This window comes from Alosa alosa, chromosome 20 (genome assembly GCF_017589495.1).
Source record: "Alosa alosa isolate M-15738 ecotype Scorff River chromosome 20, AALO_Geno_1.1, whole genome shotgun sequence".
NCBI lineage: Eukaryota > Metazoa > Chordata > Actinopteri > Clupeiformes > Clupeidae > Alosa > Alosa alosa.
Window position 1 is genome coordinate 13036015 of NC_063208.1, and position 72089 is coordinate 13108103.

Sequence of the window (72089 nt, forward strand, 5' to 3'; positions counted from 1 at the left end):
AGAACAATAGAAAAGGTCAAATGGCTCCTGGGAAATTGATGTTGGATACAAGACAAGAGAAGCAGAGAGAGAAAGAGAGAGAGAGAGAGAGAGAGAGAACGAGAGAAAAAGAATTATGAAAGAAAGAAAGAAAGAAAGAAAGAAAAAAGAAAGAAAGAAAGAAAGAGAGGGATCAACACATCTAAGAGCAAACTTGGCTTGTTAGCATGCAAACTCATGCACACCAAGAGCTATGCAGCCACTTCATACATCATGGCCACTGCACAGAATTGGTTGTTTATCTCATTATAACAGAAAAAGCGCCCCTTCTGGCTAAGTGTACCCCAAACATCACCACAAAAGCCCAGCTGACATTTTCTTCAACAAATAATATGATGCCAACACAGTGGTGAACAGAACTAGTGGCCTTGTTGTCGGGCTTTCATGGAAGGAAAGAAGGAAAAAAGGCAGAGACAGACCTCAGGATCTCAGATCTTCAGTTTTTGACCAAAATTATCTTCTAGCTCAGTGTGATTGAGGTGTAACAGCTGAAAGCTTTGGATCCCTACAGAGGATTCGACAATCGACACAGCACAACTTCAGACAGAACTTTCTCAGTGTTCTCAATTCTGAATGACGCATTTTATGAAAGACGTCAGAAGAGGTGGATGGTCATTACAGGCTAAACATAGCCCCTGTCTATCCACTTTTCACATTATGAGGCCTTTCATGTCGGACTTTTCTCTTGCTCTCCATCTCTCTGCCTCCCTCCATCGTGTCTGAGGAGATGCTAATCGTTAGCACGACAACCGCCGCTGTGCTCGGCGTGAACGCTTCACTGGTCACCCAGCGGGAGATTCTCCAGATGATGAGGGGGCCTTGCCAGCCACAAAGGGCAGGCAACAAGCGGCGCTGGAGTGGGAGATGACTGCAATCAGAGAATGGCCATGGAGGCGGAGGAGAAGGATAGATGAACGAGGGATGGAGGAGGCGGAGAAGGATAGATGAACGAGGGATGGAGGAGGAGGAGGACAACCAAGAGGAGAGTTGGATGAGGTCAGGAGTCACTCGCTAGCTCCTGAAGGAGTTTTTCATCCATTCATCTGTCCATCTATCAATCCCATAAATTACTCGAGAGACTAAAGTTGCATACTTCTTTGTGCACAGGTCCCCATCCATCTTTCTTTCTTTCAATTCCTCAACTTAACTGCTGAAGAGGAAACTTATTCACACATTTAACCATCCAGAGGAAAATCTCACTGTGACTGTTTTCTCCATACAGGCATCAATCTGTCTGTTAACTAAATGAGACTGATCTCTCACTCCTAACTTTCTCTCTTTTGAAAGCGTTTAAATGGGCAGAGCTGTCTGGTCTAATCGTGGTGGAATCAGTGCTTGGTATGGCTGACTGGTCTGTCTTTTAGGATGACAACACAGCCCCAGTAGAGGGTATGGGGGGAAACTTTCTGTGGCTGTTGATGTCTCTGATCCCGTGGCCAACTCAAACAGAGCACGAAGCCCACCATGGAGCGCGAGATGAAGCTCTCACTGACTCGAGGAAGAGCGGATCATATTAGCGGGGTAGAGCACAGGATAGTGGTTTACTGAAGGGCTAATGGTTGGCGTGACAAGAGAGCTGCCCAAAATAGCTTAAATCACAGAGTGATTCTCAGAGAAGATGTATTATGTGTGTCTTGAATAGAATCTTCCTCTCTTTCTCTCCTTGCTGGGGCTGGGTACGAGTACTTAAATGCACAGAAATTAGCTTTAACACAATCATGATATGCATGCGAGTGATAGAGAGACAGGCAGGAAAAGAGAGAGAGAGACAAAAAGAGAAAGAGAGAATGAGTGAGTGAGTGAAAGAGAGATATTTTACAGCATAGGTTATGAGCAGAGGGAGAAGCAGCTAGGCTGGAAGAAGCTTAATTGGCGGTACAGGTCTGGTGTTGATAACTGGCTTGTTCCAGTTCGCTTTTTGTTTGCTTACACAACAAGAAGGTGTCCCAGCCAATGGCAGCTTATTATTTCAGCGAGCTCTGTCTGCATTTCCACTCAGTCCACAATCACAGCTGACAGCTCGATTGAGAGAGAGAGAGAGATAGGACAAATAGAAAGAGGGCCGCCCTTCAGTCTTTCCTGCTACAAACCACGAGACAGCCATGGAGAACAGAAGGGAGACTATTCCAAGTCACGACGACACAAATACAAAAGCACAGAAGCACTCAGCACAAGGCCCATCCTAACGCTGTTTAGAAACAACAAACAAACAATTATACCCCCAAAACCATCCTGGATCAAACCCTCCACACTGGACTTTATGGGAAATGACAGAAAAGCAATAACTCACTGGCCTGACACACCAGGCAGTTCTTGTAGACTGTTGTTTCGGTGGCAACTAAATCAATGAAGTAACCAAAGACTGATCTATCCATTCATCGTGCACGGCTGTCAAATGGATTGGTTACGCCTTGTGTTGTGTCACCTGCTTTTGAAGCCTTAATTATCGCCAAACTAGCCAAGGCTAGCAGAAGTCAAAACAAGCAAGGCAGGAAGAGAGACAAAAATAACAGCATGGACTAGAACGCACTGAGCTGGAACGCACTGAGCTCTATCAACGATAGGTCATGTCAGTTGACATTAATAGGTTTTGAAATTGTTTTTAAATTAGCCTACCGCCGTGACTTATTCTCTTTCAATGTCAAGCCAGTGGGGATAAACATTTTCAATTATTTGTTTGTTATTCATGTTCCTGCACTTCAGTGACTTCTCCTGGCTGTACCACAAAAGCCTACACTGTGCTCGCTCTCATGATGGTGCCAATAGAGGGGATGGTGATGGTGGTGATTTTGTCATGCGGGGCAAAAGTGGCCCCTGAAGGCACCCATTACCAGATGCCTACAATTATGGGGACACCTGGAGGTCAGGACAGTATGACAAGGGAAGACACGAACCAGCCTCTGCAGAGACCTGGAGGAGGATCTTGACATGATTCCTCTCAGCATGGTGGAGTTATTTTCTTTACTGTTTCCTCAACTGAAAGGCTGTTTCCTATCTAGGCTGTTTCCTACCTGCCAAACCACCTCTAAGAAATGTCCAGAAATCTCTGGGTGCCAGTCTGTAAAATGCCAGCTATTGAAGCAAACAGAGCTGGCTGAACTGTCAGTATGGACTTGAGTTTTTCCATTCAGACGCCATAGAGAGGTCTTCGGAGATGGGGCAAAACAAAGCCACTAATAATAATGCTGTGCTCCCCCATGGAGGGGAAAAAGATTCCAATTCGCTTAAATAAAAACATATCACAAACATGCTGGTTCACCGGCTCAAGCAGTCAAAGCCCTTAGACAAGCAAACGCCTGCAAACTCATTACGACAGAGCAATGCTACAGGAAGCAGGAGAAGAGGAGAAAAGGTGGGTGGACACAGAAAGGAAAGGCTGGAGGGGGACTGGTACTGACCAGATTTCCTTTGGAAATAAAAGAGGAAGAAGGGAGGGAGAGGTGGAGGGAGACGGAGGGAGAGGTGGAGGGAGAGGTGGAGGGAGACGGAGGGAGAGGTGGAGGGAGAGGTGGAGGGAGACGGAGGGAGAGGTGGAGGGAGACGGAGGGAGAGGTGGAGGGAGACGGAGGGAGAGGTGGAGGGAGACGGAGGGAGAGGTGGAGGGAGACGGAGGGAGAGGTGGAGGGAGACGGAGGGAGAGGTGGAGGGAGGTGGAGGGAGAGGTGGAGGGAGAGGTGGGGAGAGGTGGAGGGAGGTGGAGGAGGCGGAGGAGGTGGAGGGAGAGGTGGAGGAGAGGTGAGGAGAGGTGGAGGAGAGGTGAGGAGAGGTGGAGGAGACCTGGAGGAGGATCTTGACATGATTCCTCTCAGCATGGTGGAGTTATTTTCTTTACTGTTTCTCAACTGAAAGGCTGTTTCCTATCTAGGCTGTTTCCTACCTGCCAAACCACCTCTAAGAATGTCCAGAAATCTCTGCGTGCCAGTCTGTAAAATGCCAGCTATTGAAGCAAACAGAGCTGGCTGAACTGTCAGTATGGGACTTGAGTTTTTCCATTCAGACGCTCATAGAGAGGTCTTTGAGATGGGGGCAAACAAAGCGACTAATAATAATGCTGTGCCCCCATGGAGGGGGAAAAAAAAGATCACCTGCTTAAATAAAAACATATCACAAACATGCTGGTTCACCGGCTCAAGCTTGGTCAAAGCCCTTAGACAAGCAAACGCTCTGCAAACTCATTACGACAGAGCAATGCTACAGGAAGCAGGAGAAGAGGAGAAAAGGTGGGTGGACACAGAAAGGAAAGGCTGGAGGGGGACTGGTACTGACCAGATTTCCTTTGGAAATAAAAGAGGAAGAAGGGAGGGAGAGGTGAGGAGAGGTGGAGGGAGACTTGAGGAGAGGTGGAGGAGACCTGGAGGAGGATCTTGACATGATTCCTCTCAGCATGGTGGAGTTATTTTCTTTACTGTTTCCCTCAACTGAAAGGCTGTTTCCTATCTAGGCTGTTTCCTACCTGCCAAACCACCTCTAAGAATGTCCAGAAATCTCTGCGTGCCAGTCTGTAAAATGCCAGCTATTGAAGCAAACAGAGCTGGCTGAACTGTCAGTATGGGACTTGAGTTTTTCCATTCAGACGCCATAGAGAGGTCTTTGAGATGGGGAGACAAACAAGCGACTAATAATAATGCTGTGCCCCATGGAGGGGAAAAAAGATCACCTGCTTAAATAAAACATATCACAAACATGCTGGTTCACCGCTCAAGCTTGGTCAAAGCCCTTAGACAAGCAAACGCCTGCAAACTCATTACGACAGAGCAATGCTACAGGAAGCAGGAGAAGAGGAGAAAAGGTGGGTGGACACAGAAAGGAAAGGCTGGAGGGGGGACTGGTACCTGACCAGATTTCCCTTTGGAAATAAAAGAGGAAGAAGGGAGGGAGAGGTGAGGAGAGGTGGAGGGAGGTGGAGGAGAGGTGGAGGAGACCTGAGGGAGAGGTGGAGGGAGAGGTGGAGGAGACGAGGGAGAGGTGGAGGGAGAGGTGGAGGGAGAGGTGGAAGGAGAGGTGGAGGGAGACGGAGGGAGAGGTGGAGGGAGAGGTGGAGGGAGGTGGAGGAGACCTGGAGGAGGATCTTGACATGATTCCTCTCAGCATGGTGGAGTTATTTTCTTTACTGTTTCCCTCAACTGAAAGGCTGTTTCCTATCTAGGCTGTTTCCTACCTGCCAAACCACCTCTAAGAATGTCCAGAAATCTCTGCGTGCCAGTCTGTAAAATGCCAGCTATTGAAGCAAACAGAGCTGGCTGAACTGTCAGTATGGGACTTGAGTTTTTCCATTCAGACGCCATAGAGAGGTCTTTGAGATGGGGAGACAAACAAGCGACTAATAATAATGCTGTGCCCCATGGAGGGGAAAAAAGATCACCTGCTTAAATAAAACATATCACAAATGATGTCTAAGTGGGAAGCTACACCAGGCGGGTAACTGAAGCGTTCCGTTAGCGTTGGGTCTGCTGCAACAATTAGCTTCCACTGTAATCAATGGAAGTAGCTACACCAGACGGATAGCTGCATGTACGCTCGAGAGAAAAAAATAGAACAATCTTTTGGGCCCCAGCTGTGGCGCCAACTGGCTGGGGCACCTGTATCTAAGCTGCGACCGGGTTCGATTCCGCCCGTGGTCCTTTCAGGATCCCACCCCTGCTCTCTCCCCACTCACTTCCTGTCACTCTCCACTGTCCTATAATTAAAGGCATAAAAAGCCCAAAAAAATATACTTTAAAAAAAATAATAAAAAAATAGACCAATCTTCTAAAAGGCACGAACGGAACGCTTCAGTTACGCACCCGGTGTAGCTTCCCTGTAAGTGCGTGTGTATGTGTGTATGTGTGTGTGTGTGTGTGTGTGTGTGTGTGTGTTTGGTGTGGAGTTCCTGAGGCCCTGTGGTTCTCTCTGGAGGGGGCCCAGATGGATACATCCCCCATTCCTGCTGCCTTCAGGCGCATCCCACCTGAACTAGACACCACGCCCGGAAACGGGAGACAGGCCAGGCAAAGGGAGACAGGTGTCTGGAAGTCTACCTGGCTGGACACACTCAGACTACCAACAGACGGGTGTGTTGGTGAGATTGTTTTGTGTGTGTGTGTGTGTGTGTGTGTGTGTGTGTGTGTGTGTGTGTGTGTGTGCTGATTCGAGAACATGAGCAACAAGACTGTAGCAAGATGGTTACATAAAATCCCAGCCCTCCGTCTGTCTCTTCCTGATAGCATGCCAGGGGTCTTACCTTGGCTCGCTGCCCGACAGACTGTCTCCATCGCTGGGTTGCGTCTGGCTCCCCTCCTCCCTGGCGCTGGGGCCTGGGATTTGCTGCTGGTGCTTAACTGCCAAACTCTGCTGGCTTGTCTGAGGTCTCTCCTCTGGCCCTTCGTCCTCATCTTCATCACCACCACCACCACCGCCACCGCCGCCACCGTCGCCCCACCTCCATGTTCTCGTCCTCCTTTCCCTGCTCGTCACTCTCGTTATCACTCTCCTCGCCCAGCATGTCATCAACCTGCAATAAGACGATCAGAATGAGATTAAGTGGAACAACTCAGTTTTTATGGGTCGACATGGGAGTGTCATGAGTAGACAGGCTGCTTGACATTGCACTTGACAGTGTGAATTTGTTTTAAAAAGGTTCACAGCACTTCTGTTCCACAAAGAACAAAACAAAGAAGCAAAGAAAACATTTATAAATGGACTGAATTTTGTACATATATGTTTCATATCACACTTGCATGAATGGTGCCAAAGTGTCATACTACCATACTACAACTGATATCTGACAACATTTCTGATACTGGCACAAGACACAAGTGCAAGGTTAGCCACTGTATCACTGATGCTGGTAGTGTAACCGATCCTAACCCTTTCCATGAACACCAACCACTTCCACGCGTGCACAATGACCACAATCAAGTTTTCAAACAAAGACAAGACAAAAGGTTCTACTCATAATTCACATTTGACTCACTTTGTCTATACCCGGCACTCTACTGTTTGACATCTTTATGCGACATGTAAGCGTCTTTGATTCACACTCCTGCAGCTTTTAATGACATGTCGGTACTCTGCCCGTGGATCTGGCCTCTCTAGCGCCGAAGCTTAATTACTCCACTCTCCCAGACGAACGACAAACACGTTGCCCGTCCCCTGATACCACTTACGGCGGTGGCAGAAATACTGGTGGACACGTTCAGTGAGTTCACAAGGAGATAAGGGAAGGAAAGGAACAAAAGGGACCGTGCGACCAGCAAAACTTTGTTCTCGCTTTGTTACATTTATACACTTATTTCGATAACGAGAGAAATGTTCAATTAATCTTAAAAGCAGGCTCAGTGAGGAGGAACGCTGCGTTAACGCTTGGTTGTGTGTCCTAAAGGGATGGAATTCCCTGGGTACTGCAGGAATATAATTACGTGTATCTGATTTGATCGCCTCCTTCAATAAAGACTCTAAACTCCGTGGAAAATTCCTGCGCAGACTCTAAGTCTTACTTGGTAGAGAAGAAAAAAACATACTGCAGCCTATTTAATAACATTAACATGATATAAACCAGATCTCTGCATTAGATTACATAGAGACTTTCCAGCTGTGAGAAATCGTCAGCATTTAATTCATTCTTTTTGTTCCACAATTGACTAATTTCTCGTTTAAATCCTCAGCAGCTGTTCATGAATTAATATTTCTTGGCAAAATATTTCTGTGGCCACCGGTTTTACTTTTCCCCATCTCAGCACAGCAGGCTGCCTATGAGACCATAAACACTAGCATGTTCAAGACCAGCCCCTCCATCACGACCAGCGCGTGGATCCATTGATACGGTCTGATATCGACCACTGGGAAATGTATCATTCCCACAAGGAGCTTTATTCTCTGTGTCATCTGAAAACCAACAAGTCAGGGCCCTGGATCATGGGAATGGAACTGGTTAATGAGAAAATAGGATAATTAATAAGGTTCTGCGCGAGGTCAGTCATGTCAGTCATGAGGTCATGTCATGTCACCAGGGCCGTTGCACCTACAACTGTAAAGCCATTTCTTATTTTGTTATCAACCTTTTATTGATTTGAGGGGAAAAAAAGGTCAATCTTGCCAATAAACATGGGGTGCTGTGGTCCTAATAAACATGGGGTGCTGTGGTCATTATTTTCCCATTAATGCAGCCTTCGCACAGCCACATACTAACATATCACTGCCAGCAGAAACTTGGCCCTGAAGGGAATAATTTTATATGACCGTTTCTTGCCCCAGACTAGGTGGAGGCTTAGCCACATTTACATTTAGAGGGTATTCTCTTTCTCCCTTTGATCTATTAAATGCAGATGTAGGTGTGAAATGCTCCCCACTGGCTCCTACCAGCTGTCCACAATCTCCTCTTTGGGTTAAACAAAGACCTGGGTTAAACTTTAGCTGAATTATATGTTTGTGTCATTAACTGTAAATGTATTCATGTTTGGTATCATTTTTATAGTCTCAGTACAAAGAGTACAATGAATTAAGTGTAAGAATGTTTAGAACATCCTGTATAACATTTCTACCTGAGGCCTTCTAATATGTTAAATAGTAAGTGGGTGTGTGTAGGTGTGTGTAGGTGTGTCTGGGTGTGGCTGATGGAAACGGGCGGAAGAGAAAGCCAATCAGAGGGGCGTTGTACCTGATCACCACGTGAACCACACCCTTGCAAATTGAGCATAAAAAGGCCAGCCTCTTCCGGTAGTCTTTAGAAGAGAATATTGAGAATCTGGTGAAATCCATGATGGGCTGACACAAACATGTATTTTTTTTCTCCTTGAGGGGCACTGGCCCCTCATTGAAAAGAATAAAGCCTGGATCCTGATCTTGCATCGTCCTGATTGAGTCTCAAGAGAAATATGGTAGTAAAAATATACCATCAGCCCAGAGGTGGTTCTGTAATTAACCAACAATCTTTATTTCCCCACTGGCAGGAGGAAAGGTTAATAGAAAGGGAAATGAATGAGAGGAAAATGACGGACGCATCCCAGAGGTCTGAGGAGTGTTTGGCTGAGTATAAGTGGGTGAGCAATACATCCCATCCCATAATGACAATGAAGCTTGGCAGAAACTGTGACAAGTGGGTTTCATACTGGTTGAATGAAATTACACCAAATTCAACCTCTTTCACGCAGCACCTAACAAGTAGCGCTGACAACAGATGTTGACAGAGCGGTTGGGGCTGCCCATGAAAATATTATTAGCGAATCCATCCATCACCACAGGATCCAAGGCCCATCCAGGGTTGTGGGGGAAATTATGGTAAAATGGCCTGCTAAACTAACCAAGGAGCCTTTGTTTTATTTTCCAGAGAATAATTAAAAAATATATATACACATTGTGAGTTAGCTCACAGCCAATTACCAAAACTTAGAAGATCAGTATGACAAAGAAGAAGATTTTTTTTAAAGAAAGAGAGAGCAAGAGAATCTGACAGCCACAACCTGCACTGTACTACTAAGATGTTACCATCATTGTTAACGAGCTGGAACAGTGGCACTTGAACTGGTTTGGATTGTGTTTGATTGGATTGTGAAATGGCACAATGGCTCATGATCATTAAACGGCAACCCACATTTTATGGGATTCAAAGCATAAAACAAGCATAAACAGGCCCTACTTTTCCCACTTTTCTATTTAGAATTATTACATTTAGATCATAGACTATATTGTAGCCTACTAACCTCAAAGCCAGCTATCAAAAATTACTCAATACACGTGTTGGCACCATATTGTAGTCAGAGTGCCACTGCCACCTACTGCCCTTTCTTGGTAGGCCTGCTGGTTGTAAATACTAAAATCTGTCGCCTATGTTTGCCAAAGGTTGCGATGACCTATAACACACATACAGCCCCTAGTTACTGAGGAACAGAGTAGCCTATTAGCCTGGTTAACACCAGACCGCTTCTCAAATCACAATTGAGACTGAGTGGTTCTGGAAAGGCTTCATTGACTTACGACTTTCTGGGGCGTAACAAGCAGTGAAATTAAACTTAAATTGTTGTATTAAATTCTTACCCAATCGTTTCAGAGGCAGTAGTACAAAGACTTTTGTACTACTGCTTTGTTTAGGAAAAAACGATTTAAGCCCTCCTTTTGAAGTCCCACGGCACACAGATGATTTACAGAACCACCTCCCATGCGTCTTGTTGCTTCTGACAGGTGCTGCATTACAGTGCTGCATCACGACGACAGTCAGATACTATGAGGGAGCAGCCTGTACATCATTGAATGGCAGCTCCTCCACGACTGTCCTTCAGTCGCCAGGTCGACGCCAGCTTTAATGGTTGGCATCGATCTGTCAGAGGAAAGAGTCGACGCCTGTGACGAAACGGCAATGTATTCCCAATTTCCAGGTGGAGTTTATTCCACACACAGTTTAAGGGATAGAGAGTTTAACTAATTGCCTTTGAACAGGACATGGATTGATATATGATGTGTGCATCTGGGAGAATGAAGGAAAGAATGGGGATGGTTGCAAATGGAAAAACGCAAGATGTTTCAATGTTACAGTTCCCTTACACAATGTCTCTCTGCCCAGGAGAAACAAAGGGGCTAAAAAAGCTTGAAAGCTCAAGACATTTGATGACAACGGTTTTATCTTGGTCTAGATAAGTTTTTTCTTTTCAATTTTTCTTTCTAGATAAGAAAAATTGCTCATTAACATGGTATAATATAGGGCAGAATCCGACAGATCTCCTTCTGGTCTCAGGAGAATTGTGAAAGACATCGAACCAAAAACCAACAGCCCAATTTATTTTTAATAGAGACAGGGAATGATAGATTCCTCTGTGGATTTTGGCCCTGGCTGTTCTGCACTCTTTCAGCCTCTGCATACATCTAGAGTATATGAAACGCTTCCCCAGGGTAGGATGGCTCATCATCGGGATAGCACGCTACGACAGACCCAGACAATAAGGTTAAAAGGTCAACAGTCTCTCATCACGCAGGCTGGGGTTGGTGTTTGTGAGAGCATTAGGAGAGTATATGAGCCCATGATGAACCCAATGAGATGATGAACCCAATAATCACTCAAGATTATAAAACTCCAAAGCCTCCTCAAAGTACTCTAAAGTGCAATCAAAGCCAAAGGTATGAGAGTTGGCACAAAAGTTCAATAGAACCGACCTGAACTTAATGGCTCAATGTCTTTCTGGACCTCCTGAGGACAAAAGCAGAATCACAAAAGGTCCTTCCATTAAAAACACAGTGTGGAGCAGAAAGAAAGGCATTACACCAAAAAGGTGTTAGGAGCTCAATTACTTGCACCCAAGTTCATGCTAGCCTGGCCTGATGTGACTTGCACCATATGAAACAGCAGTCTCTCACATCAGTTTGTGAGAGAGGCTGTTGCTCAGTGAAGTTTTTTTGAACATTTCATAGTTTCTCCAGAGACAGTTGATAAAGCGTGTATATTAAGGATCTTTGGTTTCTCTGTGTATGTGTGTGAGGGAAAGAGTGTACTGTGCGCTTGCATGTGTGAGTTTGGGCATATGCAAATGTGTGTCTGCTCATTTTTTATATTTATTGATTAATGGGCATTGAATTGTTTCATTTTGCTTTTCCCTCCAGTAAAAAAGAATGCAATCTGTATTTAAGCAGCAGTAGCCCATCGCGACAGCAACGGTGCATCTGCTGCCCAGGCTAATTGCAGGCATTCAAAAGGGGGTTAAGCTGGTTCCACATATGTGCCACTGAGAACACAATTAATTGACAGAAGGTCTTAACCGCCATTGCCCACACCTCCCTGCGGCTCCCAGTTGTTGCGTGTTGTATGTGTTTTGTGGAAACAAATCCTAAGTTTTCATTAGTGACACATAATAACAAGACCAGCTATGATTGATTTAGAATTTCTACAAAGGGTGAACTATACAGTTGGGAAAAATATGGGATGCAAAGGCTTTTAAGAGTCTTAGCAAAGTCTTGCCATGTAATACCCAAATCCCTCCAACAGGCTGACCTCCTGTCACTTACGCTACAACAATAAGTCAATGAGATGACCATATAGATTAAGCTGACCTTCCTGGATGCGTGCTGGCCTGGACAATTCATTAAATCAATGAAGCCAACCACTGAGTCAGATGTCTGTAGGGAAGGTCAAAACGAGACGAGAGTTTCAGAGCCACTTTGCTTCTTCTGTGTGATCCACTGCTGTATGTCGGATTAGACATGCCTGGAGTCTTCTAGATGTTGCCAAGTGACAAAAACAATCCAAAATTCATCAAAGAGAGATCTCAGAGAGACACATCTAAAACCATAATGCATGGCTGCCTTGTCCTACATGAACATTGTACATATCTCTGTGTGAACAAATTAAGGGTGATGCCTTTGCCTTGGGGTACCAGAGACAACGATGAAAAAGCCAAGCAATGCTCAGTGACGAGATATGCAGATTGGATCCGCCTGGTAAGCACCTGCTGTTGCCCACACAGCACTGAGGCAAAATTGATTTGAGTGCACACGCCACATCGTGACACTCCCACCCCTGCACTGGCCTTGAAGCCTCAGCTAGTCAAGACACAGAGACTAGAGTGGCAAAATGTCAGCTCTGTACATGTGAATACAGCTATTTCACAGATGATTCTAGTCAAGCCCACTTAAGAAGTTCAAGTCTATAAAAGGGACTTTTGAAATGTCTTTCAGACCACCCACAGACTGATAAAAAAACTGCCTTTGCCAAACCATCGTATTAAGAACCTTAGAAGCTATCCAGAGCCCAAGGGTCATTATTAGAATGTTTCCACATGATGAGTACTTTAGACCGTTTTTCCTCTGAGAATTTAAGAGTTGTAGGCTGAGTCCTGTAGTTTTGTGCAGGAAAATCTACTGTGATCTGGGGTTGCAGACAAAAACATGGTCAGGGTTGGTGATTTCTAAGCAGGGTTTTAGAAGCACTGTAGCCCTTTACTGAACATTTTAGAAGAACAAGTAGAAAATGTAAGGGCGCACACTTTACATCAATCTGCAATGCGCTGTGACTTAAATGGGAGCACCATACCACAAGTTCCACTCCTGTGCCGATTTTGCACAGTTTTGTGTCCACCAGACCCACTGCTTATCTTTCCCCAGTGCTCTCATTGCTTGCTTCCATTACATATGGACATGGATGACAAGCAAGTCCTCAAATCTGGTAAACTTGAAGGTACAACATGTCAATAGCATCTTTTGTGTAATGCATAGAACAGGTCAGGTGCTTGTTCAAAGAGATGTTCAATGCACCAAACCGATTCTTAGTTTGTCTGATGCAGTGCAGTGGGAGAAGAAAGAGCTGGGTTTATTATACAACCAAATTTTCATTACAAGACATCTGAACTCAAAAACGCAAGGTAGGGGGCGAAAAAGGAGGAAGGGAAGACAAAATAAACTGCAGTGAAGCCATCAAACTGTAAGACTACTAGCTTTTCGTCCTGCAATTTTCTTTTTACTCTCCCCATAATCTCCTCATCCATTTCTAACTCTCTGCTCTCCCCATCCCTCTCTCTATCCCTCTCTCTCCAGTTTGCTCTAGGTTATTACCATTGGTTTCAGCTCCTGCTGGGAAAAGGCTTGGCTTTGGGATGTACTCTCAGCCCTTTAGGGTGCAGAGGGGATGCTCATGGCACACTCCCGGCCAGACTGAAGGCACCCTGCGTGGGATGGGCGTCTGCTAAGACAGAGGCAACTGCACAGATCCTTGCTGACGTAAGAGATCAGGTGAGAGATCAAAGCTTCACAGCGCAGCTACAAGAGTCTCGGACAGATTAATAAGTAGGATAAGTATATATACTTTTTTGATACCGTGAGGGAAATTTGGTCTCTGCATTCAACCCAATTGGTGAATTAGTGAAACACAAACAGCACACAGTGAACACACAGTGAGGTGAAGCACACACACTAATCCCTGCTACAACAGCGGCTCGAGGCGCAGTGAGGTGCCTGCTACAACAGTGGGGGGAGCAGTGAGGGGTTACAGTAGGTGCCTTGCAGTCGAGGGGGCAGTGAGGGGTTAGGTGCCTTGCTACAGCGGCACTCGGGGAGCAGTGAGGGGTTACAGTAGGTGCCTTGCTACAGCAGCTCGGGGGAGCAGTGAGGGGGTTAGGTGCCTTGCTAGCAGTGAGGGGTTAGGTGCTTGCTGCGGCACTCGGGGAGCAGTGAGGGGTTACAGTAGGTGCCTTGCTACAGCAGCTCGGGAACAGTGAGGGTTAGGTGCCTTGCTACAGCGGCACTTTCGAGGGAGCAGTGAGGGGTTACAGTAGGTGCCTTGCTACAGCAGCTGAGGGGGGGGAGCAGTGGGGGGTTAGGTGCCTTGCTACAGCGAGCACTCGAGGGGAGCAGTGAGGGGTTACAGTAAGGTGCCTTGCTACAGCGGCTCGGGGAGCAGTGAGGGGGGTTAGGTGCCTTGCTTGACACTACAGTGAGGGGTTACAGTAGGTGCCTTTACTTGTGGCGGCTTTCGAGCAGTGAGGGGTTACAGTAGGTGCCTTGCTACAGCAGCGCTCGGGGAGCAGTGAGGGGTTACAGTAGGTGCCTTGCTACAGCAGCGCTCGGGGAGCAGTGAGGGGTTACAGTAGGTGCCTTGCTACAGCAGCGCTCGGGGAGCAGTGAGGGGTTACAGTAGGTGCCTTGCTACAGCGGCACTCGGGGAGCAGTGAGGGTTACAGTAGGTGCCTTGCTACAGCGGACACTCGGGGGAGCAGTGAGGGGTTTAGGTGCCTTGCTACACAGCGGCACTTTCGGGGGGAGCAGTGAGGGGTTACAGTAGGTGCCTTGCTACAGCTGGCTCGGGGGAGCAGTGAGGCCTTCAGTAGGGGGAGCAGTGCAGTGGGGGTTACAGTAGGTGCCTTGCTACAGCAGCTTCGGGGGAGCAGTGAGGGGTTACAGTAGGTGCCTTGCTACAGTGGCTGAGGGGAGCAGTGAGGGGTTACAGGGTGTGCCTTGCCTTCGGGGAGCAGTGAGGGTTACAGTAGGTGCCTTGCTGCAGTGACTCGGGGGAGCAGTGAGGGGGTTAGGTGCCTTGCTACAGCGGCACTCGGGGAGCAGTGAGGGGTTACAGTAGGTGCCTTGCTACAGCAGCGCTCGGGGAGCAGTGAGGGGTTACAGTAGGTGCCTTGCTACAGCAGCGCTCGGGGAGCAGTGAGGGGTTAGGTGCCTTGCTACCTGGCAGTGAGGGGGGGCAGTGAGGGAACAGTGAGGGTTACAGTGGGTGCCTTGCTACAGCAGCGCTCGGGGAGCAGTGAGGGGTTACAGTAGGTGCCTTGCTACAGCAGCGCTCGGGGAGCAGTGAGGGGTTAGGTGCCTTGCTACAGCGGCACTCGGGGAGCAGTGAGGGGTTACAGTAGGTGCCTTGCTACAGCAGCGCTCGGGGAGCAGTGAGGGGTTACAGTAGGTGCCTTGCTACAGCGGCACTCGGGGAGCAGTGAGGGGGTTAGGTGCCTTGCTACGGCCTTCCGGGGAGCAGTGAGGGGGTTACAGTAGGTGCCTTGCTACCCTTGGCCTTCGGGGAGCAGTGAGGGGTTACAGTAGGTGCCTTGCTACAGCAGCGCTCGGGGAGCAGTGAGGGGTTACAGTAGGTGCCTTGCTACAGCGGCGCTCGGGGAGCAGTGAGGGGTTAGGTGCCTTGCTACAGCGGCACTCGGGGAGCAGTGAGGGGTTACAGTAGGTGCCTTGCTACAGCGGCGCTCGGGGAGCAGTGAGGGGTTACAGTAGGTGCCTTGCTACAGGCGCTCGGGGAGCAGTGAGGGGTTACAGTAGGTGCCTTGCTACAGCGGCACTCGGGGAGCAGTGAGGGGTTACAGTAGGTGCCTTGCTCAAGGGCACTTCAGCCGCGGCCCACTGGTCAAAGAGAAGATAAAGAGAAGAAAGACGTAAGAGCAACAGGGGAACCAGTTGTGGCAGCTCGATTTCTGAAATCGCAACTGCATTTAATCATGAAAAAAAGAAAGACAAATGGTTACCTAAGGATATGATTCTCCTGTATGGCCCAAATAAAGAAGGGTAGTGACACCATGATTGGTAATAAAATATTAAGTAAAAGGTTGTCTTTTTTACCCATACGAAAGTACACAACAGACAAGACATCCCTGTTGATTTTCATAGTATTCAAAAGGATGAAGCCATCCAAACTCTACATGAAAAGAATTTGTAGAAAGAAAGCTGGATGGGAGTCAGAGAAGTGTGAAGGTAAAGATAAACTGCAGAGAAACTTCATGCAAAAACCACCAAGAACATGCAAACAAACAGGAGTGCGAGAGATGAAGTGTATACTGTAGCTGCTTTCTGAACTTAGCCAGCTATTACACTACTCCGCTCCTAGTATTTCAGACGGACATTATGTAAATGAATTCGTGTCTGAACGAAGCAAAGAACACGCGAAGATTCTGTTCATGATCAACCACGTTCAACTTGTTCAACCACGCTGAGATTCTGTTCATGTGCATCGGTGTCGTTGTTGTTAGCATCATATCTGATGCCCAAAAGGGTCGGACCTCCGTTCGGCAAAGCTCCGCATACACTGCGGAGGACGTGTCTGAAAGCAGCTTATGTGAGAGGGAGCTAGAGAGAGGGAGAGAGAGAGAGAGAGACTAAGAAAAAAGAATGAGAGCACGTGCACACCCCGCAGTATTGTGAGTTTCTCTGGCTCCTCCATTGTGCTGGAGCTTGCCTCAGATCAAAGGCCATATGCTTGTGGCTGCCAGCAAGGCCAAAAGCACGGCCTGCATATACAGCAGCAATTACCCTCAGGAGTCTTGGCCATTTATTACCGCTGCTTCAAAGCATTCAGGTATACACACACAAGCTCTACACACACACACACACACTCATATTCACAGAGATGCTCACAGACAGATGTGCTCTCTCTCACACACAAACACACACGCACAGAAGTTTGAACATCTTTACAAAGAGAAAAAAAGACACCATCTCGAGGGGTGCACTGAAGCTTCAGAGTCCGAGATAATTTCAAAAGAAAAGAAAAAAATCCCACCTGCAGAGATATTTAATGCAATATTATTCTTGTTCTTCTACCTAGAGGTACACACAATCTCCACTGGTATAGGCAGGACGCCCACACAAGATAAAATAAATCCAACCCACATTACTTTGTCTGTCTGATAAAAGCACGGCGAGAAGCAGAAAGCGATGAGGCTGCAGAGAACACAACTGAAACTTTCCCCTGACTCATCTAAGTGAGTTTTAGATCAACAGGCTGGCATACGAATCTGTGGACGTTCCTGGAATCCAATTCTGACTGAAAGAGTTTGAATAAGTTTGCCCAGTTAGAATCCATCATCGGCCTAATGAGCTTACAGTACGAGTACTATAAAATGCAGAGCAACAAAAGTGAGAGAAGGAAATAGACTGATGAATAAAGCAGAGGCAGAAAGAGAGAAAGCGAGAAAGAGAAGAGAGGAGGAAGAGACAAGAGGAAGTAGACAGACAGGAATAGAGAGAAAAGAGAGTGTGGAAAAGAGGAAAAGAGAGGAAAAAAAGGGGGAAAAAGAAAAAATGGAAAAGAGAGGAGAAAGGAGTAAATAGATGAGTGTGTGTGTGGGGCTGAGAGTGTGTGTGCAGATACAAGAAATGTTTACTAGTGAACACGTCAGGGCACCTGAGAGCTGACCCCACCCTGAGCTCATCAATAGTGAACACCACCTGGAGCTGCAGCTTAAGCAAGGGACCGACGCCAGAGTCAAGGCCAGAGTGACTCATCCTGGGGAGAGGAGCGTAATGACCGGCCCGACCGCACAAGGAGACAGTTGACAACAGCTGACCCCGGTCCTGATTACGGGGACTCATGATCTCTGATGAGTCATGGACATGAGTGAGCAACGGGGCAAATGACAGCTGGTTAATCATATAAGCTGGTGCGTGACATGTGAACTCTGACAAGGTCAAATAAGAGGGTACTGGTCGAGTGAAGAGGAACAACGCAACTGGATTGATGACTTAAACAACCACTTAGTTCATAATACTTATTGTCAATGCAACAAAATTAAGTAACAGTAGCCTGAAAACGCCTGTGTAGATTTTAAAATAATAGAAACAGCAATTCGATTTGGATTTGCTTTGGTAAATAATGGGAGTAATAAGGTAATAAAGCACTTAGATAAATAATGAAAAGACTAAAAGAATGTACAAACACGATGCAGGAAGATAAACGAGTTGGAGAAAAACAAGCAGATGCCAAAAGATAAATTACTTTAATTAAGACCGTGCAATGTTATTGCTGATGTGATGATAGTGCAGTCTTTCTTGCGATACATCCTACCCTGATAGATCAACAGCATCACCGTCTCACATGGGCCAAGTAAATGTTTTGCTTGTGAGCAGATATTTTGGGAAAGTGGATGAGAGAGTGATGGAGTAGAGTGGAGATTACCAGGGTTGGAGTTGAGTGATGAGTAGAGAAGTTTGCCTGACCATCAACTAAGCCGTCAATTCTGCTGCACAGACCAATCAAAGAGGAGGGGGGGGACGGCATGCGGTGGCACAGCCTTTCCTGAAACTATCCTCCGATAACACGATGTGATGCATGAAACTGCCTACTTTAGAGGTGGGGAATTTTCAAGACCCCATCAACCCGGCAAAATGGTAACGTTAAAATATTTTATTTTTTTGCATTTTTTGGAAGTTACATTTCCCGTCACGGTCTGCTGGATTGGATGTTATTTAAATTCATATGTTAGTCTGTTTATGACTCTTATGTTTGTGTGTGGCTGTTTTGTTTTGAATCTAAGATCTTCCATGTCAAAAAAGAAAGCCATTATTAAAAGGTAGGCACAAATTTTGTTCCTCACGCCCCACCTGTCATGTCTCTATTCCCCACTAGTGGGGCCCGCCCCACATTTTCAGAACCACTGCTTTAGAGGCGCAGAGAAAAGATTTAGAGGTGTAATTACAGTAACTGCTGGAGTCTGTCCAGAGGAAAAAAGAATGACACTGTGGCCAGAGCGAAGTCAAACGCACAAAGTGGGCTGAGTCAGGCCGAAGTTAATTAATAAAAGATAGATAGATAGATCAGAATTTACACTGGTTGCATGTGACTGGTTTAGTAAATTTCACTTCACCAGAGAGATTAAGTCCCTGCCTTGACGTAGCTTCCTGCTATCTATATCGATGCCAAACTCAAGCCCAATGTGTGAGAAAGACAGACACGATGTTGCGTGTAACAGTATTGCGAGGGTTACCCACAGTTCCGAGGCATAAAAAAATGATATTCATTATAACATGGGGTAGAATATGCAGAGGTACAGAGAACTGCCCAAAAAAAGTAGAGAAAGAGAATGTGGAAGCAAACCGCTCAAATCTCCTAAATATCGCTCCAATACAACCCAGTTTCCAGCTCAGCACCATCCACTATCCTAACTGAGAGTGGGCAAGGCTTCCCAGCAACAAAGGGGTCCTGGAGCCTCACGCCCATGTCTGCCACCCCTGGCTAAGACAGCCTGGTGCGCCTTTATGCCCATCTGGTGCTGGCACAAACTGAACTTACCGTCTATGCCAGAGCAAAACTACAGCCAGAGAAACACACACCACAAGCAACTCATCTAAAAGTGGGCAAAAGCTGAGGAGATCCTATCTGCAGCAGATTGGTGTACATTGGTGCAGTAGTGCTTTCCTCCCCTTTTCACATATGATGTATGGCTGTTCTCTTTTTCACAAGATTGGGGCGGAGGGGAGCTCAGCTGTGGACTTATCTGAGAGAGAGACTGAGATGGGAATGGCCTGCCCTGAGATGAGAGTCGAGCAGACACAATCCTCTCATCATTACTTCTTCTCACTAAGAGAAGGAGAGAGAAAGATGAGATCTGGGGAAGCAGAAAGGCAGACTGTGTAAGAGAGAAAGACAGGGACTGGATGAGGGTGAAGGGAGGCTGATCGAGAAAGACAGAATAAACCACACTGGGAAAACATCATCAGAGAGACCAACAGGCAATGGGTACAAAGTGACAATGAGCAACTGAACAAGACAGAGAATACTGTATTCTGTAGCCTCGCTTGAAATGAGGCTCACTGAAACACTAATCCTAAGGAGGAATGCTGCTCTATCCCAGTGGAGCCTTTTTTGGCAGAAAGTTTGAGTAGTTTGTACAGACTTTCTTAACTTTAGCATCTCTGCCTCTCTTTGCATGCAGTCACCAGGGGCCTGTATGAGGGACCCAGAGGTGGTGGCAGGGGAAGGACAACCACACACACACACACACTCATTAGCACTTACCGTGGTCTCATTAATAGCTCCTGAATAACAGTCACACAACAGGGGGAAGACACCACTGTGTTTTTGGAAAAAAAAAGGGAGACTACTTCACACCCCAATTAGATAACCTAAGATCAATCACACACACACACGCACACACCATCTTAGACCAAACACACAAACACACTCCCAGAGGTCACAGTGTAAAAGGTTCTCCCGATGGCAACTCCGACAGAGACCACCGCTGCAGTGTGTTGATTCTGGCCTTCAGATGTATGTGGTCAATATGCTACAGCTCTGGGACCACAGGGGGCTCCATCACTGATGGGGCCAACAAGCCTTAATGAGGCTAAAGCACAAAGAGCCCGCAGCAACAGTTGGTCAATACCTTCGGCTGAAGTTCCATTACAAAGACCAAAAACTCCATTCCAAGCTTGTCACACTATATTACAATGACTACAAAACTACATCTCAACTGTCTTTCAATGGAGAAGCCAGAGGGGGGGGTCTGTTTTAAAGTCTCCAAAGAAAATCCACATGGAAGCGGTCACAACAAATGAACATTAACAGAGAGAGTGACATGAGTGAAGTTGCTGGATAAATCATTTCGACTGATGTCTGCTCCACTGCTAGCCTGGAGATTCCAGACCCTGATAATCTAGAAAGATTCAGGGTCTGGCCACGAATAATGTAATGGCCCAACTCGAGGGGCGGCACCAAGTGCGCATTTGAAGATCTCACTTCACACAATTGGATAACACAATATGACCAATGTTTACTGACTGATTCCGGACTTCGATGCAATTGGATAACACTAAGACTTTCATCAGTTTAGCTCGCCTCTGGCCCGCCTATATCAGATACACTAATGTGATTGGCTCCCCGCGATTCAAGTGGAAAAAGTAACGTGCATCATTACTCATTGCCAGAGTGTCTCTCAGAGACAATTCAAATTGTGCTCTTGCGAGAACTCCGGAGTTTCCAGGGTACTCCACTGCATCCACTGATGCTGCTGTTTTTGGGCTTCTTTCCAACCCAAGAAGACCTCTAAACTTCTAGCTCTGTGATATTTTTCTTTTCATTTCAGCACTACCACTGGGGCAATGCAGAAGAGTGCGATTACCTCTTTATCAAATAATAACAGTCTCTCTCTCTCTCTCTCTCTCTCTCTCTCTCTCTCGAGAAAGGAGACAAAATCCAAAATCTCTTCCCCTTCCACACAAATAAATAATTAAACCCCCAGCCTGCGCCAAACAGGCATGCTCGTTTTTAAAAGAGCAGCTTGGCTGATTACAATATGACAAGCGCAACAAATTGGCTAATATTATCCCGGTATAATGATGGTTTTCCACTGCACCTTAGCCGACGTGCCAAGCTACTATTGGTTCCGGTGTCAGGGAACAGAGAAGGGTATTGTGAGGTGCCTTTGGCATCCGAGGGTGGAGCTGGTGCTGGTGGAGGCTTTCCTCCATCACCTCGGTATCATACAATTATCATCACTGCTGTAATTCATGCATGTAGCTTCAGAACAAGCAGCCCTTTGGCAGCTTATATAACCTAATGTGTTCCATCAGACAATGCTTTGGGTCTAACGACTCAGGAGGGAGTTGTACTTTGGAAGTGAAACTTTTGGGGGGTTTAAATACAGAGCTGTGTAATATTCTTGGGGGAGAGATTAAGAAAGAGCTGAGTGAGTGAAAAGGAAGAGAAATCTTCGTGGGTGCAGCCGTGACCTACTGGTTAGCGCTTCGGACTTGTAACCGGAGGGTTGCCGGTTCGAACCCTGACCAGTAGGAACGGCTGAAGTGCCCTTGAGCAAGGCACTAAAGCAGCCCTCACTGCTCCCCGAGCGCCGCTGTTGTAGCAGGCAGCTCACTGTGCCGGGATTAATGTGTGCTTCACCTCACTGTGTGTTCACTGTGTGCTGAGTGTGTTTCACTAATTCACGGATTGGGATGAATGCAGACCCTCACAGGATCAAAAGAGTATATATACTTACACGTTTTTTTTGTTCAGAATGACCTCTCTCTAGGTTACATAGTAATAGAAGACCAAGTGAACACACGTGCATGTGTGGAATGGAAAGAACAGAATATTAAAAATAAAACGAAAGAAAACAGAAAGTGAACATTTAAATAGTAGCTGACGTAAGCATTCTGGATAGTGGAGGCAGGATGATGGCAAAACAAAGCCTTTAAAAACACACTTTCTGGAGCGATTCGGGGCAGAGCCGGGTTCCGCCAGTTCTGCACAACCAAGGCACTATTAATCTCTTGGGTCAGAAGTGTAAAGCGTATCGGTCTCAGAGATGGGGAGGAGGGGAAGGAGAGGAGCAAATTCTCTCCCTTTGGCTCTTTTTTATGGTTTATTCATTGGGTATTTTTAGAGTTTGAAATATAAAAATCGGAGAAGGAAAAGAGAGGGCAGAATATCTGGGGAGCGACGGGCAGACAGTCTAATTTTATTTTATACTCCATGGGGATTTGTGAGAATAAACGAAAGGCAAGTTGAGACGAGGTCATTCAGGAGTCACCCTAGGTTTGGGCTGTTGAGACATCACTAAATATTAGAGACCAAATTCTTTAAGAGAATAGCAGCTGCTTGAAGCCGACAGCGGTGTCTAGAGAAGCACAGCCAGTCTTGCAAGTTACAAAGACTACTAGCAATTATAAAAACAATACAATGAGAGGCGTGCAAAGTCATAGGCATTGGAAAGGATGTCTTCCCTTCACTGAATAACCAACTTTACTCAAGAGATCATTTCACATTCACTCAAATTCACACACAGCATGTGTCATATTAAAAATGTCTGCAAGTAAATCACATGAGGAATCAGGAAAACTGGATAAAACATTATGAAAATGAACAACTGATAGTCATCATGGGAACCAGTCTTTGTGAAATGCCAAGTTGCTCTAGCCAAAAGCACTTCGTCAGTATTCAATAAAATTACCTCTTCCCTCCAATAACACCGAGGGCTATATTTAAACGGTCTGAAACGGAAGTGTCTTTGGCAAAAAAGCAAGTCACTTTGTGGGCGGATCTTGGGCGGCTGATGCTATTTTTACCGGGCGGGATATTTGACTGTTCGCCCGGCATAAAATCTAAAATGGGGTGGTCTGAAGTAGCTACATTAATCATGGGTGTGGTTTGGGCGTAACGTGCAATAAACCAATCAGGGCGCCATCTCACATTCCCTTTAACAACAGGCACGCTTTGTTCCATAGCTGATCGCTATTATGGTGGCGTATTTGCCAGGCGCAGCCAGGAGCCGTTCACAGCTATAATTTTACTGTTCAGTTAGGAACTGTCAGCTATTGATTTTTCCTCTTGACAAAATGTAATACAGAATTGTCACAAAGACATACTTTCCGATGTTTTGGGATCAAGCTCACTGAATCAACGAGATTATAAATGCATGGTGATATTTTTGTTATGTACAATGTAATCTAACATTACCTCTCTATAGACAATGCATATCTTCTGTCAGTTAATCTCTTCTCTCCCGTGCTGTCGCTGGGGCATTTGGGTTAAATGGCATCGGCATGCAATTCAACATCATGTCTCCTTAAGTCATCTAATATTTCCTAATTTATGTCATCAACACATCCGTGATTCGTGAAAATGTGTACGCTTAGATTTCACATCTTAATGGACACCACACTGATTTCCCTCGAAAGTGGTAATATTTTTCTTTGAAATTATGTATGGTTTACGAAATGGGAACTATGTTGTATAGATGAGTGGAGCAAAGTGTGCTGGCGCAGCACAGGCTGCCTGTGAGAAACAGTTTCCAAGTTGACCTAACTTTCAACTCTGCACAGTATATCCCATTAACTGCATGACAGTAGGCTATTTACAATATTTTCTGTTAAGTAGAGTTTGTAAACACTTTATCATCAACTTAATGCACGCACAACATTCGTTTGTGCAGGAGAGAGAATGAATGGGTGCAGCAACTACAGAAATTGTAGCCATACTTGCTGCTTTCTTGTACTATTTGCTGGTTAACAGCTCATAAAAGCTGATTTAAGCTAATTCACTAACTCAAGACTTTAAGGCCATCATGGATATAAAACGCTTTTTTGAAAATAACGAAAGGATGAAGGGAACATAAAGCTTGGAGTTATTTCAGATGGGCTACAACAAGGTAGGCAAAATTCTGGTGCTTAAAACCTTAGCGCAGCTAAGCTGCTTAGGCTGATGTTAAAGCGCACGCGATGTTTAAAGCCATAGATAACGGTAAATTGGAACAAAACTAAAAGGTAACTTTGGCCTTTATAGGGCTGTATAAAGTTGTCCAAATTAATAGGTCATAATTAGGCATTGTTGTTGTAAATATATTGCATGTAGATGTTGTAGGCTACTAATTTTTTAGGTCACCAATGCACGAACAAAACCGGGAAATGGACAAATATTATCACGGGAATAAGAGCACCAACTTTGTCACTTTTCACTTCAGCTGAAAACTTTTTGATGTTTCGCACGGCGGGATGCTATCAGTCATTCCTGCTGTCAGTCTCATTTACAGACAGGCTAAGACTGAACAACTAAAAACACTTTACCTGACTGAAAGCCTGTCATGAGTAATAAATGAATGGAGTCAAAAACAAAGTGCACAGGAAGGGGCAGAAAGAACAACAAGGGGAAAATAAGAAAGCAGAGAAAGAGATAAGTAAGTAAACGTAAGTAAGAAAAGAGCTTGAGTACTGGTCCTCAACAGGGGTACGAAAGGCCATTTTGACCTCCGATGATTTTATGCGTAGAAGGCTCGCAGACTGACCTGAGTATTTAGTCCTGTGACATTTATCCTGCAACTATGCAGATAATGTTTCTGGATAAGAATTAAATATAGGTTAATGCAATGATCCGGGTCATTCTTTTAAGTGCAGGCAAGCACACATTGTATTACTTTGGAGATTGTCCATGGCAATAGTGAGTTCAGTAGCAGACTGTGGGTTCCATGAACTCAGTACAGTAAATGGATGATGTTTGCCTGATGGTTCTCCCTCTCATGCAGGAACCTGTTCCCCTCGGGCGACTCCATGGTGTGCATTATCGACGACCGGGAGGACGTGTTGAAATTTGCTCCTAACCTGGTGACTGTGAAGAAGTATGTCTACTTCCAAGGGACGGGCGACATCAATGCACCACCAGGGTCTCGAGAGGCAGCCCAGAAAGGTAGCAGATAGGACTGCGCACAAACGTGTCCTCCTACACACTTATTACATTTCATTACATTACATTTTAGAATTTTACATTCAGCTAACTGTTCAGCTTGGATAAAAACCCAGAGTAGACCCATATGCAACAAGTACACTTTCTTACTCACAATAAACAACTGCATTCCCCTCAAGAGGTCAGACAACAGGTGCGAGTACAAAACTGGCAAACTCTACTGTGATACATCAATGCATGGTGGATGGATCACTATAGTGACCGTGCCACCACCACAATCAGCAGACCTAATAAGACTGAGATGATGGAGGAACCTCTTCTCAGAGTTTCCCTGTCTGAAATAAGTAGCAAAAACTGCATGTATTGCACTTCAGACAGGAAAAGAACTAGTGTATGGGCATATAGAACACTGGGGTACTTCACCACAAAAATGGCATTACTGGAAATAATACAGAGTTCAAAATGGCCGTCTGGAACCTTTAGAACCTGGAGAGGGCCAGGCCCTGAGCTGGAACAGTGACATTTAAATGTGAACCTTGCCTATTCAGGGGGAGACGAATTGCCTCAAAGCAAGCAATTAGAAGCTTTTCTATTTTTTTTTCAAAGCAAGGCTGGTGGAATGTTCCGGAATGTCAGAGAATGCATTTAGTAGAGGTCGGGAACAGCAGATGACATTTTAAACACACATTATCTGCAGGCCTCTAATGCATTAGTGTCCAAAGAATGACTCCCCTGTTCTGTGACGTGATCTGTGAGATGGCTTTGTCCTTTAACACAGTCAATTGACTGTATACACACACGGTGTGACGGGCAGAGAAATCCAGATAAAGACATAAAAGACACAAATCATGAGGGTATACATCTACTGTATAACTTACAATTTCTTAAGAGTGCCAAATGACATGAGCTGTTCAAAACTTGGTAATTACCTAATCTCCTTATCTAGGATGTCGATCACCTTGTACCAGGTGACCACTCAATGACGCAAACTTGGATTCATTCGCAGGTGTATCGCTATTAGACTCTGCTATTTTTTTGACTCCCAAAATGGCGGCATCAATATCTCTATTCTGGTTGTTATGGGAACAATAAGGAATAGTGACGTTGGTCAGAAACCTCAATAGCCTTCATTTAAATAGTAACGGTCAATTCTAGATAAACATTCTATTGTCCATCTCACAGCGTTCCTCCATGGCTTACAAACTACTTGAACACACCAATGCAACATTCAGACATAAACTCTAATGCAACAACTCCATAGTCACACAAAGAAAAGTATTGTGTGCTAAAGTAATATAATTATCTAAATATACATGTCAACATTGCATGGAAAAATGTTATCACTAGCAGCAAAAACACCGTAATGCATTTACATGCAATTACCCTGTACATTGTGCAGTCAGGCTCTCTCTCTCACTGTGTGTGTGTGTGTGTGTGTGTGTGTGTGTGTGTGTGTGTGTGTGTGTGTGTGTGTGTGTGTGTGTGTGTGTGTGTGACCTTCTTGCCTATTCCCCTGGAATGCACCAACCCGTATTCACTGTTCACAGCTCTACACGACCTCAAAAATTGTGCGTTTTCTCATGAAAACAGGCAAACAATGGAGGAAGAAAAAAGGGAGGGAAAAGCCACCGTCTGAACTCCACAGAGCTTTACAGCCCAAACACTTCCAAAAAAACGCCACATTCCCACAACAAGACCCAATCACTGGTCGGTCACTAGGGGCCCTTCTGTTTTCTTCAAATCAATATGTGATGCACGTAGTCAGCGGTATTATCACCTCAGGTGATAAGCCTGCTCTATATGCCAGTGTATGGGTGTGTGTGTGTGAACAAAGAGCCCGTCTCTACGGATAGTGCTGGTGCTGACCCAGGCGGCACTGTTAATTTACATCCGATGAGTGGGAGCGGCTGGTAAACAGTAACAGGCAGCCTCATGGCTTTGTCCCCACCCCCACCGGTCACTCACTCAGATTAACGAGCAGTGATTGATGCAGGCCTCACTCTCGTTCTACGTTTTTTTTCTCTTTTTTCTTTTCTGCTCTCAGGATGAAAAATGACGGTATTAAGAGGGACATTTATCAGTCTGTCCAGGGGTGGTGAGTGGTGACGACACGTGACAAAAATAGATCTCCATGGAGGACAGGATCATGCCATTACACGCCACAACATTTTTGGGCATGACGGCATCCTGTCACAATTAAACGGTGCAGGAGCCATTTAACCATCGGTTCATAGACTCCCACAACCCATAGACCAGACTGAGAGTCGATATCTAAACCCTTTGACTACAAGCGTACATAATTCCTACAACACTGACCTGAGGCTGCGAAAACCTATTCCAGGGTCTTCGTCTTGATCAAAACACCAGTGCAAAATTAGAGAATACCACATTTTGGGCATTCCCAAACACCACATGGCTCATAGTGCTCTTGCAAGAAATATGGTTGTCGAATGGACAGAATGCATTACCACATTCTGTTGAATACCAGGAACCAGACACCATTTGGTTGATGGATGCCTGTAGAATGTGTGGACACGATCACGTAATAGATGGCATAACTTTGGTTGGCACTGCAAGAAACTTGTGTACCTGTAAGTGACAGAGCTGCACAAGGCCCAAGTGAGAACAACACCTCAGGACAGTCTCCATTTCACAGCTCCTGGAAAAATATTGAAATGCTACAGGACACAAGATTCGGTTTGATGAAACACACAAGCATGCAAACAAACACACACACAGAGAGTGAGAGAAAGAGAGAGAGAGAGACTCAGAAGTACAGAAATGCATGTTGCTGACTCATTCAGTTTCTAACAGAACTTTTTAATATAATTCAAAGGTGCGGAGGCTGTTAGTTTTGCAGCTGTGCTGTGGAGGTGGGTCGGGACCGCAACATAAGGTTAACAGAACCCCATCTCCCTTTGCCACCTGACCACCCGACTCTGTACCTGAACACCCAGACACCTTGCTTATTCAATTGTTACAAAAACATGAAACACTGTTGGTTGTTACTTTTAAAAAAAGTCTTGACCAAACATGGTGAAGTCTCCAAGGTTACCTCAAGTGAGGTTCTCTCTGGTGTGAATGCTGGGAGTGAGTTTTACATGTGGATGTTTGAAAAGGGGGGAAAGGATGGAAACGGCTAACCTGACCCTAGCCAGATGAATGTCGTTCCGCTTAGCTCCGCCTAGCTTCACTCACATCCATCTGGGACCTCTTCCATTGAGAGTGATTTCTCCAACCAACTTTATGGTTTAGCCAATCAGGACGCAGGGCGGGAGTTTCATAGATGTGACATAGCGTAGAAGCGACTGTGAGTCTATTATTAGCGTCACGGGTTGGCTTCGATGTGAGTGGTTGAAGTAGCACGTCAATAGATGACGGACAAGTGGCTTATTCAATCATATGCAAGCATTTTTTGATTAGGCCCAGCCTTCTGAAGCAACACTTCAATGGATCGGTTCCAGATGGATGAATGGAGCTAGGCGGAGCGAAATTCATCTGGCTATTGCCAGGTTAGGAAACGCCAGCGCGGAGGAGAAAGGGATCCCGAGTAACTGGCAGGGGGCGAGCACAGCGGAGGACAAGCAGCACTGAGTTGGGAGGTTCTGACAAAGGGAGACAGGCCAGCGCGGCGCGGCGGACCAGGGGAGCGTGGAAATGGGAAAAGAGGAGAAAACATGACGGAGACGGCGAGGAGGAAAGTGGTGTCAGAGGAGGCGCAGAGGCGATGTTTCTAGGTCACTGATTCAAGGCAGGCGGGGTGGGGTGTGTGTGTGTGTGTGGGGGCAACGACAACCGCGCATCCCTCGTTTCCACACTTCAGAGGGGGAAAAAAGGAGGAGTAAAAAGAAAGCAACGCAAACTGGGAACGAGGAGGAGAGGAAATGAAATCTATTCTGACTGAACAGCCTGACGCTGCACTTTTACTCTGCCGGAGTCATGAGCCGTATCCGTGAGCAACTGGGTTACAAAACTTTCCAATTTTCCCCCTCCTGCCTTGCAGGCAGACTTAAAACTCGCTAGCCTCAAATAGTCTGTGAGCGTGTATGTGTGCGTGTGTGAGCGTGTGTGTGTCCAGGCTGTCATCAGCCCAGCCATGACCAATGTAAGTGATGTGTAGATCATCCAATTGATTTAGATTTGGGGCTGGGAGGCGTGTCGGGTCACAGCCAGGGTAGCAGCTCAGGCTCACTGCTGCCAGTGGGGAGTTTTCAAGTGTAGACAGTCCTTCAGTACCAAGCACTTTATAAGTATAAGTATAGTATAAGTATATATACTCTTTTGATCCTGTGAGGGAAATTTGGTCTCTGCATTTATCCCAATCCGTGAATTAGTGAAACACACTCAGCACACAGTGAACACACAGTGAACACACAGTGAGGTGAAGCACACACTAATCCCGGCGCAGTGAGCTGCCTGCAACAACAAACAGCTGCACTCGGGGAGCAGTGAGGGGTTAGGTGCCTTGCTCAAAGGCACTTCAGCCGTGGCCCACTGGTCGGGGTTCGAACCGTCAACCCTTCGGTTACAAGTCCGATACACTATCCAGTAGGCCGCGAAGCAGAAAGTGGACAAATAAACAAAGTGGAAGGCAGCAAAGGAAAGAGCGACACAGTAAACGAAAGAAACAGAGAGAGAAATTGAAAGCGACATCGATATTCTCTCCAGATGCTGCGCTCCGTGTGGCGCGAGTGGCATCCAGAGGGGGCATCCTGGAGCTGGTAAACAAAGCGTGGCTGAATGCCAGCGGAGGGCTGCGCCGTGCCACTCTGATGTTACCGGATAATTCGCCGGCTTTTTAATTAGCCCTCCTCTGCCTAAAAGCTTTTTTCGAGACGGCACTTTTCAAATGAGGACGGCGCGGGACAACGGGAATCACAGTTGCTCATGAATAAATTAGGGAATCGGCAGAGACTTCAGAACTTCATAAACAGAACGGTTGATGAGGACAGACAAACACACACACAGTTCATCAGTTACTCACACACACACACACACCACACACCACACACAAGGTCAAAGCTGAATGACGAGTAACGAGACGGTGAAAGCTGAACACAAGATAGGCGACAGGCAGGCTGTGGGCATGGCACAAACATGTCAGGCACAATGATGGACAACAATTCCCAAAAACATTGTTTGGCACAATTCAAAGACTGACTGGGTCCCCATACATCTGTGCCATTGAAAATTCTCCATCAGCAGTCAGACACACCTAAAACACAGACACAGGAGGAAGCTACACTGGGTGCAGCAGTGCATGTGTTTGGAAGTGGTAGTAGGATGTGTTTGCTGTGGAGTTGTGTCTGTGTTTTTGTTGTGTGCTGTGGGCTGGGGGTGAGAGGTTTTGGCAGTGTGTGCCAAGAGTTTGTGGCAGCCTGCAGCCTTTCATTTAAAAGTCAAAGCAGGACACAATCAGCCTCCGAGGGCTTCAAAGGAAACAGAGCACATGTTCTAGGGAGACAACAGCCCACACACGCTCAACACTGCTACATGACAGAAAAGCAAACTGTGTGTGCGTGTGTGTGTGTGTGCGTGTGTATGTGTGTATGAGGAACTGATGAACTTTAAGTGTGTGTCTGACAGCATTGTGTGTGTGTGTGTGCGTGTGTTCCACATATGAGTGTATGAATGACAATCTGTATGTGTGTCTATGTGTTCTAATCTACAGAGATGTACCCTTTCAAATGTCTTGCTCGATGCCCTGAGGGCACAGAGAGCTGTAATCCACTAATGGCATACAGGACCAAATGCCACTCAAACAAGCCACCATGGGTATATCAGTCCCAGCACCGCAGAATGCCAATATACTGCCTCTATGATAGAGGCAGAACAGTGTTGAGGCAGTGTCCATCATAGACCCAATCACTGCTCAAGGCCAGAGCATTGTGTGTTATAGAAGCTTAAATATGTCTTTTTAAAATCTATGCTAGTAAGAAATTCTGAAACCTTCAAAAGGTCGGACCTTACTAAAAACATCAGCTATAGAATTTTGGTGATAAAATTGTTGTCTTTTGGTTTTCAAGGCAGGGCAACAGATCAAAATATGTCTCACTGACACTGCCTCAACGATAGACACTGCCCCAACACTGTTTGATAGACACTGCCTCTAAACTGTTCTGTCTCTTTGATAGACACTGCCTCTATGATAGACACTGCCTCAACACACTGCCTCTATGATAGGTACTGCCTCAACACTGTTCTGCCTCACTCATCTATGCTGAACCTGCTCTCTTTTAAAATGACTTACTCACTCTCTATGTTCTATTGCCACTAGACTTCAGCCCTTATTTCTCTCAACTGTGAGATATCTCTTATTACGCCTCCCTCCAATACTACCCCGATTCTAATTCTAGCCCACAACCAACTTTTTACTCTCCCGCATCACCTTTTCCCACGCTCATCTTGCCTCGCACTCATCCTCCTCAAAAGCACATTAGCTGCCTTCTCACTTTACCGGCGCCAATCCATCAGGTCTCTCTGCATCCGCACACGGCCTCAACACAATGGAGGCCTACCAATGCTGTGCGAAGAATCTGGATGTTGTGTGTGTGTGTGTGTGTGTGTGTGTGTATATGTGTGAGAGAGACAGAGAAAGGATGAAAAATAGGGAGGGAGGGAAAGCATGTTGTGCTGCTTCCGAGGACTACTGCCGTGAGAGTTAATCAGATATGTGTCCTGGAGCATCTGGTGGTGTTTCAGTGCAAACTTGCCATCTTTTCATCGAAATGCCGAATCTCACCATGCCGAATGGGAGGCACTCTGAGAATAAGACTACTGTATGTGACACATGCAAATACCTCAGAAAACAGTGGAGATTGCTGTAACACCTGCTCAATCATTCTCTCCATCATCTACATCACACACACACACACACACACACACACACACACACACACACACACACACACACACCTTTCAATGGATGAGAAGAGTAAGCAGGAGAGTATTATATGAGTGGCGTGCGTATGGCGTGAATAGTATGTGCCAGAGGAGTATTCCCACCTAGACGTTGATGGATGGTGTGCTGTCCTCTGCCATCTCATTTGTCTCCCCACCTGCCACCCCTGTGCTAGCTGTGATTACAACTTTTGGATAACTCCTCTTTGCTCCACACAAACTTTGTAAGAATATACTAAAATATGTGAATAACCAATGATAAAACATTTGTCCAAGGACAGAGTCAAGGACAGTTCATGAAAACAACTTCATAATTATCACAGAATATGCAGGTCCGTATTTCTTACATGCTTGTTAGTGTGTGTGTGTGTGTGTGTGTGTGTGTGAGAGAGAGTGTGTGTGTGTGTGTGTGTGTGTGTGTATTGCTACCTCCTCATCCATGCGACAGAGCGTGTACAGTGTGTGTGTGTGGGTGGGTGGGTGAGTGAGAGAGAGGGAGGGAGGGAGAGAGATAGATGTGTGTGTGTGTGTGTGTGTGTGTGTGTGTGTGTGTGTGTGTGTGTGTGTGTGTGTGTGTAATAGATAGACAGATAGATGCTTTATTGATCCCCAAGGGGAAATTCAAGAATTGAATTGAATTCAATTGCTACCTCTTTGTCCATGAGGTCCAGGTCCTCCTTACAGAACGTGTACAGGGGGTTGGTTTCGGACATGCTGGGCTGCCGGTCCCGTCGGGATGGCCCTGGCTGCTCGTCATCCTGCTGCTGCTGCCCCCCCGCGCTGCAAACCAACACACCAGTTCACATCAACAACAGCGCCCGAAAAAAAACTCTGGGGCCATGCACACCACTTTCTCATAAATTAGTAACTCAGTAACTCAAGTTAAATGGGCACAAGCAAAGTCATTAGCATTTAAATAAGTGTTAAAACAACAAGCTGTAGAAAACAACAGCTCTTGTCAAGAGTTGAGGGTGCCATAGAAAAGCACTACATCTGCCCCCTGGGGGAAGTTAGGAGTTTTTTTTAATGTCTTGTTCAAGGACGTTTCTGACACGCAGCCAGGAGGAGCTTGACTTCCACCAGGAGCCTTTTCAGTCGCAGTCCAGTCCAGCTGTCCAGAGAATCACTTGAGTTCTAACTTACTGCCTTTACTGTTGACTGTTTTACTGCTCATATTAAAGCATTGGGATGGGTTAGGAATTAATTCCTTTTTCACAGGGATCCCTAAATACAGTAGGCCCAACAGCAATGTCCAGTAGAGATTGAGGTAAAAAATGCAGGTTTATCCACTGAGAACTGTGTGAGTGGAGATTGAGATTTACAGGAAACGTGTGTGAAGTATTTAAAAGATGTTGTGGACAAAGATGACAGCAGTATTGGGGATAGCCATCAACGCTGATATGGTACTTCATGGCAAGTACCCCAGCAAAATATTGCTGACATTGTCACTTGTGTTGTTGCCAACATGATGGTGAAACTATTTCATAATCTCCCTACAGGGTTAGCACTGAATCCTTGGACCAAAGGATTTTGTGAATGCTCCAGGCTGGCTTAGCTGGAATGTAACAGACGACACACTGTTCTCATTTAAAAGTAGAAGTTTTACCTATTCCAAGAAATGCATGAATTTATACAGCCAAGTTTGCACTTTTTGTAATAAACAGCAGACTGGGTAATGGGCTTGGCACAGTGTTGACTTGTTTAATGTTAGTGGTTCAAGTTGCAGTTGGGTTGAATTAATTCACTGGTAGGCATGCATCCAAGGCAAGAGTGTAGGCTTTGTTAATATAGGCTCCTTATATTAATCATACACAGATCTTTGTGTCCATGTGACATGGTACCATCACACTAAAAGCAAGTTATACGAGCCACAATCACTCTCACCTCTCCCTGTGTGTGTGTGTGTGTGTGTGTTTGTGTGTGTTTTACACGTTTGCATTTTGCATTGCAGACATCACAAAAACAGGGGGAGACGGGGAGCCAAGGACAGGTGTAACGACCGCGCTGTGCGGCGCTGTAAACACACCTCATTTGTCTATAAATAAAAGGACAGATGCTAGCCATTAAAGTTTCAATTCGTCAAATCGGGACACATGTAGCACAGCAACACACCGAGGGCAGGGCAGAGGGAGAAAGGAAGAAAGAAAGAAGAGAGAGAAGAAAGAAAGAAAGAAAGAAAGAAAGAAAGAAAGAAAGATGGCAGGAAAACAAGCAGGACATACAGACTCAAACAGAGCCTCTCAATAAACAAAAGAAAGGGGAAGTGGATACAGGATGCATAGGTTAGGAAATAAATAGACAAGAAACTAATACTACCGTGTCTATAAGAGTTTGAGGAATTAGGTAGAAGACTTCCAGGTAACAGGAGATAAAAAGACAAAAAGTAAAACACGTAATAAACTAACACTAGTGTCTTTGAAATATGCGGTCTCATGTTCTTTGAGCCAATTATGAGATTCAGCAGGCTGATACTGTCGTTGTGGAAGGGGAAACTTCTTAAAGCCAGTGTGGTGATTTGGGCGCTCAGCAGTGGGCCTGCAAGCCCTCTCAAGCCCCACAGCCTCAGTGATGGAGAGGGCACGAAAAACTCCGGGCCACCACAGAGCAAAAACCTCTTTCGGTTTATTAATGTGATTTTGCCTGCGTGGCATCTTATCGCAGAACAGGGCTTTCAGCCGTTGCCTGGGAGACTGCCACCACTGCTGCCCACTCCGGAGTGGAGTCTAGCAGTCATTACTAAGAAGCTAGCTAGCACACATGCACACACACACACACACACACACACACGCACACTACCACACATACGCACAAACACAAACAGATTGTTTCTGAATATATACCAATTGAGCACAGTGCAGAAAACCAACAATGAGTAGCAATACAACACAGTCAAGTATTAGACATTTCTTTCACTCAGTCAAAAGAGCGCACACACGCACATACAAAAAATCCATCAGAAAAGCTTTATTTGCTCTAGGTACACACACACACACACACACACACACACACACACACACACACACACACCACACACACCACACACACCACACACACACACACACACACCACACACACCACACACGATGAATTGGCAGAGGATTACTGGATCAGACACATGGTTCTCCTATACAAAGGAGGCGTTTCTGGGCCAGACATGCACACACCTACACACTCCCCCAGTTACTGAGACACACAAACACACACCCTGTGGAAGAAGCTAGCTTTGCTTGCTTACATGCACACACCCTTTGACATACCAGCAATCTGAGCGGATTTATTCTATGAGCTGGATGTAGTGGACCAACGGCACTGCCGAAGGCTTCGTAGGTGGAGTACACAGACATACACACACACACACACCACACATACACTTCTACTTCACCTTTGGCATGAAATGTGAGATGCCAGCCAACTCAAAATGACTCTCCGTGAGTGTGTGTATGCGTGTTAGTATAAGACAGAAGAGTTTGCACTCCGAAAAGCTGCTTTGTCACGCTGTTTTTCGCAAACAGTGCCTTACAAACGGAATGCTGTTGTAGTGAGTGTGTGTGTGTGTGTGTGTGTGGTGTGCTACTGCAATGTGATTGTGTGCAGGTGTGGGTGTGTATTTGTGTGCTGAATTACCACAGTGCAGTGAGCCTTGACAAAGACAGCCCTAGCCTCTGTGAAGCAAGCACGACTGCAGCATTTCACAGAAATCAGCTTTTCATAAATGTGAACTTGGAAGGAAATTCTCTGATGGAAACGCAGGCAGTTAAATGTATTACAGTTACAAAGCAGTTGGTCACACATATGCACACACACAATCTTTGGGATATATGAGAAATGAACAAATAGACATATGAAAATACATTGTTTTTGAGTCTGAATGTTCAATGTGCTTGTCCATCCACTTCACGCATAGCATTTCTGACTGTTCTCTCCATCACACAGAACACGACACAACAAAGAACACATGAACCTATTGACCAGGCACATACTTCTACATACACACAGTACACAAACATTGGGGGAGGGGAGCCATTGTGTAACGGTAGCATCAGCATGTGCCTGTGGGGACCCAGATTCTGGCCAAAGGTCATATCCTGAATCCACTCCCCACCTCGCTCCCACTCATTTCCTGTCATCGTTTCACTATCCTTTCAAATAAAGGCTAAAAAGCCCTAAAAAAAACAAATACAAACAAACAAACAAACAAATACACAAACTTGCACCCTCTCACACTTCTGCATGCTGTCTCTCCAAACTGCACCCTGACACCCCTCCCTCCCATGTCCAACTCGACCCTCATCTCCCTCTCTCATTCCGACCGGCCGTTGCGCCATCGCTTTCTGGCCTGCCTGAAGAATGGCCGCATCACGGCGCTGAAATGACCTAATCATTCTACCACAAGCAGAGGAGCTCTGCAGCTTTACGGCAGAGTGACACTCATTCACAGGCCCACAAATATGCAGTTGCGTACAAATTCACACATTATTATGGATTCGGATTGGTCATTCGTTTTGGTTGAGGGGAAAGAGCTGACACAGCAAGGACACAAACACAAATCACGCTGCATGCTTTCTCTCTCCTGTGTGTGCACTGTAGGCTGGTGATTTGAACAAATAAAGAGTGGACCTTGTGCTAGGCAAGGGCTGACAGCCAATCCACTGACACTAGAGCTGGTTTCTGACATAGGTATAAGTTTGCACGTTCTGCGGATGTCAAGCGGTCGGGCCGTGTATCTGAACATAACCGAACATTTGGAACTCCGACTCAGCCGACTCTTACACTACTCCGCTCCTAGTATTTCCAACGGACATTATGTAAATGAGCTCATGTCTGAACGATGCAAAGAACATGCGGAGATTTTGTTCATGTGCGCCGGTGTTGTTCACACATAATGTCTGCATGTTAGCATCATATTTGAATCACCTGATGGATCGGGCCTCCGTTTGACAAAGATCTGCATATACTGCAGAGGACGTGTCTGAAAACAGCTTAGGGTGAGGGCAGGAGCCAATGCAGGGCTATACAACAGCCATCAAACACACTCACACTCACTAAAGCGAAAACGTGTTAAAACGTGCGTAGACGGTTTTGAATTAAGCATTATATCTGGAGTAGGCATTAATCATGGTCCAGACTCCCCTGATGTCAGTAAATGCTGAAGAGCGACAACCAATGAACAACACTTGTGGCCCAGCATGGATAAATACAGGATGCAGGATATGCAGGATAAATACATGAGAATTATCTGGTTAAGACATTAATAAATTAAGCTAATCTATAGTCTACAAGAACACTTAGTATGACAAGTCAGGTGTTCGTGGTATGTTAGGGAGGGAGGGACAAACAGTGCGGGAACACACCGATTGCTCTACCTGAAAGACGACCGCGATGTGGACGGCCCCGGTGCCTGGCCGTAGGAAGAGTGTCTGGACGCCTGAGGGCCTCTCCGGATGAGCTTCCCCGTGACAGGGTCGTACGTGCGCACCTCCGGCGGGGGCGGCCGGGGTTTGGGCTCCGGCTGGGGGACGCCTGACTGCCCCGGGTGGTGGTGTTGGTGGTGGTGGTGGTGGGGGAAGGAGGACGGGTGGTGCACCTGGGGGCCCCTGCGGATAAGCTTGCCAGTGACGGGGTCGTAGGTGCGCACCTCCGGGGGTGGCGGTCGTGGGGTGGGGTCTTGTTGGGGGGCTGGGTGGAGAGGGGGCGCACAGAGGGCGTCGGGGAAGAACGCTGGACTGTTACTCCTGAAACCCACAAACACAAACATACACTCAACACCATTTACACCTCCTTGAGCAAATGACATATTCCATACGGCTCCAAAAAGAGATTGGAGAGAAAAGATGGGGGAAATGGTCCATTTAGGTACATGACCTAGAACTGTCAATGTAGGCTAATTAGCCATGCCTGACTGACTATCACTTGTATACTTTATCTTTATGACCTCATGTTGCTATATTTTCTGTTTTTTGTTTTGTTTCTTCTTTGTAGCTCTGCCTGCTTGTTTCGTTTTCTTTCCTTCATTTAACCCTTTACTGTTATTGTGAAAAAGTATCATAAATAAAAAGTTACAAAAAACAACATCAAAGAGATTCAAGATCAATGAACATCAAGCCTTCTCTAGAAACCTATGCTCATATCTTGGCTGTGATGGCTGGAGGCAAGCTGAATTGGCCTTTGCACTAGGGGTGGGCGATATGGATAAAAAAAATAATATTGATTTTTTTGTGATTTTGATTGATAATTAGTCGATATCCTTTAAAAAACTGTTTTTAAAACGAAGCAGATCTTACAGAATAGAAACTAATGCATTAGCTTATGGCTAAAGTATATGATAAATCCCATAGAGATGCTAACGGTTAGCATAATTGATAAAAGTTGATATTTAGGGCGAACATTTTTAAAAAAGGGTAACATAAGAAGATTTCTTTGTTTACAACTGACTATTAACATACTCAAAGGCTAGCCTAATGTTTACATATAATACCGTGACTTTAACTCATCAATGCCACTTGAACGAAGTAGCTGCACAAAATAAACATTAGGCGTGCGTGTGTTAACGTGGACCACTAGCAATCACGTGACTTGCTCTGCTGCAGGCAGGGGCTTCTCTCGCATACACCTCCTGGATTTAGTGAATGTATGGGGGTTCAATGCGTGATTTTGAGTGTTTTCCCTCTAAGTAATTTAAATACTCAATAATGTCAATTTGCACATCGTTAAAACAGCAATCACGATATTATCGCAGACGATATATATCTTCCACCCCTACTTTGCACATCAAGAAACTTTACATTCTCTGCCCTCTCATCCTTCAGCAAAATTGTTCTCCCTGGCAATCAACCTGACACAGTGGGAGACCAATCCCCCCCCCCCCCCCTCGACGCCTTATGATCCACCTCATCCTTGTATGGTAGTTTGAGCGCTTTTTTTTTTAGACTGAGGCAGTATGCTGTATGCTGTAGTTGGGATGCTGCAGTTCAGAAAGGCTCGACTGGTTTCTGTCAAGATGAGCTGGCAGTCTGGCAGAAGGGACAGTGAGCGGGAAGGCAGGCTTTGGCTTTGACACGAGTCAGGGGGCTTCTGTGCTCTCCGAGTCCCAGAAAACCAACTGTGGTGATCTGCTAAAAAAAAGGGCTCTGACCCAATTCTTCGGCGGGCATTATACCCACCACATCCCCTTTCGTCTTTGAACTTTGAAGAAACCATTGATGCGTAAAGGCATTTTTATCCATCCCCAAAATTGTGCAGACTGTATCTGCACTATGTGCTCAGGCTATCCACTCCCTATCCGAAGGGCAGCTCTAGAATAATTGTTTCTCTGCTTGAATCCAAAAATGTGCAAATTTCCAAATTGGTTTTTAGAGTTAAGGGCAAACGCTGGAAAGGCGGAGCACATACAGGATACAGGAAGAGTATCTTAATCCCTCCCCCACCGTCTTCAGTCTCTCTCTGAACTACTGAATTCTTGCCTCCCAAACATTTACAGTCGGTTTTCTCTCATTTAATTGAACATCCTAAAGTTTGTTTAGTTCAAGAGCCAAGGTGAAACCTACCATGCCCTATGGCTTTGTATCCAAAGTGATTTTCTTACCCTCTTCCCTCAGTATACATTTGAGTGCAGCCTCACATCTACTAACCACCTCCAGGCTCTCTCACCCTGTGTCGTCTCACACTCTATACTTGTCTGTCTATATCTGGGAATCGGATCACAGCTGCTCGCTTTCGCAGTCATCTGTGAGCCCAAACCACCCTCCCTCCTACACTTCCTGTCGTTTGTTGTTCTCCTCCTTCTCCCCATCTCCCTCCTTCCGTAGACCTGTCACTCCGTCTCTCCCCTCCGTACCTGGGCGCTTTGCTGTAGTCTTCCTTGAGGGGGTAGAGCTGCTCCTCCACCTTCTCCCAGCGCTCCAGGCAACCCCACAGCCAATCAGGATTCACCACGTACAGGTGTTTGCAGCGCATCGCCTGCCGCACCTTATCTGTACCTGAACACATGGACGCACACAGACAAACAAAGACAGACAGACAGACCCAAGTCAGAAAGAGGTGTAGAACTATAATGAACAAAGCGCAGTGTTCTCCCACTAAAACTGCAATTCATGATAAACTTCATATGCTACACATTTTTCACATTTGTAAAAAAATATTTACAATGGCTCAAGAGAAATGCACCCATGACATCATAGGAAACGTATACATTTATAGGTATAAAGGTTAACGTGGTGGGGTCGAAGACAATTAAAGTTCATGACATTCTTCTAAGGTCTTAACTGCTCTCTGTCAGCCTATGGGAATTAATAGCTAAAAATAGAGAGTGACAATAGTTAGTCCACATACAATGCTTTAGGCACTTTTGCTTTTACAAGGGGGATGTATAATTGGAAGAACCTATGGGAGATTGTGGCTAGTCAGACTGGTAGACACTCACACCAGTGTTTCCCATACATTGACTTAGGTGTGGTGGCCCACCACAATATCAACATTGACCACCACACAATGATTTTACTAGATGTACTAAATTGTGCTTAAATCTGATTAGAATCATAACCGCGCTGCACTAATTTGTTAAAAACTGTTGGATTCGAGTTAATTCTGCAAACCTATCACCACAAATAGAATTCAATTCTGTGGGAAACACTGCACACACTCTCTCACACACAGAGAGTTTTGAAGCATATGGTTTGGCAGTATGCAATTGGCTGTAGCTGTGTATCTGGGAAGTTGCAAGAACGGATGGATGATGAAATGATTTTCATCTCACAGCCAGCTACTGGCTCTTACTTTTGCACTATGGCCATGTGGATAACTGATCCGTGTGTGTGTGTGTGTGTGTGTGTGTGTGTGTGTGTTGCTTCAGTGGACAGACTTACATACATCACAGAATTCCTAACAGATACACGTTACATAGATACAAACTGCAAGTGTGACAGATACAGATACATACTGCTTGAGTGTGTCAGAAGCTGTGTATTAAATTTGACTGGTAGGTGGGGCAGTCATGGAGCCATGGAACCAAAATAATGGAGAGATGACAAAAGACAGCAAGAGAGCAAAAGAGCAAGGCAGGGAGAGATCAATACGGAGAGAGTGAATGACAGCGTCATGTAAACAAGAAACAAGTTATAAACAAGTGGCAGATACACAAAAGTAAACAAAAAAACACATCAAAGCGAATTGTGCCTCATTTTCATGCTAGTCATTCAGGGATGGCAACAGCTTGAGTTGAACGCAGATGGTCGGTACTCGGTAAGGACCAAACATTTAACAGCGGACATGAGTGATGACAGGGCTATGTAGCTCATATTTGCACACTCACTCTGTCTCTCTCAAAACTTTCCCGAAACTTTGTTTGAGTGACAGCAGCTCAACAGCACTGGCTCTGCAGGAACACTCACATTCTAATCACACAAAGCCAGCAGCTAATCAAACACTGCAGCCCATCACCAGGTGTCCTTTATGAGAACAGAGAACGAGCAGCTCCGCAGTGCTGCACCCCTCATTAGTACAGGTACCGGAGAGAGACATCCGACAGAGCCAGAGGGCTGAATTAAATATAGAGCCTGCTGCACCCTTCACCTTAACACCACATGGGTGTAGCCGCACCCCAACATCACAAGGGCTCATATGGGTGTAGCCGCACCCCTACATCACAAGGGTACATTTGGGTGTAGAATGTAGATGCACCCTAACAGTGGGCAGAGGGGCAATTCAGTTCATCCCTCTGTAGAGTCAGCACTGATGTGTGGTGTGTGAGAAAGAGAGAGAGAGAGAGAGAGAGAGGGGGAAAGATGTGCTAGGAAGTTTGAGGAGGAGCTGATACAGGTGGAGATTTAGAGGCTGGGAGAGGAGGGATGGAGTGAAAAACTGGTTGAGTAAAAGACAGTAGTACCAGAAGGATGTGGGGAGGGTAAAGACTGGGTCAGGACGGACGGACGGTGAGTGACACTGACTGAGTGAGTGAGTGAGTGAGTGGGTCGAGATGCCTGGTGGGTGAGTGAGTGAGTGAGTGAGTGAGTGAGTGAGTGAAAGTGTACAGAGAGTGTAAGTGGTTCACTGAAAGTTGAACAGTCTTCATCTTCTGCGTCATCTATGTAGGCATTTCGATTGCGTGCGGAGGCAAACGCATGGCTGAATCTTTTGTGCTATCGTATACCAAACACTTTATTATTTATATTGTGAGTATGCAAATGCAGCAGTTTTACCAATAAAATACATATACTTATGTATAATGTGTGTGTGTTTATGGTATGGAAAGCAGTGGACAGAAAGCCCAGTAATCTCTCTGGGCTCTCTCTTCAGACCTGCCAATGTCACCATCCCAAGTTCAGTTCAGTTCAACATGAGGCCGCTGTACGGACACAAACGCAAACAAAACACAAACACGGCTTTATGTGATGGATGGATAGACACGCAGCATGACAAGCCCGTCTAAGCTGTCAGGGAACGACTGATGCCATTCAACTGGAGCTCTTCCACATAATCATGCATCCATCCATCCATCTATCCATATATCCATGCCGCCATGCTCTCTCTGGCTTTCTCACTCCCTCAAACACTCGCACACATAACGTACCCAAATGAGCACTCTTGCGCACAAAGACTCTGACAATAGGCTCGTCTATATGGTAATTAAACACTCTCAAACACTGAGTGGCACTGTCCCTGCAGCCCACACTCACACACACACTTTCTCACTTAGACACACACACACACACACACACACACACACACGTTTTCAAGTTAAAGTGCACTCTCGTCCTCAGTGCCGCTGCCGCTCTCAACCCACAATCATTTGATTGCCCGAGTGTTCTTTCCGAGCGCCGGTGCCACGGCAACCAAATGTTTCCCAGTTCCCAGTCGCCAGCTTGAATTCCTGGAGCTGGCTGTGTTGCATTCGCACTGTTCCAGCTCACAGTCTGAGTGGCCCTCTGGGGCTATGTTTGTCGTTTGCTCTCAGAGGCTTATGAAATGGACACATGACTCACAGAGTGCAAGCGCTTCAGTCCTGGAAGTAAATAGATCTCATTAACCTTATTCCAACTTGTCAAATTTCTCTGACGGCTTGAGACAGGGAGCTTATTGAATTGAATGTTCGGCGAGAGCCTATCAGCACAGTGGTGCAGACATCAAGCTGCTGTACACAGGCCATGCAGGGCACCACGTGCCGTAAGAACTGACTCTCTCAACTTTCCCAAGTAGAGTGCTATGTGTTAACAGATATGCATTACGGTTCTTACTAACCAACCACAAGAACCATGTTCATCAATGGAGACGTTCAGTTTTGTTTTTAAACCATGGATGGGTTTACTTCTCAAAACAAGATCAATGTCTCAAGTAAGAGTCAGAGCCCATTTAGGAAGGAATAAAGCAGAGTATGCGGAGTGCTTTGGCTGGTCCACAAATAACCCATTACCATGTTCACATGCCATCTGCATGGCATTGCATTGGATATTTTTTGTCTATACCAAAGCATAGGCATACAAATACTCAACATGCCATAAGGAAGTTATGCAATTCTAGAATTCAATCTCAAAATTCAAAATTCTTACACGTCTGTTTAATAATGTGAACGGGAACGAACACTCCATGCATTTCATGCTTGGCCCTGGCACTGAAATTAGCCAACATGTACTTGCAGATCTGCCTCACAACTCAACTGTGGATAGCCTAGCATGGTTCCTTTAATCTAAACAGTTATCCCATCCAATTGCATGCATGTATACCGTGCATTATTGTGAGTGTGTTGCTGTGCATACTTTTCAATTATGGTAGTGCATGTTTGTGCAACTACTTATTTCCACATGACTGACGCTCTGCCAAAACAAAGTCTTTCATTCTCTTCATTTGTCAAACAAAGCAGTTTACCATCACCACCTTCCACATTCTCAGGCTCCTATAATGAGGTAATAAATTGATATTTTATGCCAATAAGGAGAATGCGGTTGCTGACACTGGCAATATAAAAATGTAACGTGTTGTTCTTCATACAGAGTGGGGTGGAACAGGAAGAGAAGCTGTGTGTGTGTGTGTGTGTGTGTGTGTGTGTGTGTGTGTGTGTGTGTGTGTGTGTGTGTGTGTGTGTGTGTGTGTGTGTGTGTGTGTGTGTGATAAATGGTAGTGTTACTGTTACGCATTTGCCTTTCCAGTATAAGGTGCAAGACTTAAAAGAGACGATAGCGTAGTCAGCGTAAGCTCCTCTAATGTTCCCCATTCAAGCGTAATCGCCAGGTAAAAGCTGCTTACAGCTGTTTCCACGTCTGTCAGAATGAACAAAGTGCTCTGGCTTTTTCAAAAGAAAAAAAATAAACAACTTCATCTTAGTTTAAATATCCTTTCTTTGAAGCCTGCCTGCTGAAATTGGTTCTGCTACTCATATTTGAAGCTATTCAAAAAGATTTAGATATCTGTGGTTGTTGAAAATGCGTTGTCGGGCCGAACTGGGATGAGTTTATTTTCTCACCTATATCTCAATACAGCAGAAAGTCCTTTTTTAAAAAAAGAATAAACTTCTTTGTGGCAAACTGAAAACAAAGACTAAGTACTAGAATATTTGACTGAAGATTGTAAGTATTGAGATATATTCCATTTTTAATTTTTGCATTCTTTTTGAGTTCTTGTAGGCATAATTTATGTTTAAATACATAATCAATTCAATATCAATATCACTTACCTTAACTAGTATCTACATTATTTATACATACTTCTAGATGCTAACTAGACACAACAACAGCGTTAGGACTATGTCTTAGTTTATAAATTAGATGGATTGAGTACACTAGCATTATTTACTAATTTTTGGGAGGGTGGGAGTGGTTTAAACTTGCAACGACCAGGGTTTCCAAGTTTCAGGTGAGAACTGTGAAATTAAGTTGGGGAAAAATAGAACATAGAGGCTTCTCAGTATATGTTTTGACAGTAGAAGTTGTTATCTCCAATTATTTTTTAATGAAAATGTGTGAAAACCTCTACCTGCGTCTTCACTAATACATGCCTGCTTTGGTCTTCAAGTAAGCAATCAGTGCCTACCCATTCTAGAGTGACCCTTCTTATGACCTACTAGCTTGTTAGTAGAGAACAGTGCGTCAAGTGGGACGCTCCCAGACATCATACAGAGTAAATAATCACCCTTGTGTCTCACCTGGGAGAAGACTCACACCGAAACACACCGAAACATAAACACAGAAATTCTGCTCTGATGGGGTGACTGAGTGTACTCATTAAAGGGAAATGGGAGGTGGGGGTGGGGGGAGGCACTGAGACGCTGCTGAAAACCCCTCTGATGTACCAACATACATCACAGAATCCAGAGGAAAACCACTGATTTGAGCACATAACGTTCACATCACATCTACACAACATTCACATCAAATTCAGAAGTGATTGCTGATGAGGGCGCATATGACTATGTGTGTGTGTGTGTGTATCTGTGTGTGTGTGTCTGTACTTTAACACCACATGAAGGCTGTTGGTTCAACAGATTTTGGCTTCAACATTTTCAAAGCAGAGGAAAAACTCCTGGCTCGTTCTCATTTGCATACACCATGTCTATCACTGGTTTATGCAGCGAGTCCACAGTGAACCTGCAGCTTCAATGCGATAACACATGTTTAATTAAAGCTACTGGCTCAGCAAATTGGAATCTCTAATTTCTATTCATACATCACTCATGGTTTATTACATGTTTATCATTTCTGGTGATGAACGGCTATGACTAAATTAAATGAGATAAGTAAAAACGATAAGGTATTCCAATGTTGTGACTATCTCCTATTCAGGATTATATCTGTGGATTGACAGTTCATATCAGTCTTTTCTTCCCTGTATAGCGCAACATTTCCCCACCACTCCAGATGGTGGGCTGCTACTAGATTAAAGTTATTTCAATGAAGGGCAATAGGCCTTCTGTTCAGTCTGAGCTGACGTTGCCAGTAGGTAACAGGTGGTAGGTTTGTGCTTTATATGGCTGGTAATGTGAAATGTGTGTGTGTGTGTGTTGTATTTGATACTTTCTATACAATGATATTCATTTTGTATCTGCTTACTTTGGTAGTTGGTCTTGTATGTACATCACTAACCACATTGTTTTGATACTTTTGAAAGATATCAAACATTTGGAGCGTTTACTGAAACCTCAAAACTCATCCCTCCAGTTTGTTGCATGTTTTGCAGCAGATATAAAAATGTGCATGTGTGATTCCTTGAGTATCAGCACACATATTGACTACACACCTGCGTGCGTGTGCGCTGACTGCACACCTGCGTGCGTGTGTGTGTGTGTGTGTGCATGCGTGTCGGACTCACCTGCTCGGGCAGCGATGAGGTGCGTGGTGCACTCAGGGTCCTTGGCGTTGAGCACCAGGCTCTTGGCCACGTGCGCCCCCAGCGCCTTGGCGTGGTAGAACTCCCGCGTGCGCTCCATGGGGTAGTTGGTGGGACAGATGCCGCTGAAGACCAACGTGGTGCCCACCAGCACGCGCCCCTTCAGTTCGGGCACGATCCTGCGCATGTCGGGCGGCTCGCTGGCGGCCTCAGGGGTGGCGGACGAGTTGCCGCTCCCACCTTGGTGCAGGTAGGCATCGTAGCGGGCGTAGTACTCGCGGTGGACCCTTGTCAGCACTTCCTCCAGGTAGATGAGATGGTCGTCGTGGTCGCGGTCTTCCTCCTCCTCATCTTCTTCTTCGTCCTCCTCATCTTCCTCGTCTTCTTCATCTGCCATGTCCTCGTCGTCGTCAACGGGGTCGTCTGGGCCACGTTCCGCTGACCTTTCCCCTCCTGCTGTTGCTTCGCTGGGCTTCGGCTCTTTATCGGCGATCTCCATACTGTCCCCGTTCCCAAGCTCTTTCTGCGTGTTGTGATCCCTGCTTTCTTCTATCGCCTTCTCTACTGTTGCAGGATCGCCCTCTTCCCTGCTGACCGAAGCGTCGCCTTCCTCGTTCTTAGACGTGGGCTGGGCTGGGGGCGGGCTGCTCCTGTCCTTAGCCTCCGATTGGCTGTCGTCGCTGTCACTGGACAAGTTGAAGTCCAGGTCGTTCAGGCCCGCGTGGCTCTGCGCGTTCTCTGAACTCGCGTTTGTCGGCTCTGGCTCTTTCGGTTCAGACGACGGTTCCTCTGAACTTGCGTTCCTTGGCTCCGGCTCTTTCGGTTCAGACGACGGTTCCTCTGAACTTGCGTTCCTTGGCTCTGGCTCTTTCGGTTCAGACGACGGTTCCTCTGAACTTGCGTTCCTTGGCTCCGGCTCTTTCGGTTCAGACGACGGTTCCTCTGAACTTGCGTTCCTTGGCTCCGGCTCTTTCGGTTCAGACGACGGTTCCTCTGAACTTGCGTTCCTTGGCTCCGGCTCTTTCGGTTCAGATGACGGTTCCTCTTCCGGCCGCTGGGCCTCCTGAGCACTGCTACTACTGCTGCTGGTGTTCTTTTCCGTTTCCTCTGCGTTCGTCGAAGTCCCTTCGCTGCTGACCCGTGATGTGGCCTCGCCCTCTGCCTGTCCCGCCCCTTCCTTGTCGGGCTGAGTCCTGTCATTGGCTGTCGCTCCCTGAGTGGCGGAAGCCGGGGCCGGTGGTTGTGCGTGCCGGTCGCGTACTCGTTTCCTGAGGCCGTTGCTCTGCTCCTCTGACGCCGTGAACGGGTCTGAGGGTTCTGTGCTATCTGCTGCCTTGCAGGCCTGAGCACCTGATGGATACAATCAATGTTAGATTACAACACACTCTCATACACAAGTAGATGTATGTGTACGTATGTGTGTGTGTGTGTCAGAAAGAGAATCTAGAAAAGAATGAATGTAAGAAAAAAGAAAGAAAGAGATAGAGAGAGATTGACACTGAGAGTCCATGTGTGTCAGTTGACATGAGAGAAAGACAGAATGTGCTGGTAAGGATGGGTGACTGAGAATCTGGTGTGTGTCTGGGTAAACGGCTGTGAAATCAATTTAATTAGATCACTCAGAATTGAAGAGACTGAATGGGGGGATAAAGATGTGAGACAGAAGAGAGAGGGAGCAATAGAGAGAGGAACAGAAGAATGGAGAAGGAAAAGAAGGGAATTAATGGATAGACTAATGTGCTAATAACCTAATGTGCTTTAATGTCTAATGTCTGTGTCTGTCTGTCTGTGTGTGTGTGAGTGACTGACTGTGTGAGTGAGTGAGTAAACGTGTTGTATGTTTCACACTAAAAAAAAAATCGACTGCAGTCTACACTTCATCTGGTATTCTTCTCCTGAAGACCTTCAGCTGTGTCTGTCAGAGCGGAGAGTTTGAGCTCGGAGATCCTGTTCTAACTGAATAATGTATTAACTACCTGGTCATTAAAGTGCTTGCACAAGAGGTCGGGGACCCCTCTGCCTCTCTCTCATTTCAAATCAATTCTGAATCTTCCTCCCCCCACCTTAACCCTAGTTTCTTCTGCGATTTGAATGCACTCACTGGTGGTGAGCTTCATAGACTCACTGAGGCCTCCTGGTGACCAAATGTGAGATGGATGCAATGCTAATCCCAATGGCTGAGGAAATAAATAAAATAAAAATGTGCAACTCTCAGACATGCAACCAGTGAAGAAAAGCTTTCTTTATTGTAAGGGCCTCCATTTTTTCACTTTAATTTCCCGACTAAGAACCACATTGTATAGGCTAAACCCAGGTATTGAACACAGGGCCGCAGAAAGTTCACAAAATCAATGTATAAAATGCTGTTATTTGTCAGGAAATTACAGTAAATTGCCTGGACTTCAACATCCTTCAATTAGTTTAATCACAGCCTCAAGTGCTTCTCAACGTCTTCAAGGTGTGTGGGAGCCACACACACACACACACACACACACGGAGGCTCAGCTGGAGCTGGTTCTCTCACACTTACCTTCTCCACTTGCACCTCAGCTGCCCTCTAAGATGCTCTCTTACACAGCAAGTGATGCTCTCCAAGTGCCCAAGGGTCTTAATGTGTGCCACTGTTTGGACTGTGCACACAGGTAGTTCTGCATGTCATGTGCTGGCAGATACACGTCTTCTCTTTTGACTTCATCCCTTGGCTTTTTTTATTCATTTATTTATTTTTTTATTATTATGATCTTTACCTTTTAAACTTTTCTTTCACTATTGCCCTTTATGTTTTTATTTGTTATTACTGTTTGTTTATGTAAAGAACAGTGAATGACCTCTGTGTATGAAATGCGCTATATAAATAAACTTGACTTGACTACACTGGCATCCTCTGGTTCCGTATCGCATGGGTAGTATTAATTTCTACACTGAGATCTCCTATTGCACGTTACCTTTAGTATTAACCCTGTTTGTAAGTCGCTTTGGAAAAAAGCATCTGCTGAATGAATCAATGGAAATGTGTGCAGAAATGGGCCAGTGTGTAGTGTAGTGGTTATGGAGCTGGGCTAGCGTGCAGTAGCCTGAAAGTCAGTTAAATTCCTGGCTTCCACTGTTGTGCCCTTGAGCAAGGCACTTAACCCCAAGTTGCTCCGGGGGCAATGTAATAACCCCTTGTAATATAGTTGACATATGTAAGTCACTTTGGTCAAAAAGTGTCTGTATAATGTAATGAATCTCCTACCTTTCCGGGCTGCCTCCCGAGACCCTGGTGGTGCATTGATGTCGCCCGTCCCCTGGAAGTAGACGTACTTCTTTACAGTCACCAGGTTAGGAGCATATTTCCACACGTCCTCCCGGTCGTCGATAATGCACACCATGGAGTCGCCCGAGGGGAACAGGTTCCTGCATGAGGGGGAGAACCATCAGGTAAACATCATCCATTTTCTGTACGGAGTTCACGGAACTGGTACTGAAGTCACAAAAAGTCACAAAAATCACTGAGCCTCATGGAACTCACAGTCTGGTACTGAAGTCACCATTGCCATGGACAAGCTCCAAAGTAATACAATGTGTGCTTGCCTGCACTTAAAAGAATGACCTGGATCATTGCTTTAACATATATTGAATTCTTATCCAGAGCCATTATCTCCATAGTTGCAGGATAAATGTCACGCGACTAAATACTCAGGTCAGTCTGTGAGCCTTCTACGCATAAAATCATCGGAGGTCAAAATGGCCTTTCGTACCCCGACCTACAAAAGGGCCGACAGGATGACTCCTGCCCTCCCTGCAGGCAAATTACAAGAGCCCTGACTGATCTGGGCTTTGTCAAGACTTTAAATGGCAAAGGGGAACATCAATACGGTTATAATAATAAGGCTCTGCTGCCACTGGACTTTTCATCAATACCTACTCCAGCCCCATAAAAGACCTCAAGGCTCATGACAAAATAACTGCTCGCAACATACATCTGAATGAATGAGTAAATGGATTAAAAATGTCCTTTGAAACTTTTGAAACAGTTTCAAACTGCAAATGAAATACAACCTAGCATAAATATATGGCCAGACTTGCCTCTGTAATATGTGGAAAAATGTGCTGTCGATGCACTCTAATAACTAATAAGCACACCTTCTTATTATTACATAAATGAGAATAAATTAAGGACAACAACTCCAGCAAGTCACATTAATTCACTAAGATCAATCTGAATGCACTTATAAGCTTAGAGCCTGCTCCTGCACAGGGAGGCCCCCGAAGGCCCATGGCCCGAGGCATGGTCGTCGATTGGCCCTGAGCCTGTATAAGCAAGGGAGACGATGTTGTACAGGAGAGCGCGCACTCAGCTTCTCTCCCCTAATGGCAGCAGCAGCAGCACGCTCCGCTAGCCAGCAGCGCTACCTTCATTAGCATGCAAATAAGTAGGGGTGTCCCGATTCTCCAAATCCTCGATTCGGTGCAATTTTAAAGTCGAATCGATTCGATCTTTTTTTCAACATTACTATTAATGCATTCCTTATATGTTATTTACTCTTTTTGGCCTTTTCTGTTTCGGGGGGCTTTTATTTTGAAACCGCTTTTTATTTTGAAACCGTTCCAACCGCGAGGTTGTAATGTAAACAGAACCAACATTAGGCTAAAATAGAGACGTGAACATAGTGAAATGAAACAACACAGAATTTGACCGTTTCAGCACACTTCGAAGAGACCCAAGGTTAGTGTTCATGGATACTTATCAATGTGCATTTTAAGTAACTTTGGACTGTAACTAGATCATCTTTTCACTTGCTAAGTTGAGTAGGGTAAGTTAGTTTTAATTGACGTGAATGAACGAGTACTTCCACACCGGTGATTTCAACGTAGCAAGAGGGGCTTTGATTTCGGTAGGTTGATGTGTATATTTTAACTGGCTGCAGCCTAAAATTAGAGGAGTGTTGATGCTGCAGTTCAGCACGTGCGTTTGTGTGTCTTGGCATACATGCTGGATGTGACATTGGGGGTGTGGCTGCATCGTCGATTCTACTTTTAAATTCGAAGTTCGAGATTGAGATCGATCGAAGATTCGAACGATTTCGATATAAAATCGAAATCGTGACACCCTTACAAATAAGGCGCGGAGGTGAGCGAACACTGATCTCCACTGAGAAGAAAGGCCACGACCGGAGGCTTTCCACTCTGCCTTCTTTCAAGAGCATCCCTCCTAATCCCAGTGCTTTTGGCAAAAGCTCTATGAGTGGAGATGAATAATCAAGTAGTAGTATGTCAATAAAAACAAAGACACCAACTCATGTGTGGTAAATTAGAGGAACTGTGAGCTTGGGCTGAAGGTGGCTTATCATTTTACACAATTCAGCTCGAACATGCAGAGGCACATGCAGATGAGAAGGTAAGCACTGGGAGGTCAATCTAGAGGGGCAGACGTGGAACAACTGCTAAACTATTTTTTCACCATTCTGAAAAATAAATAGCTTTGACAGACTGACTGACTGGAGTACGATTCTGTCTGTCTGTGTGTGTATGTGTGTGTGTGTATGTGTGTGTGTATATGTGTGTGTGTGGTGAATGTGGGCTGTCAGAGAATAATGATGGCCATAATGATGCCCAAACAGCACAACTTTTTCCTTCTTTTTCTTTTTCAAAAGTTGCTTGTGGGTTCTATGAAATGCTTCTATTTCCCTCACTCCAATTTGCTTTGGGTTTGTATGCATGTGAAAGGTGCCAACCTTAAGTTTCCCGTCTTGGAGAATGGGTCAATGCACTCATCCCTGGACAAGATGCGGTGAGAGAAGAGTTTCTTTTCCGGATCCAAAAACCCTTGAGATGAGAGGACGGACAAGAACAGACACATCATTTTAAATATGAACAAACCAAAGTAGACCAAAGCACCCATACCATTCACGGGTCCAAGTGCCCATGTGGACCCAGGTTCGAATACGACCTGCGGTCATTTCCCGATCCCACCCCATCTCTCTCGCTTCCACTCATTTCCTGTCAATCTACACTATCCTATCGGGAAAAAAAGCCTCCAAAACATATATACGTTAAGGACTCCAGTTAGCAGCAGACAAACGGCCACCCACACAACCAGTTCTGTTATTGCGTGTGTGCAGGACTGTGTTTCAGGGGCCCAAGCGGTGTTGTGCATTCTGAGACACGGCAGGGCGAGCGAGCGTGTGTTTCTCACTGCACTAGACAATGAAGCACAAAGCACACACCACTTTGCACACACAAACAACCTCCACTAGTCCCTCCGCAAGCTACATCTCAATAGGGAGTAAGCTCCTGTGTATTCATCCACAAAGCTTTGTGAAGCCTCTCTCTCTGTCCTTCTTCCTGCTGTACTTTCTCCTGCTTTCATCAAGCTTTCTATGCCCCACAGAAGCCACATATTCCTTGTTTTTGTTAGATATCATGTTTTCACTTTCATGTCTTGCTTTTATTACTGAAAATGATTTTGCAATTGTGTGTGTGTGTGTGTGTGTGTTTGTGTGTGTGTGTTTTCTCCTATGTGGTAGGTGGATTTCTATGGAGCTTTCAGGGAGATTCTCATTAAAAACATCAAGGGCAGCAAACAGGGTCTTGCATCTTCTCCTTCCCTTTCGGTGTCGGCCGCTGTGGCAGGTAGCTCACACATTTAGCACCCAGACAAAATAAGATGCTTTGAAGCGATACTTAAAATTCAAAAACATACGTCTGCAGGCAAACACACAAATCATTTTGTGCACAAACACTCAGAAAGCTCTTCTTTCCCCATACACACCTCATGTCTGAATTGAGAAGCTAAATTCATGCATTCACAACTGCAGACCTAAAATTTGTCTGTGTTTCAAGTTTAGATGCTAATATCCATGAGAGAACACCTATAGACATAAACATCTTTGTAGGTGTTTGAGTATCGTGACCACACACACTTGATTACACCTACTTGAGGTTCCTAATCACAAACGGAGTCTGCGTCACACACTCATTTGACTGAGTCACAAACTCATTTGACATCATCCTAACATTGTAGTCATTGATGTTGTGGCCAATGGCCAATCACACACAGGGGACATTCTCTCTCAAACAAAAATATCCCATTTCACATTTCCGCTCCTGGAAAAATCAAACTCCAGAGCAAACTGTGCCCCAGGAGAACAGACAGATAGTGCCCCCTAGTGGTCACACCACATCATTCATCTATTGGGTGACCGCTTCACTAGGAATCTTCTGATACAAACCACACAAAAGGTAGAATTGGCGTTTTCCCTCAAACAAAATATACATTGACAGGAAATGTGTGTGAATGTGTGCCCCAGGACAATCAGCAGTCTCAGGACAAGCAGGCCCAAAGTGCATCAACCTTTGAGGGAGCTGAATTATATGGGACTACATCTACTGTTTGTTTACAATTTTACGTGTAGTTTAAATGTTTATGCACTGACCCAATGGGCGTCAGTGAGCGTACCTGCAATGGTATGGGCATATAGCCTGCTGCCAAAGGTAAACACATGAAGTTCGTAGAGCTTGGCAATCTTCTCCAGGAAGTCCTTGCAGTGCGGCCGCAAGCGGGTATGGAGCATGGGCTCACCGCGACCCAGCTGAAAGTGGAAGATTCCCTGCAGGAGAGAGATGTCAATGTAAATCTTAATGAATGATTTACAGAGCAGAGTAGGACTGTGACAACTGACCAAGTTAACCAACTAAAATAGTCTACAAAAAATAATTTCCAAATAGTTGATTTAATAGTAATAGTTGATTCTTTACAAGTATTTCATTGCATGCATTAACTAACTCATTAGATAGGAATAACGTTATTTCAAGATCTATGGAATTGTCATTTTGCTGTAATGAGACAAAATCTGTCTAAAATTGACAGGGGTAACCTCAAAGGAAATTGGAGAAAAGAGAGAGAACGACAAAAGAGGCTACGGCTAAGTAACTTAAAGATTGTATCAGCGATTGGGGGGTAACATCACTTCTGTTGATGTTCGAACAAAACAAGAGAGCTAGCTCCCCCTCCCTCCCGTGCAATTGAAACTCTCCTAAACACGCATCTCGTCGGTTATTGGTTGGAAAACTTTATTTTGCCTTTGAGTGGTTGCCAACACTTTGGTAGCAATTGGTAGCAATTGTTTTTGTGTACAGATCTCGGAGCCTAGGCTGCCTAAAGAGACGCGGTATTTTGACGGCCTGCTTATTGGGTAGGCAGCTAGCGGATCGTTAGGAAAGATTAGATGAATGTGATAATTTATGTTTGGGCCTCTTTTGGGCCTGAAATCGGTGATACAACCTTTAAGCTCGACATGCTTTCCACTGTGATGTATAGATTGGATGGCTTATTATAAGCCATCCAATCTATACATCCACAGCGGAAAGCATGTCGAGCTGTGCACTGATGTGCCTTCTATTTCATGCCTACACAAGTGAAGCTGTTGACTCCTAGCTATTGGCCTCTAGGCCATGCCACAAATAAAGCAACAACAAAACCTAAAATCTAAATTTAAATCTAAAATTATCTATCTATCTATCTATCTATATCCATCTATCTATCTATTCCAAATGTAGGAAATGACATCACACTGAATCTTGAAAAGTATGAATAGGAACGACAAATTAAAAATATAAGCAGGGCTGTTCATATGTGTATGGTTTCATGCAGCAACTCATGCATGGTTTATTTGAAGCTTATGGTCTTTTGTTTACCTTCCACTGCCACCTGTATTTCATGGGCAATGCTGGTTTGAAGAAGCAATCGTGTATGTGCGTGTGTGTGTGTACCTTATTGGACAGGCGTCGGCAGTGCTGTTCGGTGGTGTGGATGAGCGTCTGGTCCAGGTCCACCATCAACACCAGCTTCCTGTTCCGATGCAGCCGCTGCTGGTCCTCCCGGCCCAAGAGCTCTGCTTGCTGCTCACAGACAGACACACACACACACACACAGGGGAGCATGGTCACTCTCTCATGGTCCCACAAACACAGTAAGGCATCAGCATAATTAGACCAGAGTAGTATAGTTTCACATACAGTGAAACATGGGGAACAATGGTCGCTCACACAGAATGAGAGAGAATTGAAGTAGGCTTATCAAACAAGACAGTTCATGGTTCCCAACTATTTTCACTGACATTTCAAAACTTCACCAGCACTTTTTAAGTACCCTTAATAGAATGCCTTTCACAACTTAAAAGTACACATAATTGCACACTTTACCCAATAGGTTGATACTAATTATTTGAAGAAAACATTTTCCAATCCTTTTTTTTAACAGAGTGGTCAGGCTATGTCAAATCAAGTGGACACATATCACACTACAGAAATGCACATCATGAAACACTATAGAAGAGTACAAAAAACAATTTTGTTACACCTAAATCAAATTCTGTGGCTTTTCACGACTCCAATGGTAAATGGTATTTCAAAAATCCATGACTTCCAGGATTTCCATGAAAGCAGTCTCATTTACACATATGCAGAGACCCATTTCTCTGCAAGCAAAAACTCCCCCCAAAAAGCAAACTCACTCACACAGCCAGCATCCAAGGAAAGCAGACCATCAAACCAATAATGCTAGATTTTCACCAAATGTAAAAAAAAGTCAGACACCTCCTCTCATAAGTTTGACACTGTCATATACCTCTAACAAACCCTTGATGTATTCAAAAATGTCTTCTCGGTACTATTCCATTCATTACCACTCCTGATCAAAGAAAACAATCTTCAGTGCCAAACAAATGACTATATGCATTAGACTGATCAGCTGAACTGATATTGTTGTGATTCTCATCTTTTCCACACCAAAATCTGCTCTGCATGCCATTCACATGCTTTAGGCTACACAGAATGCTCTTGGCCAACATTTGAGTAATACAAAAACAACTCTAAAAGGTCTTCCATAATGTATCCCACCATATCAGACAAGCAACACACAACACAGCTATATTAACATGGAATAGCTTCACATGTGATCAACGTGACCTGGGACTGCTCTGCACTGTCTTCAGAGAGAAGAGTCACACTGACCTCTGAGCTGACCATCAACTCCGGAACGCTGTGCACCATGGAGACGTTTGCTGTAGAGATGGGCGCTTGCTGCCTCCCATTCTTGTTCTGCAGCCTAGAAGAGGAGAAGTGTGCAGAGAAAAGAAAAGTGGTGAAGAGACTGAATGATTATGATGCAATCGAGAAATAAAGACCACTGGATAAACTTCTCACAAATATGGCAGCTATGTGAGAGCATAATATAAGCAGTGTAAGCCAATGTATTAAGGTAACTCCTTTAGCACCACAGTCTTTCCATGAAAAATATTTTTTCGGTGCATGGATGGGATCTGTAGTCTCGACAAAAGAAGATCCTCACTCCAAAACATAACTGGATGATCTTTTTTATTATTATTTTCAACCCATTCTGAATCTACAGTACCAGTAGCTAATAGCTATAATGGCTTCCACTCAAGTCAAGTGTTTATTTTTGCCATTTGCCAAGTACAAGCATACAGGGCATTGGAATACCCCTCTTTTGGGAAGGCTTTCCACAAGATGTTGGGGTGTGTTTGTGGGATGTGTTTCCCATTCATCTAGAACAACATTTGTGAGAGCAGGCACTTATGTTAGAGAAACTTTCTGTGAAAGCAAATACTTACTGTGCAAGATCTTTTCCACATTCGGCACAAAGGCCCTTCATCACAATTGGATGACTGCATTCCTCTATTCGTGCAATGACCCCACTGAGTGTGTATAAAAGAGAGAGAGAGAGAGAAAAACAGGGAGAGGTCAAAAGGCATAAAGATTTCAAAAATCACATCACCTGACATAATCTGTCAATGACATGAACACAGAAGTTAACAAGTTTTTAATGTCATCAAGGCTCTATTCTAAGTTCTGAGGGTGGCACATGTCAAAAGTGTCAAAACAAAGAATGTTCTGCCCCCTGGTGTTGATGCAAAGACCGACCAGAAAGTGCTTTTAATTTTTTAAAACAACCTGGACCCAAACAAATCTTCGATAAAAAAGTTTCAAGTTAAGAATTTCAAGTTCTGAAATGTAACTTATAATGCACACATATATGAATACCTTCAGTCATTTTCCATGTTTGTGTGTCAACCAACGGTGATTCCACTTCAAACTACTCACCATTGTGTAACAAGACTATCAAGTTGTGGTAAATGCAGAAACTGTTGTACTGTGGTCGCCGTCAGAAACTACATCATGGTTCACAGCTGAATGTCAACACTTTCTAGTCCTGTAACAATGTTTCCCTGATAAACTCTCCTGACACGGTATATTTATATTTTACTTCATACTAGATTGTCACTTCTGATGTCTAATTCTGATGTCACTTATAATGTCTAATTCCACGTGTGGTTAACTACAAACCAGCGAAATAACACCAAAATTATAAAAAGGAGGGGACTCACGCGCGTCAAATCAACGCACGTTCTGCAAGTTAAGTTAGTGTTGGCCACAAGGCAATCCTTTCATTAGATTCAAAAACTTAGCTTGCAAGCTAGAAATGCATTAATACCTTTCATCGCCGACAGATACACCACATAGAACAACACATATACTGGCAACATCACTTGAATCGCTTTTGACACTATATTTGACACTATATTGACATGGTGAAGTCGCTAAGGTTCTGGCGGAGCTAAGCTAACCTACAAGCTAGCTAGGTATCGTTATGCTAACTAGCTAGCTGGCTGGGCATGCTAGCATGCAAGGAAGCCTGGAGCCAAAGTATGACAAGAGATCAAGTCCCCACACACTAAATTAGCCAACCCCAACTTATTCCCTGCATCTGATTTTGGCATTATGACAGCACAAATACTTAATAGGGAAGTTATCGTTTGCTGTCTGGTAAGTATTGCCCTAGCAAGCTACTTACCCAGGAGATATGACCTGTCCAAGTTGACAGCACAGCTCCTTTACTACTCCTGCACGATCCGATTTCACCTTCTTTTCAGGCAGCCTGTTCGTCTGTTCCCGTGTCTCTGATTCAGACTCTTCCACCGGTCGAATAGGGGCGCACAGTGCAAGCACAGAATCTACATTGACAAAGGATCCGGGTTTAACTTTCCATTCTAGTAACCGTAAAGGACAGGCTCCTGTTGGGCAGCGGATCTCCGTCACTCGCATCGTGGGGCCCTCTGAAGCTGCTGCACCACCGCCGCCTGAGTCTGCAGGGTCCTCCATCTGCTTTGCAGGCTAAATCCCTTTAAACTTCAGTCAGCGGGGAATTCGAAACCAAGTTGTAAATCTACGCATAAAGAGTAAAATAGAAAATAATCCAAATATGCCACCTCAGTATACTGAGAAAACAGCAGTCCTAGAGAGTGTACGAGTACAGCATTAGCACTCTTCGGAATATAGGATGATGAGGGGTTCAGTTCGTTCGCTCTTCCCGCCCGTAAACAGGAAACACAAGTGTGCGTCGATAGCAAGCTCCTACAGCTTCCGGGAGACTTTGCAGCAGTTAAAGGTCCTGTTAAAATATATCTTTTATCAAGCCAGTCGTATGTATTTCTTGTTCAGTGAATAACGTGATTTGTATGGCTCAATCAAGACAATATTTAGTCTAATCTCAATAGGTGACAAATGGGAAACATCGAATAGTTGCCTGGAAATAGGCTGATGCGGAATTTCAATCTTGCTGTAAGATGACAAATTTGGACTACATTTCACACAGATGATTCATGGTTTGGTGGTCATTTCCTATAAACGGTTTACCAGGATAGATTCCATTCATTTGTGATTCGATAGCCTACCAACAATGAAATGTTTTCATGGTCCCAAATTATGGTAATTGCAACTGTAAATTAGGCCTCCAAGACCACAAGGCTACTTTTATCCCTTGAGCCTTGACCACTCATTGATAGGCTATTTTTACAACATGCATTATAAGATCACATGAGTCTGTCCTAGAACAATCCCAATTTAAAAAAGTTAGGACACTGTGTAAAATGCTCATAAAAGACTGTGATAATCTGCACATCTCGTAAACCCATATTTAGCTGCAAAAGGGACATAGACAACATCCCAAATGTTAAAAGTGACAAATATGACTGAGGCATTCATCATTGTGAGAACCTGGGTGGACAAATAATGCAACAACATAACGAAAAATACTCCTCTACAAAATCATAAAGAATAGAGGGATCATTGATAGTCATCATTGATAGTACCTACATCAACATTTTCAGAGAATCCAGAGAAATCTTGGCAAACAAGGGACAGGGCTGAAAACAATAGGTCTATTGGATGGCCGTGGTCTTTAAGGGCCTCAGATGGCAATGCATTAACTGTTTATTATGATATGTTGTATGGTATGGACATTTAGATTTATTAATTTAGCAGACACTGTTATCTACTTACATACAGTATGTCAACTCTATTACAAGGGATTACATTTTCCCCGAAGCAACTTGAGGTTAAGTGCCTTGCTCAAGGGCACAATAGTGGAAGCCGGGAATTGAACTCAAGTTTTCAGGCTACTGCATACTAGCCTGACGTAACCATACTCAATTCTACTCAGAATATAAGTCTGATACTGCTCCATTGGGACGTAATTATGGGGTGTGTTTCAACCGATACGGGGGGAGGGTGCCTCTGCACTCAATTGGATAGACCTAACTAATCAGAGCAACAAAATAACTTACCATGAGATGTAGGAAGAACACACGAACCATCCTTCTCCACAAATGCCTTAACATTGTTTTCTGGTCTTTTGTAAAAATTATTGTGGCGTCAATATCTCCTACAACACTCATTAGCGAAATCTAAGAGATATGTAGTAGGGTAGGCTATTAGGAAAAAACTGATAGCCTATATCCCCTCCGTTTTTAAAAAAAATTCTGTTGAACACTGATATGCTACAAACATGTTATAAACAGCTGGGAAAGGCTGACGCAAATCCCTCAAACAGGTGGTCAATCAGAGATTTCAAACGAACGAGGGAACATGTCACAATGCAACATGCTGTTTTCCCTTGATGAAAGTGAAACCATGAGTTTTCCCACAACTCAACTTTGGCCAACGTTTTCAGAAAAAAAAAAAATCAGTGATAAAAACTCATTGAAATAATATGCATGCATTTTCCATATGGGGGTCTTAGAAGCTGTCTCTTTCTAGCCACAGCGTTTTTGTTGCAAACATAATCAACCTAAGTGTGTTCAGATGACGTGATAGACGAGGCGCTGTTGCTCACCTGTTCATTATCGTAAAGCCTGATTTGATTGGTCCGCCAGATTTGGGGCGAGCAAATACCAGACCGAACTTCCCGACCTCAAATGTTGTCGGCGGGACTAAGTTCGGCTGGCACCTAGGCTAACTACTAGCCCAGAAACACCCAATGGGCATGTTAAAAAAGGTTAAAGGTACCCTAAGCAATGTCACGCGGTTTCTAAGCTAAAACATTTTTTGTCACATACAGCAAAAATCACCTCACCATCCACTAGCTACCTGTGCCCCGAATACACTGTAGAAAAACACGATCTCTATGGACAGCCCAGGCTCCAAAAACTGCAACAAAAACAGCCTGGTCCAGCCTGGACCATAAAAACATAACAAACTGTTCCAGCCAATCACCGACGAGATGTGCATTTAGGAGAGTTTCAATTGCACTGGAGGGAGGGGGCAGGAGTAACGAGCTAGCTCTCAGTTTTGACATCAGAAGTGACGTTACCCAACATCTATTAGAGAACCTTTAAAAAGTAAATTTTTGCCTTTAACTTTATTCAAAGTTCTGTGCACAGTTAAAGTTTAGTTAAATCATTGTATTTAGCGATAGTTGGCAAAGCGGCACAAACACGTTTGAACTGAGAGTTATCTGTATGTCAACGAGGTTAAGGGTAACATTTGCTAATTCCAGTTAAACTGCCAGAACTGTCTCGAGTGTGTAGAACTGCTTTCAATGGCCATACTGTGTAGCTCGTTTTAGCAAGCTAAGCCTTTTGCCATAACACCACATACTTATAAGTTGCATCTTAATTTATTCTCACATGAATGTACATCCTACAATGTCCGTGGGAATAGTTTTAACGAGTAATGTGTACCAGTTGGTTATGTTACACTGATGATATGAAGTTAGCCAGTTATAGCAACTTAATGACGCATCGAATATAGCTTCCAGAGAAATTTGTCGTCAACATTGGGCAACCGAGGGTGAATTAGGTTATTATCATACACTGGACCGTAAACCCAATTCCTTTAAATCATTGTGTTCAGAAACAAGCAGAACTCCACCTGAATGTAAAACAAATGTATAAAGTCTAACTGCTAATGAGTCTACCCATTGACTTTCATTGTGTGATGTTAGCATGCTTTCCCCCACATGGGGGGCGGTAACCTTTCCGAACCTCTTAACTGTCTGTATCTATGTCTTGTGCCCTGAAAGAACATTCTACTGTAAATGCAGCTGACCACAGACAAAAGTAATCTGACCAAATCAGTAAGCAAAACACAGACATAATGCTTATGTGTTTATTAGAACTAGGTGCGAGAAAATATTCAGTATTTAATGTTAATATTAAGAGGACTTCTTGGTCAGTGCACGGAACATCCTGGCAAACACGTTGCGTCTACGAGGCTCGTCTTCAGAGGAAAAGCCAGACACTAATGAACAAAGTCAACATAATTGAGAGCATGAGAAAAATAGTGTCATAGTATTTCATATCAAATGAATATTCTGTTTTTAGATACAGTATGCCACCAAATTAAATAATCAAGTACTTACCTGTATTAGAATAGGCTGTTTCAATAGTTTCATCTTTGCTGGAGGCATGTTTGAGACTGTCTTTCTTGACGCCAATCTTCAATTTCTGCATAATTTAAAAAGCATTGAAAACCTATTACAATAATCTACTGTGTGTGTCAAATTCTTAAACATTAATGTTAGAGTGCATAATACCAACCTTCAGATTAATCTGGGCTGGTGAAAGTGGAATTGCTTTGGCCCTCCATCTCACACTCATTAGGTGCAGGAGACAGAATGGTCACAACGGAAGTCCTTGTTCGCACTAGCTCACGTGTTAATGATGTGATCACAGTCTCCTCAAAGGATGGATCCTGAGACTCCATTGCAATGAGCTCTTTTGAACCGAATTCCCTGTAAACATTGTGAGCTTTGACATGGGCACAAGTCTCATTACGTGACATGCCTGTGGCAACATCCAAGTTATTGAGAACCTTGTCTATCAACCTTCTGGACATGTCTAACATATTATCCGAAAGGTATCGCTGTTTTTTCACCTGAGACAGCAAGCGTATTACCAGTAAAGAAACAAGGCTGGTGTAGTCTTCGTTATCGCCGTCTACTGGAGAAGGGGGTTTAGAAGTAACTGTGACACCATGCTGGCCCTCACAAGGTGGTTCAAGAACAGCAGAACTTGAACTTGGGCTCAGGGAGAGACACTCAGCATTAAGAGAGGGTAGTCGTACGTTATCCTCTAGTATATCTGACAGGGAGGTGGCCATGATATCACTGACCATAACATAAGGGTCATGGTTTCATTGAGGATCTGTGATGGCGATCTTGAGGCTCTCTGGCGTGGCACCTCATCTGGTGTATTACGCAGAACACTGGGACAGGATTTTGATGCTGAAGCTGGCTGCAAGGTGTTGTCCTGATTGGAGCTCTGGAGTGAACTGAACTGGAAAAGTGGCAAGAGCAGGTACTTCATACTTTCCACCGAGTAGGCCTTAATTAGCTGGACGATGCTATCTCTCTTGGATGCCTTCTTAGCCCTACCCACCTTCAGCAGTATTGAATCTGAGGCACTCTTGCCAGCGGCCAGGGCCATGGCCTCGGGTGACTTGTTGCCCTCCAGGAAAAGACAATACACCTCACCGGTAAGACTGGGGGAGAAGTGGCAAATGCTTCCACTGGAGAGGACTCTCTCAATCCTCTTTGGAACTGTGGAATGATCATCACATGGGACAGCACTCTTGTCTTTCGCTAAACCAAGCTTGGAGATGATTACTTTAGCCACTTTGACAATTGTATCCTGAGATATGCAAGAATGACGGTGGTCAGATCCTGTGTCTGACATGTCTATGTATGTATGTCTCAAAATGGGCCCCACGGAAATGCATCTGGGGCCAGCTGTTGACGAAGCAGATGATGGGGTTTGAGATCTCTGTGGCTCCACAGATGATACATTTCGTTCACTTAGTCCATTTTCATCATCCATCTTCTCTACATTATCAATCATGGAATTAACAATACTCCACATCCGTTTCAGCTCATCTAAATGTTCAAAGTCTGCTGAATTCATTAGTCCCTCTTGAATAGTCACTAAAACCTTGCTGACAGCCTTTTTGGCATCTGCATCAGTTCTTTGATTGGTTTTGATACATGTGGGCATCTTCAGATGATAAAAGTCTTTGAGTTTCATCTCTAGCATTTGAAACATGTTTTGAGCTGTGTTCCATATTTCTGCATGAGGAACTCTATCGTTTGGTTGAGACCTCGAATATGTGGCTGCTGACTCAGCAAATTATATTTGCTGCCAGGGCTAGTCTAGCAACTCTCCGTTGGCTTGTGAGCTCGAAAAATGAAACTTCTATCAGGCCAATCAAATCGTGTATAGAGTCGTTAGGCGGGCTTAACATATTGATTGATGGCAGAGTTGCAACGGTTTTGCTTGAATTCCCTGCTACTTGAAAACAAATAAGATAATGTTGCTGTTGGCGAACAGTGTGACACAAGTTAAGCTTTTATTAATTTGGCAAAAGTTTGAACTAGCCAACTAGCTCCGCTGGTGGGAAACGCATGGGACTCATAGCGCTGTCCTATTGCGTGCAGAAGGAATTTGAAAGACAAACGATTATCCCGCCCCTCGGACTGAGCACTGCGAACGATGAGTGCCCAGACCCTACATTTTAATGTGGGTCTGGCTCGTCAGGCTAGCATTCATCAGCATCAGCGCCCAGACCTTGGGCATCAGTAGTGGCTCCCATTGGGAGGCTTCAGGGTTGACCACATTCTCATTCTGGCTCATTTTATTCAGTGTAACTGCATGTGCAGGACCACCAGTTGATGCATCCTCCAAAGTAATCCCTTGTTCCGGCCGTTTGCCCTTAAAGTTCCACAGGGCAAACATCTGTCTGACTTTGTTATGCATGCTTTGGTAAAGTCCAGTGGCAGCAGAAGTCATCTTCTGTTTGGAGAGTCTACACTCACTTCTCAAGTCACTCAGCTTCATTTCACATTTCTGAACACAGAGGCAGCGGAATCCAGCATCACTCCAGGCTTGTTGTCACTCAAGTTGTCAGGCATGACCTCATCAGCAGATTCCACAATTCCACATGCACTGCTAGTAGAGGTGTTTAATTCAAGAGAAATGTGGCTTACTCCTGACCCTAGAAGTGCATCACTCACTCCTTTGAAGGCTTTTATTTGGAACTCCTCACTACAGAGTTCTTCAATGCATGGAGCTACAGGAGCTTCCTCGAGGGCTGTCCTGGTTGAACATTCATCATTATCAGAAATGAAAGTGGCACAGTCACTGAGAAGAGTCTCTTTGGATTGGCTGAGGATGAGGATGTCAAATCATCAAGCTAGTAAAGTACCCTGTCCAGAAACTGGCTAGTTTTTGAAGTCGTGGATGAAAGGGGTTGCTTTTTGACCGCAGAAAAGTATGAGGCAAGGAAACCTCTTAGAACACCCTTTGTGCAAGTGTCCAGTTGAGGCTCAGTTAAAGCCGGAATGAGTGGTGAGGATTCAATGTTATCTTGACAGAACTCTGCAGAATCCTCTGAGATGGCCACAGATAAACTCTTATCACTTTGGTTAGACAACGGCAGGCCTTGGCCATTGGGGCAGCCGCGGCCTACTGGGTAGCACTTCAGACCTGTAACCGGAGGGTTGTCAGTTCGAACCCCGACCAGTAGGCACGGCTGAAGTGCCCTTGAGCAAGGCACCTACTGTAACCCCTCACTGCTCCCTGAGCGCCGCTGTTGATGCAGGCAGCTCACTGCGCCGGGATTAGTGTGTGCTTCACCTCACTGTGTGTACACTGTGTGTGTTTCACTAATTCACGGATTGGGATAAATGCAGAGACCAAATTTCCCTCACGGGTTCAAAAGAGTATACTTGAGAAGAGGGGCCTTGGCATTCCTGTTCACGTGTATCATTTTAATTTGGTATAAAGTCACCTTTGCTCTGATAAAAGCGTGGTTGTTTGAACATGTCCCTCACCATAGTGTGCACCTTGTGATAGATGTGGGCCGCAGCCTCTAGGACTGAGCCCTTTTTTGGCCCCAGCAACATAATCCAGGGCCTCTTCAGCCGCAATGTTCTCTGCCTTCAGAGAATTACCCTCACATGAGCTAGCCTCATAGGACTGCACTATTTTCTTCATCTCACTAACAAATGTTTCAATAAGGATTGTGGTGGCTGGGTCAACTGTCTGGGGAAATGATCGCGAAAGGACAGGAGCTGACCTTGAGGAGATGGCAGGTTTGTTCTCTAAGATATTTTCAGGAGAAGCACTTGGAATCCGACGAGAGTTAACGGATGGAGTAGTAAAAGTCGAAGCTTAAAACAAGCTAACATCATTGAAAGTGCCCAGATGCTATCTAGTGAGGACTTCCACTCCAAAGCCACATTGGCTGTTACTGATGTACTCTGTGTCCGCGGCTTTCATTCTGTCAATGACAGTATTAGCTACATTCCTCCAAGGAAGTGCTCCAGCAAGCCAATACACTGACAACTTTCTTCAGAGTTGCAAGAATATTTTTTGTGGGCTTGAATTTATCCCCATCATCCAGACAGTCTTCCATATTTTCAATTACAGCATCCATTGTGTCTCCTGCTGTGCAGGCCAAAGTGGATTCAAGAGTTTCATCCTTATCAGGAGAAACCTAACCTGACTCTCGCCAGATGGATTTCGTTCCGCCTAGCTCCACTCATTCAACTGGGACCAATCCATTGTAGTGTTGCTTCAGAAGGCTGGGCCTAATCAAAAAATGCTTGCATATGATTGAATAAGCCACTTGTCCGTCATCTATTGACGTGCTACTTCAACCACTCACATCGAAGCCAACCCGTGACGCTGATAACAGTCTCACAGTCGCTTCTACGCTATGTCACATCTATGAAACTCCCGCCCTGCGTCCTGATTGGCCGTACAATAAAATCGGGTGCTGAAATCACTCTCAATGGAAGAGGTCCCAGATGGATATGAGTGAAGCTAGGCGGAGCTAAGCGGAACGAAATTCATCTGGCGAGAGTCAGATTAGGAGAAACCAGGGCTCTTGCTGCATCCTGCTTGGTTGAAAACCCACAAAGCCTATTGGAGACTTGCTGGAGCATCTCCTTAGTCTCCTGAGCACTAACACCATTCTGGCCAATCGTCCTCAGTGCCCTAAAGACAGAAACAACTACCTCTTCAACGACGTGACTGGAATAGTCCGCGCTGAGATACTGGGACTGACGCTCAATCAAGTCTTCATCAGGTTTTGCATTACTTGCATTACAACTTACTGAGACTGATTGATACTGTACCTGTGAGACGGAGAATATTGGCCTTTAGGAAGGCTGGGTGAAGACGGTGCACTTCTCTTTCGGATGATTTTGGAGAGGATGCCATTCTTCATAATCATAACATCCACGTCATCCTGAACAAAGCTGTACAAGGTTCTGGGACGAGATGACCTGGAGCTGCCACTGGAGGGTCGACTGGCAGCTTGGGGTGTCGATACCCGATGTCCTGCCTGTGTGTCCTTGTCCACCATTTGGTACAGGGCCGGAAGGACGATGTGCAGTGAAGTTAATCAAACTACTTTTTCTATGTCCACACATGTTGTGAGAAATTCTTCTCGTGGCACCTGGTTAATAATGTGAGGAATAAATTATAAATTCCACACACATTGCATGTTGTCTGTAATAAGAAAGAAAGAACTTACTGGAATGTCCATTTTCAGAGAAAAAGCAGTCCATTCCCTGACAATAATAAAGAATATTTATATTTACATACATTAGACTAATACAAATATATTTGATATCCTGTTATGTTAGGATATAAATTAAATGAAAGACACTTACTCGTGTGACAGACTTAATCAAAAAACTTAAGGAACTTGCCTCCGTCTCAGCTGTTGTCGATATTGCAGGTACAGGGTCACCTGAGGTTAATTCATTTAATTAATTAAAGTTAATTAATTTAAACAAGAACATTCAAATAATTTGACCTTGAAACCATGGAACATTATTTATAGGATGAACATTAAATTGATGTAGCGACTGTAAAAATCCACACAGCTTTCATTTTACCTATACTGGCATCAGTCCTGGGCCCATCCTCAGAGGAGGTCTGCTTGGGCTGCAGCATTTTCTGAAAGACAGTCAAATTTTGCTTTGCATGAACACCTATATAGTCTGAAGGCATTATACGGTAATATTAATTGATAATTAATTAAAGGCTATGTGAAACTCTGTTAATCCATAATCTTTCAGAATATTTTATAAAGGCTGCAAGGCTATATAAACAGATTATGGCCCTCCTGGTACATTTTACCCATAATGACAGTATAGTTAGATCTTTGAGTGCCATAAGACATATGGCACAGGAAGTAGGCCTATATCATACCAGAAATGACATAGGCTACTGAATTTGCCAGGTGATATGCCAATAAGCCAGTAGGTCAGTATGGGTTAGATCTTCGATGCTCAAAGATCTAACATAAAAACGTTCTAGAAACTATATAGAAACTTTCTATAGATCTAGCCCCCTCTCTGCTGATTGGTGGATCGGTGGGCATATTCAGTTGGCCTGTGACTTCCAGTAGGGTATTACACGCTGCCAGTGCTATGTGTCTCAGGGAGCTGAAAGATCAAACCCCTACTACTGCCCCTCTCCATAATGAATCACATACAACAGTGTCCACTTTAGTTTGAAGTACATTATGGGTAACTGGCCCCAGCGTTTGGGGCAACTGGGGGCAATCTTGAAGGAAGAAGGGCAGTCACAGCCTCACCAAAGGCAACTGCTCAAGCCAATACCATAATGCCCATTTAAATTACTTTTAGTCTGTAGTTAGCCTATAGGGTCTATTTTTCCTTAAGCTATAAAAGTAGCCTACCCTTGATTTCCTGTAGAATCGCCCTTGTCATAACCGTACCATCACTGGCTTTGAAAGAAAGTCCCCTCCTATGATGAATGTGAGTAAAGCCCTCCCTGATGAACTGATGCGTTTTATGCTCGCTTTGACGTGAAAAACACAGACTATCTTGCACTAGCTGCAGCATGTGAAGCAAATGAGGATGCACCTTTCTGTGTCTCTGAGGTCGATGTGAGCAATGCCTTTAGGAGGGTTAATTGTAGAAAAGCTGCTGGACCGGATGGAATTTCTAACAGGGTTTTGAAATCCTGCGCTGCTCAGTTAGCTCCTGTGTTCACTTATATCTTTAACACATCATTGGCTGTCTTTCTGTTATTGTTCCAGTACCGAAAAACAAAAGTCCATCATGTCTGAATGACTACCACCCAGTAGCCCTGACGTCTACAGTGATGAAGTGTTTTGAGAAGCTTGTGAAAAACATTATCTGCTCATCCCTCCCTGCCTCCTTCGACCCCCTCCAAGTTGCTTACAGAGCCAACAGGTCTACAGAGGATGCCATCTCAAACCTCATGCACACACCATCTTAACTTACCTGGAGGAGGGGAATGGGAATTATGTGAGGATGCTGTTCATTGACTTTAGTTCAGCATTCAACATGATAGTACCTCTCACCTTGGTCACAAAGATGAAGGCCTTAGGACTGAACACCACCCTGTGTCACTGGATATTTGACTTTCTCACCAACCGTTCACAAGTGGTTAGAGTGGGGGGTCTGACATCTGACACATTAACCATCAGCACTGGTGCTCCCCAAGGCTGTGTTTTGAGTCTACTGCTGTACAACATCTACACACATGACTGCAAAGCCAACAGTAGTCATACCTCCATCATCAAGTTTGCAGATGACACAGTGATCTTGGGCCTGATTAGTAACAACAATGAACAGCTCTACTTGGATCAGGTTGATGAGGTGGCACAGTGGTGTCAATCTAACAGCTTGACACTGAATGTCAATAAAACCAAGGAAATGGTAGTGGATTACAGAAGGCAGCAGCAGAACTACAGTTACACCCCACTAATGATCAGCGGGCAACCTGTAGAGAGAGTCACAAGTTTTAAATACCTTAGTGTCCACATTACTGAAGACTTAACATGGACTGTTAACACTCAATATGTTCTGAAGAAGTCCAAACAACAACTCTACTTCCTTCGTCAGCTAAGGAAATTCAAAGTTTCTACATCCATCATGAAGGGCTTCTACACTTCAGCGGTTGAGAGTGTTCTAACTGGTAGCATCATCACCTGGTATGGGAACTCCACAGTTAGAGATTGTAGTACTCTGCAGAGAGTAGTGCACTCAGCTGACCGTACTATAAGAACTCAACTCCCTGCTCTACAAGATATCTATTCCAGAAGAGTACTCCTAAGAGCCCAAAAGATTCTGAAGGACTCTTCTCATCCTAACAATGGATTATTCCTACCGCTGAAATCAAGAAGACGCCTATGTAGTCACAAAGCCAGAACTGAGAGACTCAGGAGAAGTTTTTATCCCCAGGCCATCCGAACTCTGAACTCACACTATACTGACTTTGCACACATTCACTCCTCAGCACTCTCAAACATTTCTCAACTCTGAACTCAAACTATACTGACTTTCCACTCATTCACTCCTCAGCACTCATGACCCCCACCTACATGACTTTTAGCACTTTTACATCCCTCTCCCTATGCTACAGACTTCATCACACGTCAGAACACACACACACACACACACACACACACATATCTGACTTTCTCCAACTTTTGCACATCTCCATAGAACTTTTTATTTATTATTTTTGATTTCTCCTCCATCTATCTACCCATGTCCTTGATTGCCTAGCCTAGTGACTTGGCCAGCCCCCCAACCAGGGGACTCGATGCTGATGCGCGTGTAATGACCTTGCCCTCCTTCAGCAGGCGCTCTTAAGGGTCTCTCACGGCGACGTCTGCCAGGCCCCTGCCACAGCCCAGGGCCTGCCACAGTTTGGAGGGCCTGTTTCAGAGCTTCTTGTCCTTGAGGGGCCGCGAACCGTCCCACCTACGGGCCCCTCGGAGCTGCTTCATCATCGCATACTCCTGCAAGGTCTCCAGAGAGCGCAGCAACACTGCCACCCCCTCCCCTGTGTGACACACAGGCAGAATCAAAACACAGACCACCACCGGTCAACGCATTACATTTTATAGTGTGTTATGTACAGTAGGTACTCAACATGTTTACAGCGAAAGGGGTAGGGAAAGGGGAGGGGAACCTCCATCAACCACCACCAGAGTGGACTATTCAACTTGTTATTAGTGCACAGTTCAAAAGCCAGCATTTATGATGGTATGGGGGTGCATCCATGCATATACAGTAGCAGTAGTTGGCCACAGCAGGACTGAGAAATTCAGATTTGTTTTGTACGGTTTTGTGATAATTTTGTCTTAATCAGTGGCGAAGGCCCAGACAATTTTCTTTGCTTTCGAGTTTTGCATTTATCCAATTCAGGTGACAGCTGAAGAGACAACTTACTCACATACAAATGTCGTTTCTGGTAGTTGTAACAGGAATGCGAAGGCTAAATAAAAATATCCAACCACTAGATTTCCAGTTTTTTATTGTTCAAAGTAGCCCAAAGTAGTAGTTCAAAGTAGTAAAGGAAGACATGCAAACTAATCTCTTCCTATACGGATTTTTACATTTAATTTATATAGTATATTTAGTATTTAGTTTTCTTATCTTCTACTGTCTCTATTGTACAGTGGAGTTTTGTTATATGTATATACTTATATTTACTCTGTCTGCTGTAAGTACATGTTGTGTGTGATGTGTGTATGCTACTGAGACCTTGAATTTCCCCTTGGGGATCAATAAAGTATCTATCTATCTATCTCTATCAATCTAATTCCAAGCTGTGACTGAGCTAAGAGGGCTGATGGTCCAGACTGGCCAATAGCACAAATCAGTAGGCCTATCTACAATGACAGCCACTTAAAACAGCTTAATTCTCAAAACCAATTTCCAGAGGGCTTCAGAGGGCTTGTTCCCACCTCTTTTGGGGCTTACCATGAAATGTTTGACCTCTATAGAAAGCTGAGATCCTGTAGTTTTTGTAGGAAACAGTCAGGATAAATGTGTGATGTACTGACACAGAGGTACAGAGGCTAGAATATTTTTTTCTTTCTGCCAGATTACAAGCATCTCTGAACTGACCACGTTTCAGCCCTCTAGGTCACTTGATATGACTTAGAAACACAACTGAGACCTAGCACAAGGTTTTGTGAAAATGTGTTCAAAAGTAGATAAATATAGAATGAAAATATGAGAACTTTAGACCATTATTTGCCAAGGTATGCTCATGCATTTTGTAAAATGCCCTATGGAAACTCCCCATAAGACCTTTGGTTTGGTAACACTTTGAAGTGTCATGCTTGCATTTGA

At 44.8% G+C, this 72089-nt stretch overlaps 1 protein-coding gene across 4 annotated transcripts; it reads right to left on the minus strand.

Moving 5' to 3' along the window:
* Positions 1-6291: 6291 nt before the first annotated feature.
* Positions 6292-58988, minus strand: ctdp1 (CTD (carboxy-terminal domain, RNA polymerase II, polypeptide A) phosphatase, subunit 1). 4 transcript variants are annotated; one of them, XM_048229631.1, is made up of 13 exons: positions 58455-58988; positions 57214-57297; positions 56594-56687; positions 55352-55480; positions 54039-54189; positions 52315-52405; positions 49833-49993; positions 47605-47947; positions 46580-47502; positions 40122-40263; positions 37651-38019; positions 32938-33067; positions 6292-6529 (listed from the first exon to the last, which is right to left on the minus strand). In XM_048229631.1, the coding sequence occupies exons 1-13, from the start codon at positions 58760-58762 to the stop codon at positions 6416-6418; spliced, it is 3039 nt and encodes a 1012-aa protein (XP_048085588.1). In that variant the 5' UTR covers positions 58763-58988; the 3' UTR covers positions 6292-6415. The 4 variants fall into 4 exon arrangements, with proteins under 4 accessions (XP_048085588.1, XP_048085587.1, XP_048085586.1 ...); XM_048229630.1 differs by having other exon boundaries at positions 46580-47553; XM_048229629.1 differs by having other exon boundaries at positions 46580-47947.
* Between the last annotated feature and the right edge of the window lie 13101 nt (positions 58989-72089).

Coding starts and splice junctions, on each gene's coding strand:
- ctdp1 (XM_048229629.1), bottom strand. CDS start 58,762: ATGGAGGACCCTGCAGACTCAGGCGGCGGTGGTGCAGCAGCTTCAGAG. Junction 57,298..58,454: donor GGACAGGTCATATCTCCTGG/GTAAGTAGCTTG, acceptor ATACACACTCAG/TGGGGTCATTGCACGAATAG. Junction 56,688..57,213: donor TGTGGAAAAGATCTTGCACA/GTAAGTATTTGC, acceptor CTCCTCTTCTAG/GCTGCAGAACAAGAATGGGA.